The sequence below is a fragment of the Neopelma chrysocephalum genome, unplaced genomic scaffold (genome assembly GCF_003984885.1).
Source record: "Neopelma chrysocephalum unplaced genomic scaffold, ASM398488v2 Primary Assembly neopelma1_64, whole genome shotgun sequence".
Lineage (NCBI taxonomy): Eukaryota > Metazoa > Chordata > Aves > Passeriformes > Pipridae > Neopelma > Neopelma chrysocephalum.
This window is the reverse complement of record NW_020897721.1, coordinates 6436922-6509010: the sequence shown is the minus strand read 5'-3', so window position 1 is coordinate 6509010 and position 72089 is coordinate 6436922. Positions and strand designations below refer to the sequence as shown.

The 72089-nt window shown below is 40.2% G+C and overlaps 1 protein-coding gene across 9 annotated transcripts; it reads right to left on the bottom strand.

Annotated features, from left to right (window-relative positions):
- Positions 1 to 32024: 32024 nt before the first annotated feature.
- PTGFR (prostaglandin F receptor) lies at positions 32025 to 51997 on the bottom strand. 9 transcript variants are annotated; one of them, XM_027683255.1, is made up of 3 exons: positions 51889 to 51997; positions 49763 to 50610; positions 32025 to 34197 (listed from the first exon to the last, which is right to left on the bottom strand). In XM_027683255.1, the coding sequence occupies exons 2-3, from the start codon at positions 50549 to 50551 to the stop codon at positions 33895 to 33897; spliced, it is 1092 nt and encodes a 363-aa protein (XP_027539056.1). In that variant the 5' UTR covers positions 50552 to 50610; positions 51889 to 51997; the 3' UTR covers positions 32025 to 33894. The 9 variants fall into 9 exon arrangements, with proteins under 9 accessions (XP_027539056.1, XP_027539053.1, XP_027539058.1 ...); XM_027683252.1 differs by lacking the exon at positions 51889 to 51997 and adding an exon at positions 51683 to 51775; XM_027683257.1 differs by lacking the exon at positions 51889 to 51997 and adding an exon at positions 51561 to 51597.
- Between the last annotated feature and the right edge of the window lie 20092 nt (positions 51998 to 72089).

Genomic DNA, 72089 nt, shown 5'->3' with positions numbered 1-72089 from the left:
TTGTTTCTAATTCCACACTCTGGGGGGAAATTTTAGGACTTCTCTGTTTTCCAGTGGCAAGAAAAGAAAGTGCAGGTCTTTCCATCCTTTCTAGACATGTGGAGCTTAACAGGGGAAATGGACCTGAGCGCTGAGGTTTTGGGGATGCCAAATCTGCCAGTTCCACCCTCTCCAATTCCAGTCTGTAACTCATCTCTGATCATTTTAGCCTGCAGCTAAAATGCAGATAATTCAGCCAGCAATGCTAATCTTTAGCAATATATTTGTTATCAACATCTGTGTGGCTGATTACTGATCATAAATCATTCAGTACAATGAAAAGCTTATGTGAGGTATGAGAAAAGGCCCAATAATACAGCAGTTCTTTAAAGGATGAAAGATGCATCCTTGAGTAGTTCCAGAAAACTTAGCAGAAGTATTGAAGACACACTGAAACAATTATTTCTTGATTATCACTCCAACACATAATTTGAATGCAAAAGGAAAGCACTGTACCACATTAAAGAGCAATAAATTTTAGATCTGTAAAAGCAGAAATAATTCTTTGTAGACAGATAACCTGCCAAAACCAGTTATAGCTAAACAGCACAGTTATCATTTAATGCAATCAGTGTAGTTTTTCATTCCCTTTAAACTGCTGAAGATGTTGACTGATGCCAATAATGCAAATTAAGAGTTCTCTATGAGGAATGAAATCTAATTCCCTCCTTCCCTAAGAAAAAAAAAATTATACAGCTCTGAGGAACCAATACATGATATTTTCATGGCACGGCAGCTCTTAAATTTCTGACCCATAAAAGAGTTTGGAATACCAAAAGAAGCACAAGCATTAAACAATGTCCATATATCAGACCAAAGTCGATTTAGCTCTGTATTCTTCCTTGACTTAGTGACTATCCAGCAAAGGGTAGAAGAACAGAGGAAGCATCCCTTCCTGCAGTTCTCTCCTGGCACTGTTACTGCAGCTACTGGACCTACTGAGCTCTGCCAGCACTGAATTAAAACCCAAAGGCTGCATATTTTCCTTAGCATTTTAATTCACACACAACTCACACACATCAGCAGCTTCTCCAGCCCTCAGCAGAGGATGGCCTTTGATTGATAAAGTACAAGTCTCCTGGGAAATCCCAGAATATGCTGAGTTGCAGGGGACCCGCAAGGATCATCCAGTCCAACCCTCAGCCCTGCACAGGCCCATCCCCAAGGGTCACCCCCTGTGCCCCAGAGGATCAGCCAAACCCTCCTGGAGCTCTGGCAGCCTTGGGGCTGTGCCCACTGCCCTGGGGAGCCTGGGCAGTGCCCAACCACCCTCTGGGGGAAGAACCTTTCCCTGAGATCCAACCTGACCCTGCCCTGACACAGCTCCAGCCATTCCCTGGGTGCTGTCCCTGGTCCCCCCAGAGCAGAGCTCAGTCCCTGCCCCTCCTCTGCCCCTGCCCAGGCATTGGAACTGCAGGGAGGTCTCCCCTCAGTCTCCTCTGCTCCAGCTGAACACACCAAGTGCCCTCAGTGTCCTCACATGCCTTCAAATCAAGGCCCTTCCCCATCTCCGTTGCCTCCTTTGGACACTCTCCAATGGCTCAATCCCTTCCCTACATTGTGTCCCCCCAAACTGCCCCAATATTGAGGTGAGGCCGCCCCAGGGCAGAGCAGAGTGGGACAATCCCCTCCCTGATGCCCCAGGACAGGGTTGGCCCTCCTGGCTGCCAGGGCACTGCTGACTCACGGACAACTGAGTCACCAGTCACCCACCAGGACCCCCAGGGCCCTTTCCCGGCACTCCAGCCTCTCATTCCCAAGTCTCTGTTTAAAAGACATTTTCCTGGATTTCACGGCAAATCTGAAAATTAGCTTTGGGGTTTTTCATTGTTTTTCTTTTTTTTTTTTTTTTTAAAAAAAGGGTTCTTGAAGCTCTTCCATGGATTTGTAAGTCACAATGAGTCAAGCTGTGTGTTTGCATGAACTCAGAGTACACTCAGCACCCTCATATGCTTACAATCAATAACCTGGCTTCCCATATTCTCTGGTTTGTCAGAGTCTGAGTTGGAGCTTTTGGATCACTCCGAATGCAAACCACAGAGGGGGGGAAATTCAAAAAACAAATCAGCAATTCCCCACAGAAGCTGTGCTTCAATGAAGCAGTGGTTCCTTCCAATGTCAGCACAATATGTCTGGCTCTAGATCTGAACTGGGCTTATTCACTGAGGCAAAGAAAATTTATTGGTGCACTTCCTCACTGCCCCCTGTAATCCCCCTTTTTCCACACCCCATGCACCATTCTGTTTCTCCTCTCTAAATTACTTTTTCTCTAAAATGGTCTCCTCACTTACTCTTCCTTCACCCTCTGGACAGTGCCCTTGTTGAAGTTTTCTATCCTGCGAGTTCTCCGGGCTTTAATTTGCAGATATAGATATGTAAAATAATGCTTTTAGCCTTGCTCTCCATCTGATTTCTTTAGAACCAAATGCTAAGCAAACTCTTTGGTGATAGACTTCACGTAACCTTGAAAACAGGTGTCACAGAGGAACAAAGGTTTAGGTATGAACAGCAAGAAGAGCCCTTGCACAGTAACATTTCAAGGAGCCAACAGCAGCAGGGCAGACAGGGCCACACTGCTTCTGGTGATCCAGGTGGGACAGGAGGAGAAAGGAGGGAAAGGCTGTCCAGCAGCTTTAAGAATCATTATTTTTTTTATTATTATTTCTCCTGAGAGAAATGAATATGTAGAAGCTTTTCCTGGAAACTATTCATCATGCTGACAAAAATCGGTTGACAGCTCTTTCATGAGAGAAAAAAAGAACCTTAGATGGGACTGTGTATCTTCTGCCCAGAATGGGACCAAAGAAATGAGAGTGAAAAGCAGGAAAATCTTCACAGGAAAAGATTTCCACTCTTCAAACCACTCACAGATTGGATGCAGAAATCAAGGTGGTTTTTTTCTCTGGATGTCAATGGACCAACATTGCAGTGTCCATACAGCAGAAGAGAAGATTAGATGTCACTGCAAAACCACCTGCCTGCTGCCCACTTCCCTGGTGCTCTCGTGCACAACAAGTCACTGAAATATATCCTGACCAATTTATGTCACTCTGCTGCTTGGCTGCAGAGGCAGGTGTGTTCCAGACAGAACTTTGGCTTTATGTGCTCTTCAGTAGTTCCCAGCCATCTGTTAAGATGTAAATAAATGGGCCCGGTCTCTGCATGCAAAATTAAGCAACAGGGATGGGAAGGATAATTTTATATACAAGTGTTTGACCAAGTTTAAAATATGCATGAGTCTGGCTGTCTCTGTGAGCTGTGGTGGCCAAACTGGACAATAAACCAGAGGCAGCTACAGAAAAGTGTAAAATAAAAATTGAAATGATGCCATGTGATTTTGACATTACTTAAGAAAGAAAAGATGCAATTAATTTAATTTTTAGAATAGTATCCATAAAGGTATCAGTAACAGGAAATAAACCCCTGTTCTTTAAAATCCATTTTTTTTTCTTTGAAAGAAACAAATAGTTCCAAACTTCAGTTTATTCTGAGTTTCAGTTTTCAATGGGAAAGTGGGTTGACGTGAAAGAACTTATTCAGAGAACCTATGACATTATTTTCAACCTGTTTTAAGAGATGAGTTTCAACCATAACTTAAATTCCATTCCTGGGAATTTTGATTTTAAAAATAAATCCCAGAAATCTCTACGACAGCCTCTACCATTGCTAGCAGCTTCCAGCATCCCAGCTCCTGCAGCTTTCTTCTACTGCTGAAATAAGACCATAATCCAAAATGATTGTCTAATATTGGCAACTAGAGCTAACATTTCATTGAAACTACTGAAACTAATTGCTTTTCATGATGCCTTGAATGATACAAGACACTGTATCATATTGCACACGTCAATATTTTGCAGATTATTTCTTTTAATGACAATGTTTTTATCACAAGTCTTCCACTCAGAGAAGAGTCTCTCAAGACACAATCTCTCTCCACACTGACAGAGAACAACAGCACAAGGGAGAGTCTGGGAGAAAGGAGGTTGGAATGTGCTCTGAATGCACACCTTGCACAAGAGTACCATGCATAGTGTAGGACACTCTCATCCTTGATCAGCATTAAATGAAAACACTTTTTGACTGAATCATTACTCTTAACACACTATCTCTCCTTATGATAGTACAAATCAAGAGTAATGCCACTAAAATTAATGTAAGTACATAACCAAGAAATTAGCATAAGTTAGTGAAAATCAGGGTGAAAATTAAGTGGCTTGACTGAATCTTCAGTGAAGGTCAGCCTGTCAAAATATTATATCAAATCTATTACTATTGCCTTGGTGTGCTGTGATTATCGTGCTTTCCTGAGAAAAATATCACAGCTTTTCAGAAACACTGAAATGTGTTAAAACTGCAGCCTGCCTTCTAAAAAGCCACATCTTCAAAGTTTTGCTTGTTCAATCAGCCAGCTTAAAACAATATGTCTTTATGAACCCCTGTAAGGTCAGGTCTTGTAAAATGACTAGCTGGTTAGGGGATTCTCCTTGGAAATGATTTGCACTGTTATTCCCATATTCACTTCTCTGAATAAATGTTACATATATATATATGTATATATATGTATGAGTATACATATGGGTATATACATATATGAGTGTAAATATATATATATATACACTCATATGCATGTGTATTTATATATATTTATATAAACATCCTCGTACTCTGGCTTTGTATAATGGTCTTTCATGGCTTGTGTCCACGGAAATGAACAGTTGCATTCATTCCAGCAACATCCATCACAGAAATCCTTCTTGATGCTGGGAACAAATAAACCAGGAGCAGCTCCCGGTTCCTCTGCCCCTGCACCTGGCACAGCTGTGGGAAGCAGCTGAGAGCAGCATTTATGTGATTTACACTCCCTGGACAGGGGCCATGAAAGCCTCCTCAGAACCTGCAGTGCAAGCAAGGAGAGCTTAGGAACTGCTGGGCTACTTAGACTCAGATTTGAGGGGTTTGAACTAAACAGAAATGTCCCTTTGAGACAGTCACCCCTTGGAGCTGCCAGCCAGGAGCCCTTGACTATGACACATTAACAGTGATACTCTGCAGAATTCTGCACCAACTGTTAGCTTTTGGCATGTGAAGAGTCAAAAATAAAACCTTGGAGATATATGCATCTCTGTATGAAACATAGCTTATTTTTCAATATTCCTGCAGCATCCATACTCATCAGTTATTTCCCTAACCTTTGCCTTAAAAAACATAGCCATACAAGTTCACTGTAGCCCTAAGACCATTCCCCACTTCACTATCAGCCTTTTGCTCCTCCAGGGGATCTGTTACCCTGCAGTGCTACCAGAGGTGGTGCCTGGTGACAGCCCAGTTTTCCTCCTGCTTCGATGCTACCAGATCATCAGAACAGATTATGCACTTTTGTGGGAGCATAATTTGACCTGCTGACCACTTGTTACTGGTCATGAAAAAGAAATAAAGAGCATGATTTGACTTTCAGGGCCAAAAATTAATTTGCTAGGCTGGTAGTTACAGGAAAAAAAAAAAAGTCTTTCGTTTTATGTACTGAAGATTTTCATCTTAAGTTCCTGGCAAAAAATTTTAATAGACCCCTGAAACACATCTGAGATTGAAATGGACCTTTAATGTAGATAGAATATGGGAGGCAGGGAACCCTCTGGTTTCAATATTTCAAAGATATCCTTCCTAAATTGCAATAAATGTCCTTCCTCTCTTCCCAGACTCTCAGTGTTCTTGCATTAACCTATTTAGCTGCCTGTCTGACCATGATTAGATAAAAGGCATCATTTTTGGTGAATGTTTGATTCAACAGACATCTTGCAATCTCCTTTGACAAGCCCTTTTAAAAAGGTGAGAGTAAAACCCTGCAGAGCTCAGGGTGCAAGGACAACACACTGCTCCTCACAGCAGGTCCTCCTAGGGTGAGCTATTTGCTCGTCTCTGGAGACTGGAGGTGAAGATTAATTGACAGGAACGAGGGAAAGGTTAATAGAAAAATTATTTCCCTTTGCAAACATGAGGTTCAGCCTCAGACTGCTTTTTGTTCTGTCCTGTCATAGTCAGGAAGATTGAAAGAAACTGAACTTCAAAAAGACATCAGAGAATCCCAGCATACTAATGCCACTTATAAGAAACTATGTGATTCTATGAGTTGTGTTAGCAAAGCTTAGTGGAAACCCCAGTACTGCCATGATTTACTTTTCTGGGATCCAGCATTCACAGTAAAATGTACAGCACTTCACTGTGTGATTCCTCTTTAGAAAGGAAGCTTCTCACCTGTTTAGAAATGTGACTTAATTGTGCCAGAAAAACAAAAAGCACTTTGAAAATCCAACGGCTTGAAACACACAGTTGCTGTTTCCAGTTCTAGCTTCCTTATAGCTAGAGACCAGAGTTGTAAAGAGAAATATTTTGGGGTCAATATTTGGAGAAGCGCATGCCTCTGCTCCTGGCTCACTTTTCAAGTATATTCTGTACCATTCCTCAGAGCTAAACAGCTGCCCAAGAAGGATCATCATTACATCAATTTAATAATTGCTTTCAAAAACACGCACTTTCCAGATATCTTATGGAATGAAGGATTTCAGAACATCGTTAAGTTTTCAAAGTCTCTTCTCAGTCCTTCCATTTATATCACTGAATGCTAATTCCACAGATTCCTTCCTTTACTCCCCAAACTACTCAATAGCAAACCTTTTTTATAAAGGCTAGCCCAGACAGACTGCAACCTTGGACCCAGTTCCTCCTCACCTCCTCAAGGATTTGTGGATTTTCTAGTGGAAGAAAACAGAGGTCTCCAGAACAGAAGTAGAATTTTTAGGGCGTTTCCCTACCAAGGAACTTTGGACAAGAAACTCATTCAATTATCCATTACCTAGAACAGGAGACAACTGTATATATTGATTTAAACACAGAGCTCTTAAGCCTTTACACTAAACTGTGTGACCTGCACCTCTGCCCAAGGCAGTGTTGGATACCAGAGCAACCCAGCTGCCATCCTGCTTTCAGTGTCAACACTGCTCTTACCACCTGGCACTGGAACTGTGCAAGAGGTGACACTGCTCTGCAGACACTTCCTTTATGGCAACACAGAAGTGGCACAACAACATTTCTAACGTGTTACCATTTGCCTTAGTTCTTCTATAAAAGATATGTTCTCATAGCATTGTATGCACTAATGGAAATTTACAGTAACTTAGTAGACATAGATTTATTAAATCTAAATATTCTCTATGCATCTTCCATCTGGCTACGTGGGCAATTCAATGGCTTCATCTACAGCATAAAATCTCAGGGCTCCAAATGAAACTCTGTCTAATTCTGGGTGTTCGCTTTTAGTTTTAGTCCTCTTTAATTATTTCTGCATAAAACAACAGGTTGAAATTTTTACAAAGTCACTTACTTTGCCCGAACCCCTCACATCAGCTATCTCTTGGAAGAGTGGAAGAGTGTTTTTGGAAGAGTGTTCAAGCAGAGCAGCAACTCCTCACTTGCATCAGGTAATCCTTTTCCTTTGTGCCCTGACCAGTGAGTGTTACAATGCCAGTCCCAGCAAGCTCCTTTTTTTTCCCCTCTTTACCTTCCTTTTCCCAGTTGTCCTTTTTTTGTGGCAAGTTCCCTGATGTCGACCAACGTGTCTCACATCACACGTGGGGGGGGGGAAATCATCCCTCCTCCCTGCTCAGTGGACATTTTTCCACTACAATAAACACCACTGGGCTCTCACCCAGAGGTAACACAAAAAGCCCATTCACCCTTTCTCCTCGAGGTGCAGAGAGAAAGTGCTTCATGAGCACATCTCAGCCCCAAACATTTTCGAGATGACAGAGGAGTTCATGGTTCCTTTTTTCTCATTTAAACGTTTTAAGGAGGGCGATAGGTCAGATTCGCATTAAGGTCTTTTTTCTCTGGAAATGCTTCGGTTCCTACAGGAAGCACAGTGGCTCATATGACTTAATTCTACCTTAAAAACTAACAAGTAATGATCAGAGAATACCTGAATAGCTTTTCAGTGATCAAATCCAGACCAGACAGGGTCTAACTTATGCAGCTTTCTTTTATGTGTGAAAAATCCCATTTTCCTTTGCTCATTTAACGGTGAAAGTCACCAGTCCCAGGCTGTTACTGAGGCACTTATTACATGCTTTGGGTTTAAAGCAGTGCTCTTAACAACACTGTGAAGGTGAACCACCTCAAAAAAAAGCTTTCCTGTTTTCCTAGGAAGGGCCAAACAAATTATGGGGGAGAAGGAGGGAAAAATAAGTACAGCTGGTGAGGGAAAAGAACATCATTCACTATGGATTTTTAGGTTTTGATCTTTATTAATGTCAAATCCCTTCTCCTAAAAGAGAGAGATTCCTGATAAGGCAGATTTATATATTCCACGTGGTAATTTGTTCATCTAGAGTGGAAGAGATCCACATTTAAAGGCCCTGCTCTGCTCTTTAGGACTGGAATCTCGTTCTTGCATAAACTCCATAGCTGTCCCATTAGAGGAACTTTGGCATCTCTCTCTGCTCTCTAAAAAATATGAACTATGAACTGTTCCTATCAAGCCTTTACACGGAAAATATTCTCAAATATTTATGTGTGTATGCATAAAGTGAGGCTATACAAGTACAAAAATATTGCAAATAGCAAAAATGTTATAAATATTAAATAAAAAAAAAGAGAGGAGAGCGGAGAGGGGAGGCAGGTTTCTTGGCTTGCTGAACACTTTTAATTGAAAATTTGGCAAAAACAAGAACGACGAAAAAAAAAGCACATTTCCAGATGAATCTGCTCTTCCTAAATCAGGTTTGGGAGCAAGCCAGCAGGAAAGAGAAATTAGGAAAGCAAGATGACTACACATTTCCCACAATACAGGTCACAGTAAAATTGAATGGGTTTCCTGCTATTGGATGCTCAGCCCCACTCCTCACTGCACCCTGATGATGTAAAACTCTCCCAGGAGGACAAATGTTGAGAAATAAGATTGTTTCCACAGAACCCTGTCCACTGCTAAAAAGAGCATCTGAAAACAAAGAACTCCAAAACAGACACGAGAAAGTAAAATTTGTGTTTTACCTTTGAAACATCGTGTCCTGTGGTTTTGAAAGAACAAAGATCTCACAAAAAATATATATTATTAACTTTCTGTGTCTGAAGTTATTCTGCCATCTCTTCCTTTACGGTAACATAGAAGTGGCACAGCAACATTTCTAATGTGTTATCATTTACCTTAGTTCTTCTATAAAAGATGTATTATCATAGCTTAGTTTAGGGGAACTGTATGCATTAATGGAAATTTATGGTAACTTAGTGGAAAAAGACTTATTAAATCCAAATATCCTATATGCATCTTCCATATACATTAGTACTTATTCAGCTAAAATGTATGTTAAAACAATTTCTGATGTGTCAATTCAGCCAGTAGAAACAAACTCTTAACAGATTATTCATCTGGGCTAAAATATTTTTTCAGGAAGTAAAATAACTGCACTGAAATCCTTACAGACATGCACAACAAGCATACATTCTACCAAAAGTAAAAAAAAAAGAAATAAAAAAGGCACATCCTAAGGGGTTTTACTTTTACAGTATTATATGGCAGAGTCCTGCTATTCAATACATTTAACCTTATTTTTGAGGTTAATTTCTGCCAGTAAAAGGACAGAGACACGAGGATGCTCTTCAGAGTTACACCAATATCCCACTGAAACTGAAGTCACCAAAGTTCAAACATGAAATAGAACTGTTGTGCTGAGATGTGCATCAAAACTGGCTTGTCACAATAATCTGGGATCAGTGGATTACACAGCAATACTGGTGAACTCTTTATTAGTGATGAACTGATTCAATCCAATGATTGTTCCTTTACAGGAAAACAACCCTTGTTTGAGGCTACACAGCTATGAAAACCCAAATTCTTTTTGAGGTCTACACCAAGCCATAGATTTGCCACAGAAAACCCAATTTTGGTGAATGCTGAGTTCAGGCTAAAATACCTTCAGCCCAAATCCAACACCCCAGAAATCAAAGAGCATTTTACACTAACGTTACAATTTCCATCCTTGAGGATAATCAGAATTTGACTGTGCAAGGCCCTAAGCAACCTGATATAAAGTTAGACCTACTTAGACTGGTAGTTTGGATCAAGCAGCTTCCTGAAGTCTCTTCCTACCTAAGTTATTCTGTGATTCCCTAAGAAAAAAAAAAACAACAAAAAAACAACAAAACAGTGGGTAAAATAAAAAGTTGCAGAAGCAGAATGTGAGAGGTTTTCACAGCGACTACAACAGAACTGCAGAATAATATTGCTAGAAATAACATATTGAAGTGAAGAGACAGAAATAACAGCTGGAAAATATTTTGTTGAAATGTTGCTCAAGTGTTACTTAAAATGGTCAAGTGAGCCTTTCAAGGCACATGATAGCACAAGCTTTATATACAGAAATCCCTCGCCTTCCCCAGCGTGTTAAAACAGATGTTTGAAAGTTCTACTTTTTCCCTTTTCCACAGACATGGGAGAAAAAACTGCTCAGGTTAGCTGACTGGGTTAACTTCATTTTTTTCTTCTGTTTTAATCAGACAGCAAACATCTAAAAGGTAACATCTAGAGGGTACATCATGGATGCTGTTTCTAAAGATCAACCTTGGCAATATCACCCAAAAGAGAAAATTCACAGAAAATTCGGATTAAACCTATTCCATCAGGATCCTAAGGCCAGAGTTCATGGTAATATGTTTTTTTACTCTTGGGCCCTCACAGCTGTTGCCACATCTTGCTTTATCTGCTCCTGAACACAACATATGGACTACAGCATTCCCTGGTTCCATTGCAGGGAGCATTCCAAAGCCTTCAGCAGGACAGCAGGCAATCCTAGGACCACTGGTTATTTTTTCCACCTTACACCCAAGGGATTTTACACAGAGAGAGAGAAAGACTCCACAGGCACAGTAGCTGAATCTGTATTTATAGACTGCTGCTCCCTGGGAAGCACAAAGAAGAGTCAAGTCATTGAAAAATCCCGTGTTAGCCACTGGCCCAGCTTCTGCACAGATATAAGGAAGTCACCAGGAGAACAGGAGAGAAGTGATCTGTGTCTGTCCACGCCATGTGACTCATAAGTGAGATTATTTTAACAGTCTTTGCTTTAAAATCACACATATTCATAAACAGCAGGTTCCCACTCACATTTATGAGAGAAATATCACGTACCTTGTTTGAATGAAGCAGTCAGGAAACAAAAATCCCCGTGCACTTCATTTGTAAACTGGTTTTTTTTTCAGAGGAACGTTCACATCCAAGGAGGGCTGTCCCGGGTCCCACTGACTTCTCAAGAGCTGAGAGAGGTTGCAAAGTTTCCTGCTTTGGGTCTTGCGTGGACCATCAAAAACTACCACCACAACTGCAGGTTTAGTGCTCTTCTCCACACCTGTGTGGAAGTTCCAGCTTGTTGTTTGCTGAGCATGGCATGCAAAGGTGTCACAGCGCACAGAGTTGGCTAAAAAAAATAAATAAATAAATTCTAAAAAAAAAGACATCTTTGCAGAAATTAAAGTCAGAAATTTCCTGACTATTGTCTTAATTTTTGAGATCATATTTTGCTAGGTTGTTTTGGCAGTTCCCCTTATATGTGTTTAAGAAAGGATATGAAGAATGCAAATTATGTGATTTACTCTGAGGTTCGATGGGGGATTTAATAGTTGGTTTCTTCAAGATCTTCCTAAGGCTCTGCACAGATGCCCAAAAACTGTTTCTGCTCATCTTTTTATATAAATTACAGCCTGGAAGAGAATTGGGGAATGTTCTGTTATCCTCCTTCCGGAGGATGCACATCAAACAAGATAACTTCCCTGTTCAAAATCTATTTCTCAATTTTCAGAATTAAAAACATCTGGGTTTCCCATGTCAACTCGTGACATCTTGAAACTATTCTGAAATAAATGAGAGATCATTTTTCCACTGCTGAATATTCTGACCAAGGCCGAAGAGTAATTTTACAGTCACTGGAAACAAAACGTTATTGATTGTTAAAAAAAAAGGATTCAAAATGGAATAGTTTTATTAAGTCAAAACGTTTTGCAGCAGCAATCCATAAGATTAGTTTCAGTAATGTTCCTAGAAAAGGTCACAGTGTAATTGGGCTATTTCTGCCCAGGGCACAGGACTGAGCTCCAGCAGATTCGTGTTTCATTTCCCATTTAATGCTACCGACCTTCAGCACATCAGTGTCTCCCTCAGGAACAGCGATGCCAGTTTACAGAGGGCGTGGTGATAAGGAGGTGAAAAGCACTTTATCACCTCTTAGTCTAATCCTTACTAATTAATGACATCATAATTGGTTTGGTCTTGTCGCTCGTTAGGTTCTGATGTGTTAATTGGTTTATCCTAATGCCTTTATTGAATAGACCACTTCCATGAGATGAATTTCCAGGCAATGAATAATCCACAAACAGTTTTCTCACAGCCATTTAAAGCAGGTGGGTCAGGCTGTACAGCTCAGGCGCTGTGAATACAGTCTGAAGTACCAGAAAGATTAATTCCATCTGCATCCAGTTAGTTCTCTCAGAGACGAGATGTGTGAACCTCGTTATCTCAATATCACAATTGAGAGAGTGCAAGTTTCTCCAGCCATGACAAATCCTATCCTCCACTTCTCAGGCCAGTAATAAGGCACAAAATTCAGCAAATGAGCCCAGTTTTTTACTTTGAATCTTTCTTGAAATTCTACTGTTTTAAAATTGTCCTCCTGCATAAATGATCCTAAATCAATGTTATGCAAAGATTCCCTTCACAACAAGTAATAGGAAATACCTGTCAGGTGCACAAACTGTTATTTTACTAATAAATTATTAGCACTTCTCCCAAAAAAACTACTTATTTAAAACTACTGCTCTGATCCTAAGAAAGGGACTATGAAACATGAAAAATTGCATCCTCCAGCTGAACTTCCCTTCTGAAATGATTCCCTATTTTTAAGTGGACATCAGATATGATTCCCAGTATTACGATAGACTGTTTGTCTGAGACTTGGAGGAACAAGAGGTATCATTAATTTCTCTTCAGACTGAGATTATATGAACAGGGATTTGTGTGTGAGAAATAGAAACTGCTTCTTCAGTCTCAAGCAAAGAGAAAGGGTTACTTGGAGATGTTTTGAAGCAATTTTCAATCATTTCAGAAGTATCTACTCTAACATATTGAACCAATGCCAGGCCAGAGCCTTGAAATCAAAGATTAAAAAAACCCAAAATAATTCATGCTTTTTTCACAGTTAGAAGGAAGCAGGTGTTTGCATTGTTTCAGGACATTATTTCAGCACAGCACCACATTGCTTCATATTTTCTATTACAGCAGTAAACTCTATAACTATCCATCATGTCTCCTAGAAATAACAAATACACCAGTAGCTAATTAATCATACTCAATATATTATTAATTCCAATATGTAATACATTAAAATTATGCCCAAATAACACAAAGCAATGAATGTCAAGACCCAGAGTGTGCACGAACACCCAGGGAAACATGGATTTGAATCAGAGCAGAGTGAGAACTGGCCATCAAGCTCCCACCTTTATCACGAGGAAGATGGTATCTGAGCAGTGAGTGTATATATTAAACACAAACATGGTATCAAGCTACTGAAAACCCACTATATCTTATGTATCTATGTAATATATATCTATATTACTTTTTTTTCTTCTGCTCAGATCTCCGAGGAAAAGGAAAAAGCAAAAAATTAAAAATTTATATGTATATGTATGTATGTATATAAAAAGAGTTATAGCATCTTTTTCCTCCTTTTTCTGTGTCTGATCTTTGATTCTGAAGGACAACACCTTCATACCTTCTACTGTAACTCCTAAGAGTAAGAGGAAATTAAAATGAAATAGGGAGGAGGTGCGAGAGAGAACAGCGTGGAAGAGGAGAAAAGAGAATAAAAGAAGAGAGAAAGTTAAATGGAAGGGGAAAATAGTTACTGTTGATGTTTTTATCACTGCAGTTTCAATTCATTCTGGTCCTTAGCACAAATTCCTTAGCACCAATTAGCTGTTCACAGCTGATTGGAAAGAGCTCTTAGCCAGTTTGAGTTTACAAAAAGGAGCAAATACACTTCTTGAACCAGCCACACCAAACACGTGCAATGTGCCATTGAGAAAAGGCCACAGTGCAACTGCTGGCACAGAGAAGCTCTCAAGAGAGATCTATGAAAGATCTTGCACAAAACACAAATCCTGTCACCATAACAAAGCAAGCAAAGGGCAATTGTGCCAAACACCTGCGTTCAGCTCATCAGTTCGCTGATCACACCCCCTTCAGTTTGTTAGAAACCTGATGATCTCCGTGACAGCCTTGGATTAGGCAGTAAAACCTCCACACCCAAACGTGGTGAAGTGTTGTATTGGTGCATTAGAAAATATAAAGCACAAATCTGTAATTTGCCTTTGCTGTCAGAGGCCACCTTTCTCCTCTAACCTGAGATGGAAACAAGAACGAAACATAAACTCAGTGTTTTCCTGCTGGGCTTGCCTTGTTATGTTTTTCCTAATTTATTCTGTCATGTAAACACTTTCACAGATGTGTCTGAAGACCTCCTCTAGTTGTGTTCCGTGCCTCCTCTCAGCAGTGGATTCCTCATGCTGAGGCTGCCTTCCCTGGGGTGAACGTTTGCTCCTTTTTGCACGGGGCACTCACAGATGATGAGGCTGCTGTAAATTTGTATCTTAAAGGCCAAGATCTCTCCTCATCTGTCAACCCACGTCACCCCATCTCCTGTGCCTGCAGAAACAAAATCACAGGCAGAAAACAAAGCAGAAGAAAGCAGAGGAAGACTGAAACAGGAATAACAAAGGGTCGTTGTTCGTGGAGCAGCAGAAGTTCAGGGAAGTGAAAGGGAAGTTTTAAGTTTACTTCTTAGATGGCACCGTGATGTGGAAACTAAGATAGGGCTAAACTCCAACTCCTGTCCCTGCTACACCACCGGGCAACTGCATCTCGTTTTGTCATGAGCTGATGAAACCTGGCAAAAGAGCATTACCCAGTTCCTTGTAGTTTATTCTGCTTATTTATTCTTGAAAATAAAGGATGGCCTATGGTCCATCTGATCAAATTACCATTCATTGGTTATAAGAGAATGCAACTAGAATCCAATATTTTACTTATTCCTTCCACATAAAGGTTGTGTGAGAAGGGAAATTGAGAGCTGGCTTTTCTTGCAGAATGATGATTATCACTTCTTTAGATAAATATGGACAAATTAGCAGTAACAAAAGACTGTCTCTACATCAGGCATCACACCATAGACGTGAGAATTACATATTTCATCCTGCTAAAGTGATGAGCCAGATGTTCATCTTTTCTGTTCAGAAAATTTACTTAAGATTGATGAAAGACTGTCATGAGGCAGCTGGGACTGATTATGAAGAAGACTTTGTTGCTCAAGTGATATCAAAACTAAAAGACCCTTCGAAGCAAGTCTCCATCAGACCTGGGAGAAACTACAGAAAAACAATAGGCAAAAAAAAACCCAAGATAAGTGCTTTTTTTTAAAAAAAAGGGCCAATAGCATTAAAGTACCATGAAGTAGGGGAACACAAAAGCAGAGATTGTATCAGCAAGCAATGGAAGTGAGCACGAAAGACAAGCAGAAGGTAGTTTTATTTCTGAATATTGCTAGTTCTGAAACTCTATGTCTTAGTCAGGATAGACAGACAAGTCACTATGATACTGTGACATATGGCATCTTCCACACAAAGACTTACAAGAGATCTTTTAAAAGGTATAAAATGGAAGTAAACTCTAACTATTTTAAAAGCAAAGACTCTTTGTGGAGCTGAGCTCTTTCAGACAGTTTGGGTCTACCACAGGACATGCAGAAGGACTAGAAGTCTTAAGAATCACTTGTTGGCAAGCAAAAGTTAGTCAACTTTGAAGGCTGCAGCCTTGACACCAAGGATGAGAAAGAATTCAAAATAATGTGGGAGATGAAGAGAGAAATTTGAACTTCAATCTTCAAGACTGCAAGACAAAACAGAAGGGTGAAAAAATCTCTAAACAAATCGCTGTATTTGGGGAAAGATGCAAAAACTTCAAAGGATTCTATCACTTTGCAAGTATTTGGGAACATCAACAGAGTTTTCAACAGAATAAACAGAAAGGATAACAAGAGTAACAGTAACTCCAAGGAATTTTTTTACAGTAACTAATGAATAATATTACAGCAGAAGATAAATGACCTACATCTGAAAAGCAGTTCAACATTTAAATTTAAAGGCTTACATTCTTGGCGTCACATTAAGCAGACTCAAATGCCCAAGCCAAAGGAATACTCCAAAGCTCCAAAAAGTTTCCAGATCGTGACAGATCTTTGCAGATTTCTACCACCTCTCATCATCTGGAATTTACAGTATTGTTCCTGCACAATAAATACAAACAATTGAGTTGTCCACCAATGCATTTTAGCAGGTGGTTTTTAAAACACTTTAAAGCCTCAGTTAGAAACAGATTTAAACCTGGGAGAAGCTACATGGAAGTGTTTGCCAGATCTGATAGCACCCTGTCATGGAGTGGCAGGAATTTATGAATTTAAGGCATTCTCAGCACAGTGTCATTTGAGATGTGTTACTCCAGCTCTCTGACAGAATTAGTTGAACCATCTTTATTAACGTTTTACAAAATGCAAAAGCTGCAAAGCTCTGTGCCAAAGCAAACAATGTCGGTAACTAAAGTCTTATTTAACCGAAAACTTAAACCAGAAATATACTGCTTGAGATGTGAGGTCACATTAGTGAGAAAATGCAAATACAGAGGAAAAGGAATGCAAAAATAAAATGCACATAATGGGGGTCTGCACTTAAAGCTAATACTTAAAGCTAATATTACTGTAGTGAATCTACAACACCAAACTCTGTCAAGGCAGACAGAACTGAGGCAAAAGGAGGGAATGGATGCAGATTGAGAGGTGGTGATTTCAAAGTAAGAACAGGCGTGTTTAAACACCGAGCAGAAGATTTTGCCTTCTCCTGACAGCTCTGACGCTCTTTTAGGAACATCACAGTTCCTCCTTCCGAGGCAAGGCAACCGTAAGAGTGCATTAACTGGTAATTTAGGTAATGAAGTGCTTGTAAGAATTTGAAATTGGGCCTTTAATGGCTAGCATTATGTGTACTTAGAAAACAAAGAGGTGGGAATAGGTCCTTTAAAGGACCGCTGGTGGGAAGCTGCGGGGCTGGCTATGGTGGGAGAACGTGCAAAAAAGCAGAATCCAAGTCCATGTTGTTTCTGAGTTACTGAACTCCATCCACCAGAATTACTCCCTAGAAAAGGTACACGAGAGGAGAACAAGCTACATTTTTAAAACACTCCCAAGAACATTTTTTACACATAACATCTGCAAAGGAAAGAAGTACCACTTGAAAACAGAAACAGGAGTCTGAAACTATTCCTTAGAATGCCACGGATCTTCGTTAAATTCACAATGTTTTAGGAGGGTAAAAGTACACTCAGGAGTTCCAAGTGAAATATTCCAGCTTATGTTTCATATTCTTCAAACTCGAAAAAATGATGTCATTGGTTGTGGTAAACTATTTGTTTTACAAACATATCACACATCTTAACCTACTTATGGACCTTGTTATTCTTAAAAGATGAAAAGGTATTGGAAGTCAGTAACACCACATGGTCTTTCCAAACTCTTATTGCCAATATCCAGAAATGTCATATCCTGAACCACATGAATTATACAGGGAGCCATGGTGATCACAATTCTTTGCTCTGTTTCATACTTACTTTTCATTCTTGTTCTTTATAGTCCTTTAGTAAATTAAAGCTACTATATGTGAAACTTCATCATTAAAAGGTATCAGGTTTAAGCAGAAATTAATTTTAATCACAGTTTTTGCTGTGTTTTCTTTGCTAGTAAAAAATTCAAACCTTTTCTCCCTCTACTCCTCACATACAGTCTTATGTCAAAAATCCATGATAAAACTGTTTCTTTTAAGAACAACAATTAAAGTTACACATTTATAGACACATAACAAATTAGGAAATCAAAAGCTATTTGTACAGCATTACAGGTACACTGACAGATCAATGTACCTACTCCTTGATCTTTAAATTCACCCTTAAAAATTTAAGCTACCTTGTTTGTCAAGAAAATCAAGCAGGTATCTCCCAGATGATAACAGTTCCATGTGCTGTTGCATGTGCAACAACTGGGGGATACCTGCATATGCTTCAAAAAAAAGATTTCAAAAAAAATAATTTCACAAATCATTACAGATATTACATTGAAGTTCAGCTACCACAGAGGACATACACATTCAAGAAATCAGAGAGAGGCAAAAATAAGAAAAGACATGTGACATCTCCCAGTCAGATTTACTCAATAACCTTTTGTAACTGGAATTATCCTCTAAAATGTGAAAATTGAAGAGGAGGTGTGCACTCAGAAAGCTTTAGGTCTTACATGCCTACCCACACCCTACCTGGTTTGTGTATGTCAGGATCATTATTATACAGACACTATACAAAGACAGCATTATATTGGATCCATAGTTTCCAGACAATGCAAAAGAATCCCAAAATAAAATTAGCAATTTTGTACTGGATTTTCCCGTTCTCTTTCGAAAGGATGAAGAAAGTATTTCCTTACAGCTGCCCTGGCACAGCTCTGTTTACATATCATGTCAAATTTCCAAACCTCCCTTTATTTCATTTGTTGACACAGCGTCCAGTAAAATATTATGGATCACTAACCAGGCCTAAATATTTTTTTTCTGTTTTGTTTTACATAAACATGTGGTTGGTTGGTTGGTTGGTTGGTCAGTTTTACTTAATGCAGGATTTCTCAGTCATCCTAAAAATGATATAATATGCTTAAGGCATACTTGAGAATAATTTTATGAAAATGGGATTTTCCTATTTTACGCATTAAACCTGTGGGTCAGATGGAAAGTATGACCAACAGCTTGTTTTCTTGGTCTCTTCTAGACTTTTTCAAGGCTGTAGAAAAAGCAGCTGATTTTCTCCTTTTCAGTGTCTGAGGCACAGAGCACATCTCCAGCTGCTCGTGGCATCACCCGGGCACACTTGGGCTGCTCCTCTCCACCAGAGGAATTTTCTCACTGAAGCAAAACAAACAAGATGAACTGATGGCCCCACAAGAGCAGCAATTTGTGATTCCATCTTCCTTCACGGGTAACAAGTTTTCACTGCCTCTCTACAGCTACCCATCGGGCTCTGGCTTCATAAGTGCTCGTGTCTTGTCTGGGCTTTAAGCACCCTGTCATCATTTCAAAAGCTAACAGATACAGTGATAATTTGTGGCGACTCCATCTGTTCAGCTATGAACTTCATCCTGCTGGGATTATAAATGCAGATGGGAAAGAAAATCACACTTCATTGTTTTGGGTTTGGGATGGGTTATTTTATCTGTACAATCTCCTGAAAGCTGATATCCGAGCCAAGAACAAACCAAACAAACAAACAAACAAAATCTGAAGCAAACAGACATAGCAAAATTATTGCCATGGGGGTCAAAACAAATCTAAGCAGATAATCCACTTATAATAGCCTTGTGATGCAGAATCTGAAAGAGAAAATAGTGTGGGCCATTATTGGATCAAAGCTATAACAAATATATAGCAAGTAAAATGGATCAACCAAAAGATATCATCTCTCATAAACCTATGCACTAAGTAGCTTTTTTCTGTGCTTCCTCGTGTCTTTAGACAAAATCCTTTAGATTTCACAAACAAAGTTTTGACATTGATAGAAAAAAAGTAATTACTTGTTGGACAAGTCCATTACCAAGACAGCTCAGTTAATGTGTAACTCATAGGAATTCCACTTCCTCACTCAGCGAGAAGAACTTCAAAATATGTTAATAAATCTGAGTAAATCCCTTAAATAACTGACCAACTCTTACAATTTTAGAAACTCTAAAAAAAGTACTACTGAAGATCATTAATAATTCTATACCCTTATGAGCATAAAGCCATTTCAGTCACAACACGAAGCACGGGAATATACTTTGTAACACATTTTGCTGTGCAACACTATTAAAACTTACATATGCCACCATAAAAACATCAGCTGGTTCTTCACCAGCCCATACTCCATGCCCCAAACACACCCACAGTGCAGCTTCCACCTCAGGTGAGGGAAACCCATCTTCACCCCCTCCTGCCTCAGCAGACCCAAACATTTCTCCCGATGAAATAAATGGGTTCTCTTTGGGAAGGCGGAGGAATGAAGTTGGAAGCCTCTCAAAAAAAAAAGCACAGAATGAATTCTAAGTCCTTTTTTCTGAAAGAAAGCTCTCAACAATTTAACAATTACAACCTAAAATGCTAAATACTGCCTAGCTTGAAGGCAGCTCCATCTTTTCTCCCGCAGAGTAATTCTGCTCAGAAGTCCGGATAAAGATGGGAGCATCGATTTTCCAAAGAGTGGCCTGGCAGAAATAAAAAACTCCTTTTCTGTGGAAAGCACCTGTCCTTAATGGAGGGATGGTCTGAGCACAAGCTCTGACCGTGGCAAGTGCAGTCCCATCAAGGTCCTTTGGGATACCACAACGGAGAGCTGGACACACCAGTGCCCTGCCAGCTGGTCCTAATGTCTGAGGCCACCTCTCACAAATTTAAAAGGCAAACCAGTTTTTTTCCCTGATTAGAGGTGCAGGGAAATTTATCACATCAGAAAATGCTGATTCAGAAAGAAGAAAAAAAAGCCAATAATATTAATAAAATATTTTTCAGGGGGAAAAAAAAAAGGAGCTGAAATCATGATCCCTCTTATCTCAAAGAGGCAACACACATTCAAACTTGCTGCTCCTCAGTGCAAGTTATTTGCACGTGGGTTTACCTGTAAATCTGAAATTTACCTGAAGGAATTACAGAATTACACACAACGATTCAAAATGAACCAAAATTCCAATAAGGCAAAGGTTTGGGGTTTTCAGCTGCAGCATTTTAGTGTTCTTTGTTTTTTTCTGACTGAAACTGAAAACAAACAACTTTATTTAGAAATAACAATTTAAAAAAATGAATAGAGATCAAACTGCAGGAAAGAAGAAATATATTATCATGTTTTCCTGTGTTTTAAACTGACTTAGAACACAGTACTGCCTTGCATCACTACAGGCAGTGATTTTAGTGTTACTTTATAACTGTAAAGTATCACATTTTCCCAAGCGATTTCCCAATTATAAATGAGTAAAAAGATGGTCAATATTGCACACAATTAGATGATTTATGAGGTAAATTGAAACCAGTGCAGAGTCAAAACAACCTTCCAAGATGAACTTACAACACAAGTAATAAAAGTATTTCAGATGAGGATAATAACATGTCAGGCTAAAATGATGCAAATAAGAACCCTTTTTACAGAGGACAGAAATGCTTTGTTCTTCCCTCTGCAGCAATAAAAGTACCAGGGTGACTTTTATATTGATGTATTTTATATACACACGAAGGTTTTAAAATGAAGCACTCAGAAGTTAGAAAATTCCTAATAATTTCGGCAGCCTGTGCAGCCAAATTTTGCCCTGAGTGTCCATGTGCACCACAAAACAGTCCTTGGCTTTTTTTCCCACCGGCTGTGAGCCAAACAACATATCATTCCCCAGTCCCATCCCCACAGGCAGCTGAACTGCTGCAGTTGAATTTTTCCCAAAAAGACTCCCCTCAGAAAGCCATCCAACGTGACTTTTTCAAGCAAGAGGTCAATGTTTCAAACTTCAGCAAGTGCAACTGGTCGTGCTCGGAGTTCTCATGGGGTCTCACGGATGGGCCCGCAGACAAGGCTGCCCCCTCCTTGCAAACATGTACATGGACAATGAATATCCTTTGTGAGGATTCAAGGACACGGAATTCCTTGTCAGACAAAAGGACCCTGGACTCAGCACTGGTGAGGCCACCCCTGGAGTGCTGTGTCCAGTTCTGGGCCCTCAATTCAGGAAGGACATTGAGGTGCTGGAGCAGGTCCAGAGGAGAGCAACGAGGCTGGGGAAGGGACTGGAGCACAAGTGCTGTGAGGAGAGGCTGAGGGAGCTGGGGCTGTTCAGCCTGGAGAAGAGGAGGCTCAGGGGAGACCTCCTCACTCTCTGCAACTCCCTGACAGGAGGGGGGAGCCAGGGGGGGGTTGGTCTCTTTTCCCAGGCAACTCTCAGCAAGACAAGAGGGCTCAGGGTCTTCAGCTGTGCCAGGGGAGGTTGAGGTTGGATATTAGAAAGAATTTCTTTGCAGAGAGGGTGCTCAGCCATTGGAATGGGCTGCCCAGGGAAGGGGTGGATTCTCCATCCCTGGAGGTGTTTAAGGTGAGACTGGATGTGGCATCAGTGCCATGGGCTGGGAACCACAGCGGGGTTGGATCAAGGGTTGGACTTGATGATCTCAGAGGTCCCTTCCAACCCAGCTGATTCTATGATTCTATGATTCTATGACTCAGCTCACCCATCCTCCCCTGCCACACAAGGAACAGGAAAGGGATGAAGTAGGTGACTACCAATGTCACACTTGGGCCACAGAGTTTCTTCAGGCCTGAGATGGCATTGCCTGACCCTGATCCAGGCAGCTGCTCATGACACCACCTGGAATGACCATGGCTGTGACCCACCTGCCCATTTTGAGATTTGCCTCAGATGCTCTGAATCCTCACTCAGTTGTGCTGACCTGTCCCACAGTGTCCCGTTTCCTGCCTGATCTGAAGACAGAACACACATATCTGCTAAGCAGGCCTGGCTGCCACTGTTTTATAATCCATGTTTCTGCTTGTTCTTTCCTTCCAGGCCAACATTTTACTGCTATTTCATATTCATAGAAAAGAAATAATCAAAGACAGGTGGGTTTCTTCTGCCATTTGAGCTTGAACCGTGATCTAAATTCCTGCCCCATATAACACAGCCTAACAAGAGGTCTGTATTAGATTACATGAAAAGGACTTGCAAGCAAATCTTCTCTCTCTTACAATTATTAAATCTACTCCTAAGTAATATGATTGTGTATCATTTGTATGATAAGGCTTAGATGTGTGATTACATACAGGCTTGATCATGTTAAATCAGCTAAAACACAGAACCAAAGTGGTCAATTTTACAGTATTCTTATTTCTTTTGTGTTCATTTGAACCATGTACATTCATTATGAGCCAATTTCCTGAATGACTGCAAGGCCATCTCTTGCATTCCATTACAACAGGCCTGCCTGGCTCACAAGGCTTTGTATGGCACAGACACTGTTCCTGATACTCCTGCTCCATTATTTGAAGTTAGATAAGGTATCACTCCACAGCACACTGGAGCATTAAAAAATTGTAGATTGTAAACTGTTTGGTGTGGTTTTCTTTTTCCATTAAATGCTTTTTATTTACATCAGTGTGAGAACAGAATCCAATCCAAAACTGAATCTTTCTGCAGATCTAATCATGCTTCCCTCGCTTTAATGGCAATTTAAAAGCATATTAATACCTATCTACATACCTATCTTTATTGTACCAGCTCAAATTAAGTCATTTCTTGCCTTCAACGAATTATTCCAAAGCAGATGAAAAAAGTTTAAGTCAATGCTTTAGAAAGTGTGGCTGAGCTGTATGCACACTGCTGGCAGCAGCCAGACAGAATTCTGCTAAGGACATACAGACAAGGGCTTCTCTTCCAGCTCCTTATTGTTCTCAAAGTTTGGACTCTGAACTTTTATAATCTGCTGTTCCCCAAACTGAGCTCTCCCTCCCAAGTAACCACAACTTCAGCAATGGAGACCAAGGTCTCCTTTGTTTTGCTTTCAGGTTTTTTTTTACTTTCAAGTTATTTTACTCTCAAGGCATGAGAAATAAATACTGTTCTGTTCACCACACGTCCTCGCTGCAGAGCTCACAGTTGCCTGTGATGGCAACAAGGAGACGAGCTCACTTTGATTGAAGCTGGATGTCAAAGGAGTTCTCTGGCCTTCAGAGCCCTAAAAATACTTCCCTGCATTTTCTGAGGACTTTTACCTTTCAACTGCAAAAGCTCATAGGGTTTTTTGTGGCTGAGTTTGAATCATATTTAAAAAATGAAAACCATGTGAACCTCTTTGCCTGTTTTTACTGTTGTATCATTAAACAACTTTAGATTTACTGGCATATAACTGAAAGCAAATCCTTTTATCTTCTCATTGAGAATAGTGACATTAGGAATGAGGTGATCATCATTAAAAAACATCTCCACGGCTTCATTACCCAAATATATTCCTGAATGTTCAAGAAAATCAAAAGCCACATTTCTCTGCACATTAAAAAGAAAGAGAGAAAAGGAAAAACCAAACATGGCATCAACACAGAGGACAGCCCTTGAATTTACACACCAAATAACAAGTGAAAAAGTAAAATTGTATTTGGTGTTTCAGCCATCTTTGGCTTCTGAACTGTAATGGGAAGTTGGACTTTGCATAAATCTGTATCACACCTTTCAGGCCATTTCAGAAAACTTTTTTCTGTTAAAATAGAACACAAATAAATTAGAACTAGGTGTTAGTAAAAGGAATTCTCACTGGTGTCTTCAGAACTCACCCAGACCCTCCTTTCCTCCTGATGGCAAAACTTGAACATGCTGTCTTCAGCACAAGAGACACGACTGAACATCATTGTTTTAAGGCTACTCACACATTTATTTTTATCTTAGACAGGCTGTGCAGTTGTGGACTGTCATGTTTACTTGAGGCATTAAAGCAGGGTGAGCAGACACGAGGCACTCAAGAAAAATTGTGATGTGAATAATCTCAGCTTAGCAGCAGTGGAATCATTCACCACAGTAAGTTCACAGTAAGTATAACTCATCCCTAAATCAGAACAAGCCATTCTAAACTGGTGGCAGAGTTTATGGTAACTTGAAAAGACATTGGAGAATCCATTTTTAGAGTGTGACCACTATCATTTCTCATTTTGTCTGCAAGCAGTAAAAAATGTTTGTTAGTTTTGTGAAGGAAGAAAAAAAAAAAGAATTAGCAAGCACAGCTCATAAAAGTCATTTAATCAGTAGCACAGTCCTGGGTTCCCCTCGTGCTCTCACTGTTGTTCTTTTTGGAAAAAGCAGGTAAAATGCAGCAAAGCTGGTTGGTTTCCCTTGGCCAAGCAGACCCTCCCAGTAAGAGGATGGGACTACAGGTGCTGTTCATGCCCCACCAGCAGAGACTTAATTCTGTTCAGCATTGTGCCCTGCGACCAGAAATGTTCTCAAAAAGGTGACAGTCACAACACCTGCCCTTGTACTCCTTGATCTGCACAGCAGACAGGCTGAAAGGACAGCAACTGTGAGTTTGCAGAACTAAGAACACGGTGTATTGTGTTACACTCAGCCCTCTGCCACGTGCATTTGACTGATAGTGGTTCTCAGCTGGTTTATTCTGTCAGAACTGTAGTTTTGCATCACTTCTTATCCTGAAAGACACTGTACATTGATTTTGCTGGTGGCTGCTTATGAAAAAAACAGTGGAGGAGATGAGCATTTCATCATCCTAAAGATAAGCAGTAGGGATGGACAGCAGGAGGAAGGAACTAGGATACAGAAGTGTACCAGAAGGGTGACAGTGTCAGTGCTCATTACTCCTACCATAAATCCCCCCAGCAACACCAAAAACACAAAGCAATTAGAATGGGGAAGAAAGAGGCATAAAAAATAAAGATGAAAAATAGAAATGACAAGATAATCTGGCAATAAGAGTGCTGATTAAAGTGCTAGGGGTAGCTTTTCCTCCCTCTGATGGATTGTTTTCCTAGTAGTTTCTTCTACTGACTGAAGCACAAGTGCTGTGAGGAGAGGCTGAGGGAGCTGGGGCTGTTCAGCCTGGAGAAGAGGAGGCTCAGGGGAGACCTCCTCACTCTCTCCAACTCCCTGACAGGAGATTGTAGCCAGGTGGGGGTTGGTCTCTTTTCCCAGGCAACTCTCAGCAAGACAAGAGGGCTCAGGGTCTTCAGCTGTCCCAGGGGAGGTTTAGGTTGGATATTAGGAAGAATTTCTTTGCAGAGAGGGTGATCAGCCATTGGAATGGGCTGCCCAGGGAAGGGGTGGATTCTCCGTCCCTGGAGGTTTTTAAGGTGAGACTGGATGTGGCATCAGTGCCATGGGCTGGGAACCACAGCGGGGTTGGATCAAGGGTTGGACTTGATGATCTTGGAGGTCCCTTCCAATCCAGCTGATTCCATGATTCTGTGATTCTATGATTCTATGATCACCCAAAAGAACACGGCGAGTGCTGACAAGTGGGATTTATTTGGGGTCTCCCTGGAACAACCTGCAGCACACAAAGGATGGGAAACGCTCCCACATCGCCGTCATCTCCTGGCAGGAGCACAATCACAAAGAGGGACTCTTCTGGCTGGGATTCTGCCAGCATGAGTATGACACTGTCATTTAACCCCCTTTATACCATTTCCCTTGCCTCCAGCCAAGCTTTTGCCTTGTTTGGAGATGACAGACTAAGATACAGAGACACGGACCACACTCAGGCCACGGCACTGGACTCTGTCCAAAGCTATCCTGAAATCCAAGGAGGCTACAGCTGTAACTTTCCCCATCTGCTCTTTGCACAATTTTTCTGACAACGCCACACTCGAGGTTTTTTTAACCTTTTATGAAGTTATATTGGCTTGGTTTTGTCATCCAAGATTTTTCCAGATGTTCTGTGATCTCACAATTAACAAGATCCAAGTCTCGCACTGGCACCGAGATCAGACTTAGACACGTACTTTCAATAGTCTGACATCATTCTTGATTTGATTTACATGTCCTAAGCCTTTCCTATGGAGTAAAATAACAAATGCATGCAAATAATAACTCTGAATATCATCAGCAACTCCTAATCATCTATTTCACTGCTGAACCTTTACAGCACAAAATTACTGTAATTCTGTATTTCTGTGGAGAACATGTGGTGCACAGACACACACACCCTGGGCTGAGTCTCCTGTTACTCACTTCACAGCTCTGAAATTAAAATGGCCTTTTTAATTTTTATATCTGAGAAAGAAAAATTAACTAAGCAGTATATATGACAGAACAACATTAATTACTACACTGGCAGGAGCAACCAGCACTCACATATAACTTAAGCAAGGCTTTGACTCAGAATGTTATTTTTTCTACCTATTACCACCCTGAACTCAGCCCATTATCGTGAACTACTGACATTTTAGCACCAGCATGACAATACACAGCACAAATTGCTGGCCAAAAATAGTTTTTTGACGTAGTAGGTGATATTTTGTTATTGGGATATCCCTGTTACGATAATTCATTTAGGCCTTTTTTTCCCCCCTTTGATAAAAATATCATCCTCTTATTTACAGTGATAATTCTTAATAAGGAAGAGGTACACAAGTTGGAAGAACCATCCCTGGCTTAATTATAGCAAAAAGCATCATTTCTGCTCAATGACCCGAAGTGTTTCAAGAACGAAAGTAACTTTTTAAATATGAATGATGCTCACTTTCACTTTCACTTGACAATTTTTGTTTTACTTTCCTTGAAATCAGAACTTTTTGAAATAGCTTACAAAGGTTCAGGGGAGAAACCTGGCTGTCCTATATGTATTTGCAAATCATATTCCTTTCAGACTCCTGAAGGCATATAAACTATTTCTTGGGAAATAAACTATTTTCCAAGATGACACTTTTGGGAGCAGAAACACACCAGCCAAACATGGTGAAATGTGAACGTTTATTTGGGAGTGAAATGAAGCAGTAAGTGATATTTTGTGGGATTATCTTGCAAGTTATTGGGCAGAAGGAAGCAATTTCAAAATATATCAGTATTTCCTCAAGCAGCGAATGTTTTGCTCCAGCTCTGTCAAATCTGGAACTGAAAACTGTTCCATCAAAGTCAGTGTGAACTCTGACAGTGAATACAAGAGGAACAGGTTTGCAGCAAGCACACCAAATAAAATGTAACCCTAAACTTCACAAACACTTTTAAAATCATTTTACAGGTTCTGTGGTACTGAACCAATAAAACACCACAGACAACACTTTAGTCTCTCACTAAAGTGGATTAATGTTTCCCTGGAAGAGAAGATCAGTTTTATACAGACAAAGACTGACAAATCTGTATAAAAATACAAACAATTCTAACTCACATGGAATATTTTATCCAGCTTTGCAGGTTAAATCATGCAAACCACTGCCTTTCCTTCTGGCCATCAGCTCCTACTCACACTAGGTGAGTTACCCAAAGAGGAGGTGCCAAGGAGCTGTGGCTATGGCACAATCCATAACTCCTCTGGGCAACCTGTGCCAGCGCCTCAGCACCTTCACTGCAAAGAATTTCTTCCCACTATTTAATCAAAATCTACCCTCTTTCAGTTTAAAGACAGAAGAGATTCTCTTCAACAGAGATGACAAATGTCAAATTACTGTTTTAGGAAGCTGTGGTTGAATTGCTTCAGGCAATCATGGATTAAAGTTCTGCCGCCTTCATGTCCCTCCTGTGGCCGGGTAACACGGAGCAGCAGGAGCACAGACAGCACGTGGTTTTTCAGGCACCTGGGGAACTTCATGGGTGAAAATAAAGGCATCCCAGAAACTACTGAAAGTCACTGCTTGTCAGAGATTGTAAAAACAAAAAGGCTGAATCCTGAAATTAAATTTAGACTTTCTCACTCGTCCAGGTGTCCTTGCAAAAGTTTCACTCCAGGTTATTGGAGTGGACTGCTCTAAATTCCCCTGCTGGAGCCCTCTCTCCCACACAACTCTGCCTTCAGCGTGTCTGAAGCAGAAATAGGACTGAAACACGCAATCCAATGAAGAAATTGTTTCAGATTACAAATATCTTATTTATAATTTACCACAGAATTTAAGGGATTTTTCTTCTGCTGCCTTCAGAAGAAAGTAAATACACACACACACACACAAACTTTTTCTGGGAATGGCAGCTGCTTGGTAGAGATGTTTTACTGATAACAATTTTTTGCCTCAAGAATTCAACCTCCTACTGGAAGTAGATTTTTTTTTTTTTAAATAAGAAATGGATTTATCTTTGTAAACTTCTGCAGCGAGTATTTATTTTGCAACCATGGTGCTGAAATTAAACAGCCAGATAGATACATGTTTATATTCCTGCAACCACAGGACTTTTTCCTAAAGACTCCATGAATGTGTTGCTAAGAAACAAAGTCCTTCATGTATCTATGCCACTCTTTAACTTCTCCTAATCATAAACACATTTTTAAAATTGCTTCTGAAATTATATTTTTAGTGTTTAACCATTGTCCAATCACTTCAGACGTCATCTTGTTTACAGGAGGCAGCAGAAAAAAATGGCCAAATGAAGTAAATAGATTTGTTCTTAAAGCATCATCATTTGGAGCTGCTGGAATGTTTACAGGAAGCCTTTTTCCCCCACATGAGGAGGGTCAGACCTATTACAGCAAATAGTTGTGACTGACTAGACCTTTGGCACTTTTGTGTTATTAATTCTTCCTGTAACTTGCTGCAAATATTATGTTTATTTTCTTGTTTCTTATGAAGAAATTGTACTAATGTTTTAGGGTTTGCACAGTTTTCAGGCTCTCTGATCAAATCCCCATGTTTCTGCCAGTAGATAAAATAATAAATCACCTCTAAAAAGTCATCAGACTACTACATTTCTCCAGAGTTGCATGGAATTTTTGTCCTGTGGCATTCCTCTCAAAAAAAAAAAAAAAAAGAAAAAAGAAAGAAATAAAAAAAAAAACAGAGCACCAGCTACATAAAGGTCACACTGCAGATCTGTTTTGATTTCTCTAACAGTATTAAAGTGAAGTGAAAACCAGAAAGAGCATGGATTCCTACTTACCAAGGAAGAACCAGGAACAGATGAGAAAGATTTGCAACTGTCCTTGCCTTTCAGCCTTCACCAAAAGAATTAATTGTGACCTAATTAGTTTGAATAACCAGGAAAGCTTGGGAAAACCTGGAGAAGGTATGAGTTAATGAACCTGTGAGTTACATTTAAGAATCCTATAATAATCAGCAAGTGTAGATCCTGCTCACCAGCCTGACCTCCTCCCACCCAGGGCATGGGTTCCCAAAACAGCTGAGTAAAATCAACAGTGGTGCAGAAGCAGCAGTTTACTTGATTGTCTGAATTGCTACATTTACAACAGAAAAAGGTCTCTGTCCAAATCATCCAACTGGATGTATTAACGACCATCAGAAACCAAGCTGTTCTCTGCAGAGAATCAAATGTGGCATTTTTCCCGTTGTTTACCCAGCTCCAGTGCTGAAGACAAGAATGTGTGAGACACACAAAACCTGTCACCACTGTCCCCACATCGCTGCATCCACTGGTTAAGGAGCAACACACCTGTGAAAAGTCATTTTTATCAGAATACAAAGCATGTTGTTACTGAACCAATCAACACAGCACTAATGTGCAGCATTTTCCACCTGAGATAGACACTCAATACCAGCTGGCCAGGGGGTATTGGAGCTCATAATTGTTTTTCTTCCTTGCAGCTACTCCTCATCACATAGTAGTAAACTCGGGGTTATCTCAAGAACACAAAATGCAATTACTCATATTGAACAGCCCCTCTTTTATCTCAGGTTTTACACAGCATTACACTATTAGCATTTAAAAATTTCCTGGCGAGTATCAAAATTAACTCACATTCAGCAGGAAAACAATGTCTGTTCAAGGATTAAATACCACTCTCTATACAATGCAGCAACACTTAATTGAAAGTCACTGTTTGCTGAAGTGCAAGACCAGCTTTGCCATTTTTAATGGTGGCAGGTTGCAGAAGTTTAAATTGAAAAGCATCTGGGTTTTCTTTAGGATGCAACAAAAGTCACAACAGGTGTTGTAAATCCCCTTGGGATTTGTGCACTTTTCCCAAGACCTAAATTTCGAGAATTAAATCTCATGCCAATCTATGCTGCTACTCAGTGGAGTGCTGTGTTACCAGGAACATCCTGGAGCAGTGTATTGGCACATCCAAAAGGTCCCAACATCTTGTTCTAAAGGATCTCCATGGCTACAAAACTGGTACGAGCTGCCATTCCTCAAATTGTTCCCAACACATCAGACTAAACTAATAAAAACACACAAGGTGGACACTTTGTCTCAAGAATCAGATCTAAAAGGCCTTGAACCTTGCTCTCTATCTTTGTATCCAGGTAACAAACTACAGATATTTGCATAATCCCTGTGATGAGCAACTGGTTACTGATGGTTTCTTTGCTTCAGCACGTTTATTGAGCCCAGGCTAGGACCTCATTTTAGGATAATGTGCTCCCTTACACAGCCTGCCATTGCTTAAGATCCCAATTAGGTTAAAATATTCTCCCACCCTGAGGATTTCTTTGGTCATTAGTCAGAGATGAGATTCACTTTCTTCCCACCAGAGCACTTACTGCCCCTGCCTCCTCTGGAGGCACTAATTATTGCCGGCAGCAAACAGGCAGCTCGTGGCTGCTCACATCGTTACCCAGATCATCAGCACACTGCTAAGCAGACTGTCCTTTGCTCCCTGCCTGGGCAACACTCAGATCCTAATGTGAAGCCATCCCACAGGTGTTTTTTTTATAATCTCATATTCCATAAAATATATAACTCACCCTCCAGCCCAGCACATTGCTGGCTCTCCCGTGGGATGGAATACAAGGACAATCCAATCGCTTTTGGGGGTAACAGATCCTCGGGTGAGGATCTGAGGCATCCTGAGCTGCCTCTGCAGGCTGTCACACCACAGAGCAAGACAAAATATTAACAGCAAAACTCACATATTTTCCAGGATTCACAGCTTATGTGAAACATGTTGGCAGGTATTTAGATAAAAACACTTCTGTCCCAAACACCGAACTCCCTCAGCTCCACTTCTATTTGCATTTTCTGAGAATGGGTCATCAGAACTTGACTTTTCTGACTCAGACAGCAAAGTGTTCGAACACTAGCACCTCCTGTCACCTCCTGTCTTGAATCCAGTGTGAGGGTTTTTGTCATAAGTATTATTTTTAAACAACTCTGGATCTCTTTTGTTACACAAAAATACCGTGACACTCAGGATACAGTTTGATAACTTTAATGAGGCTTTACAATTTACATTCAATATGTATTAGTACACAAAATATAAGAAATCACATATACATATAAACTTTTGTTTGTTTGTTCAACCAGTATGAACCACACAAGCTACATTTATTCACATAACAAAATGGAACATTTGAGCTTCATTCACCGATCAAACATCTCAACAATTTACGGACCAACATTTTTTTTTGCAGCTGCTAAAACAACAATCTCCCATAAGGAACAAATAATTTATATCAACAGATACACTGACATCACACTCTACGAAATGAAAAAGCCAAACAGCACTGACTGAATTGCCTCCAGATTTCAGCAGAACCCACGTGAAGCAACAGTGCAGAACTTAAACCAGCATCAAATCTGTCCACGGCTTATCAGCTCCACGACTGAGAAAATAAATCACATACAGAAATTCTTTAGGGTAAATGAAGCCATTCCATTACAGGGTTATTTAACCCACTTATTTTTCAACTTTTTTAAAACAAAAAGGAAATAGCTTAAAAAAAAAATTGAAATATTTACACCTCTTGGTTTTTTATTTTCTGACTTAAACTATTCTCACATACAACGTGAATTTGTACTTTGTGAATAGTTTTGGTCCCTCAAACTGTTCCCTTGGTGAATCTGTTTTGAACTACTTTGTTCAAATATAACAACACTTCACTAATGTAGTTATTTGAAGTTAAGTAGATAAAAATAAAATAGATCTTTTTATCCCAAAACAACACCTCTCATTTTTTGCTTCTGAACAGCATACAGTCACAAAAACCAAAGCTTCTTTTAGCAGCATTAAAGGTGAAGGGCCTTCTGTGTGAAGTCCTGGAAACCTTCTGGTACCTTCAAATATACTGAATGTCCTCAGCTCTTCGGACACAGACCCTGCAAAAACTGAGCATTCAGCTTTCACAAACAAAACCACGCTCCCAAAGCAGTTCCCTGCAGACGTGTTCACTTGGTCACCCACATTTTCATGAGACACCTGTGACCTTTCACAAATGAAGCAGATGTACCACATGAGCATTTCAGCATGTGCACTAGGGGAACACTTCCAGAACTGTCCTTCGATTCTGGGAGGGAGGGGAAAACTTATTTTTACAGACCAACCACTGCTTTATGCCTGTTTGTTTCAACAAAATTTGTTGAAAGGACTAAAAACTCACCGATAAATCTGAAAATGTAACTAAGCAAGGTGAGCTGATCTGCTCCTGTGTTCCCACAGGAAACCTTGGGTTTTGTCAGTGAGCTGAAAGGAACACTTACACTGATGAAGCTTGCAGCTCTCCCAAAAACTCATGGAATAATCAAGAGGTCAAGTCAATGAACCAAGCAAAGTGGATCATTTCATAAACTAGGAGCAAGCAAAATGTCTTTTATATGTACAATTGGTAAATTCAATGCCTAGAAGCAAAGAATACCCTTATGGAAAGGACACTAAACTTTATCCTAGAAAGAAGTGACTCTGCAAAGGATTTGGGGTTATCTCTGGTAGAGAAAATCTACTTTTAAAAATCACCTTGGAGAACACTTTTGCACTCGCATCCAGTCTTAAGAAGCTCTCCAAGGTTTGGTGGGGAGTATTTATAAGGAGCCCTGTTCACTTCAGTACCTGGAAGGGAGAAATATGGATGACTTATCATTCCACTATCAGTTTTGGAAGGGATGTATTCCAGAAAGAATTAAAACATCCCAGGGCATCTTTTGGAGTAGCAACATCGAACCGGTGAGTGACAACAGCAAACCACTCACAATTTAAAAAACGTGCCAAACCACTGAGCCTCGGAATTCACTTCAAGGTGCTGCCCGTGCACGAGCGTTGCCTCCACTGTCTCTTCACAGACTGTGTTAAACTTCACTGTCCCATCGAGCTGAGCGGCCGCAGGTTGGTCTGTTTGGAACTCGGCGACTCGGATATCGCCGCGACCTTCAAGGAATTCTTGATGGAGCTGAGCTCCCACACGTGCAAGTTCACGATGTGAACGCCACAACATCCCCTGGTGATCTTGTACAGGTTCCTGAGCACGGCCTTCCGGAGGAGAATGTACACCCAGGGGTCTAAGATCTGGTTCCACGTGGCCATTCGGAGGGCGAAAAGTATCGTTTCGCACGTCTCCTTCGAGCGGCTCTCGTTAATCCCAATCCTGGCCATGGTCACCTGAAAACGGAACGTTTTAAAATTATGCATCAAAAAAAATATGCCAAGAGAGCACACAAATCACCTGCAAATGGAATATTTTCAAATTACACATTAAAAAAAAACACACCAAGAGAGCACGTAAATGAGTGAAATCGTTCCAGCTTCGTTCTCTGATCTTCACACCTTCCCAGCATCAATGCCTCCCAGTTGTAATGTGAATTCTTTCAGGCATATAACATTTATCATCCTAGAAATCCTCTCATGGTTTAGACAGGACACACATGTGTCTTTGCTGAATTACTTCTGCTGAACTTTGAGCAGATGATGGCAACCAGTCAGGGAATACCCTCCAGAACCAGGGACTGATTTGAGCAAGAAATAAAAACTTAATCCAGAATTTGAGCTAACAAGGCATGCCAAGACTGTTCTAGGGATGGGTTTTTTCAAGGACAGAGGCCACTAGCAGGTCAGAACATTATTATGAAAGGTTTATTCACATCTTCCTAATTAAAGGCTGCAGAAGGAATAAAGCAGCTTGATTTCAGCAAGAAGATTCATATGTTTGAAGCTGCAACAGAACATAATTTATTGACACCGGAGGATTTAGAGGTTTATAGGAAAATTTAAGCCATGGTGACAAAAGCCACCAACACCCCTCCTCTTGCCAGTGGAGACACAGATGGGTTCCTGTCCTGAGTTCCTGTGTGAGGAAAGCCTGACCTGCAAAGCCAGGAATCTTGCCATAAGGTGGTAAATTATCTCTCTCTCTCATTAATGTTCAAAGCACACGAAGACTTTTTTGGTAGAAAGATGAAACACTGTAAAGCTTTCAGTTCCAAAGCCTTTAAAGCAACAGTTATTTAACCAAGAAACAGGGTATTTTACAACTGATGCTACAAGTACACTGATTTATTGGGCCATGAAAGTTAGGGTCAGTCTGTCCAAGTGCAGAGAGCTGTATTTTCAAAAAGATACACTGGGAAAAAAAAAAAACAGCAACAAAAAAGCCTAAAATGAATGATGAGAGAAAACTAAAGCTCAATATTCCAGCAAACCTATTTTACTCCTTTTTAAATGCTTCTCTGTATTCCCAGACCCTACCTATAGCTTGCAGGTCACCACATCTGAGTCTAAACTTGAGTGGAACAAAGTGAATGCATAAAAGGACACTGAACTTGTTTGATTAAGCATCGGATTGACCATTTCTGTGTGGCATCTATGGGAGCAGCACAGAAATCCCCCAGGAACGTTGCTGAGGAAGCTGGTAGGACTGGCAGAAGCACAGCTGGGAACTGGTGAGAGGAGGAGGAGGAGGAGAAGGAGGAGGAGGAATGTCTGAGCACCAAGCCAACACAAACACCAGCCAGTTCCCTGAATCTGCTTTTCACCCACAACCACTGGGCACATTCCTCTCTGACATCAGCAGCCCACCCAAACTTGAACAACTCCTTTGGCTTCTGCGTGGGATGTTTTTTTTCAGGGCAGTCTACATTTTATTTATTAGAGGTCTAATACCACAAGCCAAACTCAGAATATTCCTTGCTCATTCAAGTAGGACTGGGCAGCAAATGGGAGCTCAACAGAGCTCACAGACCAACATCCTTATCCCACACAGCTCATGCTTGACTTAATCCAGACATACAGCTTCCTAACCTGCTTCTTGATGGACTTCAACATTCATTTGTTGTTCCTCTCTCACGTTCTATAGTTAATAAATGTCAAATCCAATGCACTTTCATGCTCAGTAGATGTTGCCATCAAGGAAAAGTAGCTCCATCCAGGTTTTGCAAAGCTGTATTATTTTCTCTCGTGTTACCCAGCAAACTCGTGAGATTCCCTTCCATTTAGAAGTAATCACCTCTAAATGAATCTATTCATTTGCTGTTCAGCTTGCTGGGCCAACATAACATACCTCTGCTTTGATTATGGATTTACATGAAATAAATCAGGGCAAGGAACACTGAAACATAATTTATGGATTCTGAGACTTGGAGAAGCTTCATCCAGAACACTCAAGTTACCTCTTCTGAACATAGAGCTTTATGTACATAGACACTTGCTTAAGCAATTCAGCTGTGAATCCCTGTATTTGAAATAATAAGATAAAACCTAGATTAACTACTAATTTTGCTTCATAAAATACAAATTTTCTAGCCATATTACTTACATTATTTGGGAATATTATTAAGAAATTAAAAAATATTTCCTTTCTTGTATCACTGAAACTAACACAAAATAATATCCCAGATATCTGAAGTTCTGAAGGCTGAGATTACCATATAGAAATGGACTAAGAGAATCTCATTCCAGCCCCGAGCATGAGTGTTTTTATCCTAAAACACTTCATGTCTTCTGAAAAAAACACATCACAAAACTGCAAGCAACTGAGATCAATTGCACCAACAGTGCTAAGAGGTGACCATGTCCTGGAGCCTTTCTAAAACCATCTGGTGATTTCTAGAACAAGACCCTAAACTCCAGCTGAAGAGGGGTAGAACAGCGTGAAGTCAATATAAATTATTAGTGATAAATATAAATATAAATATAAATTATTAGTGAAAAATGTGATAAATTATTATCACATTTTCATAGCCAATTGGTTTCTTTGCATTTAAATTCTTACAGTACTGTTCCAAAATCTGTGTTTGCTCCCTGGGCACGAGAAACTTGTGCCACTGAACTGGCTCAAGGCATCAGCTCAGAGACTGCAAGCAGAGCTCTGAGGCAGGACCATCTGCAGACACAAAAGGCCACTTCTTTCCTTCTCATTTGATTAATAGTGGGCAATAATTAAGTCAGGAAACCAATTCAAAGACTTTTTTCCTTCCCTGTAGATCCACCAGGTTACTACAACAAAGGAATTCTGTTCCCTGTAGCCAGCAGTACACAAATGGGGAAGTGGGAAGGGGAAGGCAATTGCATCATATTTAATTGCCTTTGATGTGCACAAGCTCATATTCATGCAGATTCAGCAGCGTGACTCAAAAAATTAATCTGCAGCTGGTAAATAATAAATGTGACTCGTGACGTTTTCTAACCTATTTAGAAATGTAAGAATTCAAGTAGCACTTTGCTGATTTATTCAGTGTTTATATGAACACAGCTGTAGTATGTCTCCCTGGTTTGCAAAAAAAAAAAAAAAATAAAGAAACTATGTAACCAAGACAATTCAAACTTTCTTTAGAAAAGGAACTATAAAAGCACAACTCTAAAAAAAATTTTTTAAACCAAGGGTACCTGCTTGTAAGATATAAAGTTACTCTGACTCATATTAGTCCTTACTGGTTTAAGGAAAGACATGAGAATTCCCTGTCCCTAAAAATGAAGAGAAATTAAATTTGTATCAAGCAACACATTAAACTTCTCCGTACTTTCTGTCCAACTTTAAGCTTCGCTAAAACCAAGGCTCGGTTTGCAAGATCCAGGAGGCCTGAGGGAAAACTTTTTAAAAACATTTTGAAATTGTTGACTTCTTCAGTTTTGCACCGAGCAGGGAACTGCCATTTCCCCGGGGGGACAAAGCTCAGCGCAACAAACCGAAAAAACTCGCTCCAAAGCTTCACACCACTCTCCAAACGTAAACAGCACTAATTTAATTCAATTTCCCCTCCAACTGGAGCTCCAGGAGAACAACTAACAGGCTGACTGGCTGTGCTGCTCAGTCACATTCCCGTTAGTCCTCAAGGACAGCCAGTCCAAATAAGCAGCAGCCTTCGCAGCTGGGTAGGAAATAAGACAAAAATGCTCCTTTGATGCATTTCAGTGCATAGGCTCTAAATCCAGGTTCTATCCTTGACTTCAGGAAACTGGAAAAAAAGTCAGTCACCAAGAGATTGACGTGGAAAGCAGAGTGGACAAATATCAGAAATTCTCAGCCTTCGGGCTCCACTTTGCTGTGGGAACCTCGCAGACCCTCCCAAACCTCTTCCTCTTCCTTTGGATTTCCCTACAAGCAGTTCCGAAGATTTCCATTGACGGAATAAAGTCCACGGATTTTTCAGTATTTGCAGAGGATTTATATTTTGTCACTAAGGCCTACACATTGAACCCATAGGTGCAAATCCCCTTCTCCTGAACCACACAGGACTCAAGGCAGAACTTTACTGATCGTGTCCCACTCCATGGAAACAAAACAATGTATACTTATTCTGAACTTCCAGAAGTTTTTGGAACTTCCATTATTCATGCTACAAAAGAAGCTGCAGTCTGCTAATAGGCCAGAGATCATACGAGATGCCACTTTGTAGCACTCTATAAACACAAACTTCAAGGAAAAAAAAAATTGCAAAATAGGGGGAGAAAGAACTAAAAATGCATTGATCTTTACATTTTATGCACCATTTTATATCTCCTGAGAACAGCTATGAGAAACACTGACAGCAAATTGCCTGTATCATTGTTATACAGATCTTGCAGTATATAAACCACACATTTGTTGCAACAAAGCTTCATTCTATTTTTTACATGATTCTGTAAGTCAGAGTAAAAACAAAGACTTCCAAGAAATATGCAGTGCACTACTCCTGCCATCAAAATGTTAGTGCACACACTGTTCTACTTATGCCACATAATGCTTTTTATGTTCTTGATCTGCAACATGTTTTTCCCCTAATGTTTTCCATTCTCTTTCCAAAAGACAAACGTGAACCATATCTTCCACTTTTATACGCCACATGGTCGTTCAGCCTAGCAGTTAAATTTTAACTGAGCACAGTAATTTTACAGAAAATGTCAAATTAAAAAGGAATTGTAGACGAAAAAAATACATGAGCAAGTTTTCCTTCACATTGAAGGCCAGAAGGTACTTTTAACAGCACATGCAATAATTCCTTGTGGAAAGTTTTGCAGGAGCAGCTCTTGAGAAGCAGCAGCAGAACAAGGCAATCTCCTTTTCTCTCATGTATACTCCTGTGGCAAAGTAGTAATGCCAAAAATGAAGAGTGGATCCACTGGTTCACTATTCAGTTGGGGAAAAATCTAACTCCCAAAATCAAGTTCTGGTCCAAAACAGGTAAATCAAGGATGGTGATTACTACCTGCCATGATACACATCCCTAAACGTGTAAGTTTGATTATTACCCTGATAAAAACAGCGAGTCTGAGAAAGACCTTTCCCCTGTCAGGATCACAGGAAAAACAGAATCCAAAGAGAAACCAAATGAGAAACTGCCAGAAAAGCTTTGAATTACCAGAGGCAGCTGGGATTGCCAAATTATTTTACAGAAGTTTATTTAGCCCCTGGGACCTCCATATCTGCTCCCCTTAAAATGGAGCTGCACAAACCTGGAGGTGTTGTGGGAATCACCGTCCCTGGAGGTGTTTAAGGTGAGACTGGATGTGGCATCAGTGCCATGGGCTGGGAACCACAGCGGGGTTGGATCAAGGGTTGGACTTGATGATCTTGGAGGTCTTTTCCAACCTGATTCTGTGATTCTATGTTCTGAACAAACCTTTGTAAACTTCTTGAAATGAGATTTTTCTGTACGCAAGGATTTCTCAAAATTACCGAAAAAACCCCGTGAAGAGCCACAATATTATACTCACTATTTGTATTTTATTAAATGCCTTTGGCATTATCATGCTCTATAAAAGGCAGGAATGCAATTACGAAGTAAGCCTCATAAACAGAAGGTGTTGGGGTTTTTTGCACATAAACTTGCTAAGATTAACTGAAAGTGAAGTCTTTATTTTCTGCCAGCTTTCCCTTTAGACACTACCTATTTGCCTCTGTTTTGCAGTAGCATAAATTCAGGTTGGGCTTGAATGAAGCATTCCAGGCCACCTCTCTTTTTTCCTCCTAAATAATCCAGATATTTCTATCTCGGTTTGACAGCCCTTTTTCCTTATTTCCTTTCCTCCCAGTCAAAATTAGAAATACTTTGCTTCAACTAGCTGGTAATGTAATTACTCTCACAGCTTAATTGATAACTCATTTGAAAGGAGAGCTTTGTGGATAAGGATAGAAAAGATTCCAGCATTGGAAAGAGTAGATGACTCACTTCATCATGAAAAGACACAGCATCCACACCAAAGTCAAATAAACAACCTGTTTCCTGAGCTACATGTTTTAAAGTTACAGGAAGGCCTCCTTCCATGGCGTGAGGAATGTGTTCCTGCAACCAAAATATCTTGCACAAAACATTAATTGTATAGATAAAATTAAAACATTCTTTACCCTCCAATGCTGAGAGGAACTTTACAGGACAACTGTAAGGACTAGAAAACAACAGCGTATTTCTAATACTGCATAATAAAGGCCATCTTTAAGTATTCAGGGATGCAAGGACTAAACATATTCATACTTATTCTTCCATTAAGGTCAGCTGGGTAAAGCTTCAAATCCTGGAAATTACCTATTACTTCTCTTTTGTTGCTTTGCTTTTCCAGGTTTTCACACTCATTTGGGAAAAAAATCCCATTTTTAATGGTTAAATAAATAGTCTAATTTATTTAGGAGCAACAGAACTTCTCTCACTAATACCTGACAAATGCCCAAAGAAAGAATCACAAATAACATGCAATACTAGGGAGAAAGAGAACTGTCTGAATGCAGAAAAAAAAAGACAATATACAGACAACCTGAGGAGAGATACAACATAGATTCAGCAACCAGAGGCAAATCTTCCACTTCTGCCTTTCAGAGCATGAAGATGCTCCACAGGGAATGCAGAATCTGCCAGTTCTTACCTGGCCAGTTTTTTAAATTCTCTCTGATGTGTTTCTTTTGTCTAAGAATCCAAGAGTTAGGCTGAACTCTCCAAGGGTTCCTTGGACAGAGGAATGTGATTTCAGAGGAATGTCACATACCCAGTGGTTTTCAGGGCAAGTACCACTAAATCCAGAGATATCCAGACATATTGGAAGTGTTAAAAGAAGGGAGAGAAGAATTTCAGAGTGAGTCAGTCATGATACACAGTGGCCTCTTCACCTCCTCTAGAATTCAGGAATGCAGATGGCTTTGATGTGTGACCAAGCCTGCAAGACCTCTACTAACAACAGGACTAAAAAAAGTCAAGAACCTACTCTATTTTCTACCAGTGGAGAGTCAGACATTCAGCTTGAGTATCTGAGAAATGATGGTGTTCCTTGTATGGGTGTAGGAGTAAAAAAAAAAAAGGTATGTTCAGTTGTAACTATATTTTATGTTTATCATGGATGCAACATACACAGCGGAGGAAAACAAAATCTTCTTGAATATCATAGGATGTCACAGAACCATTAAGGTTGGAAAAGACCTCTAAGATCATCAAGTCCAAGCATTTACTCAGCACCACCATGTTCACCACTAAACCACATGCCCACGTGCCACATCCACATGCCTTTTGAACACTCTCAGGGATGGTGATTCCAGCATTTCCCATTTCAATGCCTGATCACCCTCTCAATGAAGAAGTGTCTTCCTAATTTCTAATTTCCTAATTTCTGATCTAAACCTCCCTTGGCACTCTTGTCAAGTGTCAAGAGTCACAGTCACCTAATGACTTGGTGCTATCTGATTTGCAGTGTTTGAAAACCTGGCTGGAGGCAAAGGAAGACATGATCTGTTGCTTTCATGTTGTTGTTTTTTTTTAAATCACCTTCGTTAAAGTGACTTATTCTATACATCATTCTGGAGAATTAAACTAAGAAGCCATGAACAGAAATATCAGGGCTATATTAGCAATATATTTCTCAAGCTGGAATATACAATTCACAATTACTTTTTTCTTTAATGTTGTCAAATAAATGGAAAGGGACTGTTCTGCAGCTGGACCACCTTTCAGGCGGAGGAGGGAACAGAAAAATCATCTCCATCTAAGAGTGATTTATTTCTCAGTATTTCTGCACATGCACACTCCAGGTAAAACACAGATTCAATTTTATTTCCAATTCACTAATGAACTGTAAATCCTAACCCAAATTGCTACCACTCACATGGATCCTCATCTCCTTCCTGCTTCACCTGCTCTTTCTCCACGCAGTGAAGCAGATGGGAGGACAGCTGGTCACATCCTTCCCAGCACAAGACTCTTCATCCTCATGTCATAATTTTGGTTATAACACTGGTTAAACCCTTTCTGCAACATTCTGCTACCTGGCCACTGCTGTTCCTAAAAGCACATCCACAGAAACCAAAATGGGACAGAGCTCCTGCTCTGCTGGGGGTGGGCACATCAGGAACAGGCACCTCCAGCCTCGGGGAGCTTGCAACAAAAACTGCAATTCAGCAATTCCTCTCAGACATTCACAAATTCCACAGTATTCCTGAGATAACTAACTTCCACTAGAAAGCATTTATCAACACCATGCCAAAGTTGTGAATTAACACCGTAATTATCTCTCAGAATATATGAATCTGTATCACACCCTGATGTCTGCCATTAAACCTGGGCAGGGTGAAGGACTTTCTGGAGTTGCTCCATGTGAGTGTATTTGTCCCTGAGATTTTTCAGCAACAACTTTACCATTTAAGGTGTTTAGATAGTCAGGAAAGAGAACTTTCCTAAAATAACTATCCAAAAATGGTTGTGCTGTGTATGACATTTTCCAAAGATGGTTATGCAGTGTATGATATTTTCAAGTAAGAAAGGCCTGAATAAGTGTAATATCTAGGAAATAGGAAGAATTCTCTTATACCAAACAATGGAATGTATGTCAAACTGACTTTTTAATATCAAGCACAGAATCCAAAAAATTTACCAACTGAATAAATAAGCAGAGGTTATGAATGGCAAATTTATTTGGGTGAAGTTTGGAGAATTTGATTTTTTGAGATGGTAACTTCAAAATTGAGAAAAAAAAATCGGAAGTTTCTGTGAAAGTCACTGACATCTATCTGGAACAATGTACTGTGTTTCAATTTTATAGATCTTTGGTATATATCACCTAAATTCAAAAATTAAGATGGAAGAAATTATGAAAGAAAACCACAACAACATTATTTTGAAAATGCCACGTTCTCACATGACTCACAACCTGCCTTCCCTACTTTCTTCCCTCCAAAACAACCTTATTGTATTCTGATGGCACTGCATTTTCAGAAAAGGCTTTACGTAAGTTTTTCCAAACAGCACAAGTAAACACAGATAACAAAAACTATATTTATGCTTTCCCAAAAGCCTCTGGTAAAGGGCAATCTGTCAATCCCAGTCTTTCTTCCTCCCCTGGTTCATATCATCACTTATCACCACCATCCATTTCTTCCCCAGCACTTCTTTCCTGTTTAGAGAGGATCTCAACTGCTCAGCTCCCTGACTTCTGGGAGAGGGAGGTAAACACTTGAATTACAAATATAGCCACAATTAATATAGAGTTTCTAAGCACTCTGTGATAAACTACGCCCTGGCCCACTCTTATAAACATTTTTTTTAAATGATTCATATTTCTCAGAAGGGATAAGGCCTGTAAGATCTCTATGTACTGTAAAAGAGGAAAATAGGAACAGACCAATTCTGAACAGTACCTTTGAAATTCAGTATCATCTCAGGTGGGTATACTCTAAAATTAATCTCATTCCATTTCTCATCTAACCCAGAGGAAATTTGCCAGCTGTGCCTTTCATTTTATCCAAAATAAACGAAAGATCTCTATAACCAATACTAAAAAAATTCATCTTATCCAAGGGTTTCTAGTATCACAGAAACACATCTGAATAAGTGGATTGAATTTTTAAATGCACTGTATTAAACTCTGTTGCTCTCTCTGCAGACACCTGCAAATTCTTTCCACGGAATATTTTCATGTGGACATACAAAAGCACACTCAAATTGTCTGAGTTGCTGATTAAACCTTATTCCAGGGCAAACTAAGCTGGAAAGACACCTGTGTCTTGAGACTAACAAAAACTTCAATTCAAATGAGTGTTCTCCTTCCTCTTAAATCCTAAAATGAGTTATTTATTTCAGATTACCTTTTGGCCCATAATATCAGCAATGACAGTAACCTTTCAGCAATTTAACCCCGAGTATCAGAGGCTCATTCAGAGGAACTCAAGCAAGAACAGTAATTGAATTGGCACAGTGTTAATGGATGTATTAAGAAACTCAGCAAGCAATCAAAGGATCACGACAGGAGGGAGAACGAGAGCCCCTTCTCGAAAGACAAGCAAACTCATGAGATTCTTCTTCTTTCCAGAGGAACCCAGTGAGCATTTTATTCATTCAAACTGCCCCTCCTGATCTCTTCTCGCACAGCAAGGTCTGGAAGAGAAATAACTACCTACAGTCGACAATAACCATTAATGTATTGATGTTCTGGATTAGAAATAGAGGGGTATCTAGCAGGCCTGCTGCTGGCAAAAAGCCTTTTTTTTCCTTTCTCTATGAAACTGGTTCCTTCATTAAAAGCACTGTGGCAGCAGTGGGCCCCTGAGATGGGCTTGCACCCGTCCTCAGAGGTGCAATGACAGCATCCAGCAAGAACCCACAGGGGTGAAGCATCACCCAGACCCACCAAACATCCTCTGCCAACACATCCCATCTCTGTACAGTGTCAGGAGACAACCACTCTAGCAAGAATTCAATGCCAAAAGCCAGCACAAGCGTAGCAATTATCACTGATTATCTTCTTTAAAATCTGAATCTTGAAAAAACAAAGTGTGTTTTTTCCCTCTGAAAGTTTACAGCAGCATTCAAAGCTGCAGGGTCAGCTAAACACATTTAAGAGCATCTCCTTCTTCAGTCTTCAGAAACATATGACTAATTTATTCTTTTTCAGAAGGAAAGATCACTCTCCCTGCTGACAGTGCCTGTGCAGGCACAACAAGCTCACAGAGGCTGCAGCTTTGACTAAAAACCTGTAAGACAAGAACACACTTGTGCAGAGCAGCCACTGGTGAGATCTGGGGGTTGTGCTGGTCAGGTGGCAAGAGCCTCACTGGCAGAGCGTGGGCCTGCATCTTGGGACACCTCTCTGCTTCTCCTCAGCTGCACCTTCTGATCATGAAAAACCACCAGCTGCAAGAGAATAATTTCTAAGTAACTCTTCTGTAGTAGGGCAATACAACCAGCAATGTTTGAAGGCACACAAAGAGCATTAATAAAGCAACGAGCTTTATTAATACATGATGCCCATCACATATTAATACATGATGCTCATCACACATATAAGCATAAGGTAGCAGAACAGAAATTTAAACTGCCAGCTTATTAAAAAAGATGGAAAACAAGAATGCAGGGAGAGACTTCAAGGGTAACAGGGGCCTGAACCCCTGCCAAAGTGTCACTGTGGACGTGTGGATGTGACCACACATGTAAAACCACCCAAATGAGATGTACACAGACTGCCTTGTACACCAAACTACCTTATACTGTGTGCAACTAGAACTTACTTAGTGTAAAACCTGCAACAAAGTGACCTCCTTTGGCACATATGAACTGAGAGCACCCAAAATACCTGGTGGAGCAAGCAGGGTGGGATGGGGTGAGGGTATTCCAAGGAGAGCCTCCCTGTTAGCACACAGCTGCCCTTCTCACCAGCTCCAGAAGCACCTTTGCTGAAAGGACCACTCAGATCAGCCCCAGCAGCTTCTAGGCTGAAGTGACTCAGTAAATTCTAAGCTGGACACAGCCCTAAGTGCACAAAAACCAGCCATCAAGCCCCACTGCATGAGACAACCTGAGGACATGAAGAAGTCAGAGCAAGTACAGAGAGACACAGTTAGCATAACAAATTGGAAAGGGAAGAGATTACATGAGAAGGGACTGATAAAAATTAATCTAAGCAGTAAAAAAAGCAACTGAATAAGAGTTGATTTAATCATATAAAATGAACAGCTGAGCCCTTTCCAAAAAAAAAAAAAAACAAAAAAATCAGGAGTGGCTATTTTCTGCTGTATAGGGGAATGAAATTAATCAGATAACTGCATGGAAAAAGATCTTAACAAGAATAATTTGAATGTAGAAGTATTTTTCTCAGGCTAAGACTGTGTTCCACACATGAAAAAGATTAGAAATTTCTCTGTATCACAATTTGTTCCTATTCCTCTGAAACAGATCCCTCCTGTCCACAATTACAGGCACTTCTCTTTGCTACTCCAAAAAAACAAAATTTAAAATATGTTTATCCCTCGAGCCCTACAGAATATGACGTACTGAAGTCAGAATTTGCTCACACAAACACAGCTCCAAAACCAAGCCGTTTCATGACAGGCCAGATGTCAAGTCACAGCCAAAAACCAGCTTTATGTAACAATCTATTTCATCAGAGCTGCTCGTCACAAAATGCTCCAGCCCAACTATTTGCTTTGGGAATCCAGCCCCTAGGGACCAAATTTATCCAGCAAAATTCAAATAACCCCAGCAAAGGGCTAAGGCTCTAGCAAGGATGAGAAAAGATGACACTATGCAGAGAAGTTGATGTTACTATCTTCAGAACAGATTTACCTGGAATTACCCACTACAAAGCAAAATTATTTGGACTGTCAGAACAAAGGTGCCTCTGCAAATTGACTACATATATTATTGACTACATATATTACTATAAAACTCAAGAATTTCACTTGTCGCCTTTTTTTGTGAACTCCCCCCCCGCTCTCAGTTCCTCAAAAGCAGATCAGTGTTTCCCCTCATTCTCCTACTTCATTAAGGAAAGATTCTCCCACAGTGGCAGAAAACTTGAAAAAGCTGCTCGTGTTTGAAAAACAAATGAAATGGAGCTTCAGGAAAGAAATCAAAAGGGAAAAAAAAAATCAGAAGGAAGTCCCTGTCCAACAGCTCCAGGCAGAGCTCCACATAAGCCACACCACAGGCTCTGCTTCTGAAAAATGCTACACATCTCCAATAATCTTAGGGTAAAGGTGGTGACGGATTATACACTATATATTATTATCTATAATATTAAGTGTTAGTTATCTATGCATTTACACACACATAAAGGCACCAAAACAACTTCACTACCATTGAGCAGATGCAGAAGTCAAGTTCAGTTCCACACCAGACACCATAAAGGACAATCCAGGGTCTTGGAACTCTTAATGACATCTAAAGGTGATTTTATCACAGGACAGTGGCAATGTCCACATATTAACTCCACTTAGAAAAAAACATGGAATTTATTTAAAATCTAACAGTGAAGTCAATCTGTAGCTGGATTACAGCACTGGGTGGACTTGTTTCTGGTGGCCCTGTACATACACCAATGGACATAACACCAGACTAGACTGAAAACAGAAAATAAACAAAGCAAACCCCCACATCAGACAGGAAATCACACAATGAATCCAAACTCTTGTATCTGCAAACCACATGTGGCATAAACCACATTGCCTTCCTCCACTTTCTCTGCCAAAGGTTCGTTTGGTTTCTAATTGCTTTGGTTTACACTGAGGCAATTGAGTCTCACAAACATTTTGTTCTGTGTACTCTTTGGAATAGAGAACATAGTTAAAATTCACAATTCAAAGACTAACACTGACTTCTAGATTGAACTTTGAGAAAAAAAAAGAAGCAAATGATTGAAGAACAATCATTTAGGTCCTTTCCCCGATAATTTCACCTATGGACACCTGCTCATATTCATGTCAAGAAAGACTTACTTTGGTACATGCTGATTATATTATAGAATATAAATTCATTTATATTCTATAATTCATTTCACAAATTAAAGGCCCTGAGAGGTGAAGATATATCAGACAAGCAGGTTTGAAGCAGCAATTCATCATAAATCATACACCTTGATAAACCCTGGATCACTTTAATGCAGCACTTGAGCAGTATGTTCCTGACAAAGCTTTATTCCACTGCTGGCCAAAAAACCTTGCTAAATTAACACCACCCTTATAATTCTGTTTGTATTCAGTGAATAGAACGCTATCAAAATAAAGACTGGGTAATTCAATGAATTAACTGGTATAAACTCTACGATCCTAAGAGCTAAGAAAGGAAATACCCACAAAGGACCCCATCCTTAGTACAATACGTAGTACAATTAATAAAAATGGAAAGGCATAACAAAATTACCAACACTGAAAACCAACCACAGTAGTTGCAATTTAATGTTCCTTCGTATGCTGGATAAATGAAGCACCTCTTTTGAGTTAAAAAAGTTTACAGGTCTTCTGACACCCAAGGGATTTTAAAAACCAAATTAATTCCTACCTTTGAGAACAATTATTTTACCTGAAAATAAATGTCACCAGAGGATAATGCTTCTTTTTCATGGAATGTAAAGTCATCATTTGAGTTGTTCTCCTTAAAAACCACTCTGTGGCTTGCCCCAGACAAACTTCAGAAGGTGTCTGAAGTCACTGGAAGGAAGTTCACCACAAAACTTGCTATACTGCTCTGACAACTTTGTTTATGCTTTCTACACTACAGCCATGACACTGACAGAAGCCCACATGAATTTAAACTATGCTGCAGAGCAAGACTAGAAAAATTCTCTGTGATATGAACAGAAGTGAAAGAGGTTTTGTGCATTTCAGTGATGCAGACATTCACATCCAGACTTTCTCCTTAAAGGCTGTGATACCAAATTAATTAAATGCTACCTGCCAGATACACCCAACTGCTGCAGCAAGGCTAATATCAGTATCTAATTTAGAACTAACTCAGGTAATCTCATACCCCACCATAGGCAGATGAGATACAGCTGATACAGATCTCAGATGTAAATGTCTCTATTTGTTAGCTCAAACCAAAACTGCTCCTCATTTATCTCCCTAGAAAACTAGGGGACCTGGTTTCTAGGAAAGAAATTGAGATTTCATACGGCTTGTAACTTCACCTCTCTGACCTGAGCAAAAAAATTAATTTTCTCCAGACAGGTTTACTACACTAAAAAGAGTTACAGTTTTGTACTAGCTTTATAATGCCATCACACAACAGCAGCTGTCAAACTCTTCCCTGTATCACAATCCTGGTTCCTTTGGCTTAGAGTGTGCCCTGACAGGAGCAGCACTTACCACTCTGGGAGAGCCACAGCAGTGACAGCAGAGCCCCAAGATACAGCTGGGATGGCTGAGAGAGCACACCAACTGCACACAGCAGCTTTGCCAGTCAGCTGTCCAGATTACAAGCCCATCTTGCTGAGGGCTAAACCAAACGTTGAAAACGTTGATTTTAACCTGCTGCCAACCCCTGTTTCTCAACAGGACTCTAAAGCAAAGCCCTTAACGCCCTGTTAATGGAGTGGAGGATTTTTAAATGCTTAAGTGTTATCTGCCATAACACAGTTCACAAGTATAGCAGTAAACTGTGAAAATAACAACAAATAAAAAAGTTACAGGAACCACAGTACAGACTAAAAAGACTTCCCACTTCAAGATTTCACTGAATTTGTGGACAAGCTCAGTATTTGTTCCGATGTATTCTACCCACCATCCTGCTACCACTGTCTGCTTCACAGCACTGGAAATACAGTCTTCACAGTCCTTATATATTTAGCTTACTCAATGTATTTTCTTTATGCTCAGAAGTGGAGAATAATTACCAAGTCTTTTATAGATGCATAGGTACATGCATTATGGACAATATCCTTTAAAATTAGTATCATTGAGCAAATGGAGCTGTTACCACAGCTCAAGCACTTAAAAACCTGGAGATAAAAAATATAACTTTTATACAGTGATGTGCATTAAACATTGGCAAACACATTAGGCTCTTACCAGGAATGGACTCCAGCAAATGCAAGAAACACACATTATAGCCAAGAGCTGAATGATCATTTCAAAATGATGAGATCTGCCTTGTCTCTGTTGACTTTTAAGTTTGACTCTTAAGAGGGTAATTCCTGTGACAGCATTGCACAAGAATGAAATAGCAAGGGCCAGTAACCCAAGGCAAGAAAAAAGTAAGAGATAAAATCTGTCTTCCCAGTCCTCAACATGTTCTGTTTTATAGAAGCACCAGGTCCTCGATGCTTGAATTTGGTAGGCTCTAAACCTAAGAATAGGCAGCAAAGCTATAAGAACAGCAAACAGACATACCATAGTCAACATCATTTTCACATGTCTAGAAGTCATTTTTGTGGAGTGAAATATTGGCTTGGTGACTCCAATGCACCGTTCAACGGCCATCACACTGCCCAGGAAGAGTGGGCACAGACCAAAGAAAACCATGCAGATGCCAAAAACACTGCAAAGAATGTTGTACTGGTTGAATCGGATCCAGTCTTTATCCGACGCGTACACAAACACTGCAATGGCTCCGTTGATGAGGTGGCCGAAGAGATCTGTGACCACCAAGCCACTGGCAAGAAGCAAAAAGGAGGCTTTTGATTTCTGTCTGAATCTCTGGTATGCCTTCATGAGAATCACTATGGCGAGGCTGTTGGACAGAATTCCCACCGTCATGAAGATTATTGAAAAGAAAACTGAAATTTTCTTCTCCGTGTGGCAGGTTGTGTTCCTCAAGACTCCAAATCCAGCCAGCCCCGGTGATTTTGAACCGTTCATGGTTAGGAAGGGAGGCGCAGCCCTCAAAGCATTTCAGCAGTCTTGCAGTCAAAAGGCATCTGCAATATTAAAAACAAATATACCCAACACTGTAAAAGGCATACCACTGTTCAAATGGCATTTGAAGTAGAAATTCCATAATATCAGCCTGTGGTACAAATCTAATTTTCCGGTTTTCTGTGTGATATGATATGGCATCACGTTGTAAGCGCATCAGTCACAGGGTAAAACAATTATCTGCACGCATTATACAATGCAAATATAGCCTACAGGATCTTTAGAGTCTCTGCATGTGTATGATACACAAAATAACATATAAAATACAAAATGCTCTTATACATGCAGTAAGAGAAACCACACAAACCATTCTGGTGGTTAACCTACGTTAAACAAACGTTTTTGCAACATAATCCTAGAATGACAGCATACGTCAGCTCAGCCACAGTAAAAAGTGAAATACTCAAACTGGAGCATTTAGAGATTACAATCACACTCCATTTCTCTTCTCCCTGTTAAACATTTATTCTCAAAACAATGTCCTAACATCTTCCAAACAATTCTCCTCTCACAATTTCTTGTTTCAGAGGTTTATCCTAACCCACACTAAAGCCTTCGGCTTCCCAGCGCCCTCGCTGAAGCTCAAACTTGGATTTTAGACCAATTCAGAAACCCATTCTGCGAGCTGCTTTGCACTTTATCTCCCATCTCTACTCCCAGGACATTTCTGCTGGCAAAAAAAAAAACCTCCCAGGCAGGGGAAAAAAAAAAAGAAAAGGCAAAGAAAAAGAAAAGAAAATGAAAGATTAAAAAAAAAGACAGGCGTTAATAACCCGTACTACAAACTGCCGCTGAAGTCTCCCGGTTACTGAGCTACACCGGGAACCGCGCACGCCGGAGCCAGGGGCATCTCTGCCGGCCAGGAGCGCTCGACCGGCAAAGTCCAGGGAAACTCCTCAGGCGGAGCCCGGCACCGCACCGCACCTCCCTGCCCACATTCCCACCCACCCACCTCCCCACGCCCCCAACGCGACCCTCGGCGGTGCCGGGGCAGCGGCGGCCCCTCCGCCCTTCAGGGGCGGGGCGGGCACAAGTGCCGCGGTCCCGGCTCTGCCCTGCCCGCCCCGGCCCTACCGCGCTCCCGGCCGGCCCCGCTCGGCCCCATGTGGCTCCGTGGTGCGGCAGAGGCGCTGCGGGAGCTCCGCCGGCCCCGCTCCCACACCGGCCCCGCTCCTCGCTCGGTCGGCGCCGCCCGCAGCCCGCCCTCCCTCCGCCCTCCCCGCCCGCCGCCCCCGGGCCCCGGCCCCGCTCCGTGTGGCCGCCCGGCCGCGTTCCCGCACCTCACCGCTACCCCGGCGCTCCCGTGCCCGCCAGGCTGTCCCGGGAGCCGCAGCCCCTGCGCTCAGGTTCCTCCCGCTCCTCCCGCCGCGCCGTGCCGGGGTGCAGAGCCACGGCGGGAGCAGCTCGTGGGGCAGCCAGGGGAGGGGTTGAGCCACAGCCTCATCTCTTCGCTTTCCACGTGCTTCTTCCCAACTACCGCCTTCGGCAGCGCGCGGGGAGCTCGGGAAGGGGTAGCTCCCGGGAATACTGTCCGGGATGTAGCTGGACGCATCACCAGACACACACCCCTTGCACCTACCAGATGTACAGTGTTCCTTGGACAGTTTCTCCACTGGGGAAATACAGTGAGAACACATCCAGATGAGGCATTAGTGATATTATGGATAAGGCTAGAGAGTCAAAGGTTCTTCCTTTGCCGTCATGTAGTTACGCTGTTAGAACTTGAAGTTATCTATAACTTTTAAGTTCTTTTATTCATCAGTGTCTAGGACTACCAAACGGGCCCGAATGGGAATTTTTATGAAGAACTCATCTATAAAAATAAGCCAAAATATAAAATCAAGGTCAGATTATAAAACCAAGCTATAAAATGTTACAGAATTTGTCATGGGCAATAATGATGGAGAAGTTACATTTATTTCCATTGAGATGCAGCCTTGAGTTGTACTATTCCTGGTGCCACAAGACAATTAATTAAAAATTAAAATTCTCAAACATACTACAGTTTTTGTATACCTTCATACCTTGAATACTATGGGTACAGTTTGCCTCTCCCTAATCCACCAGTGAGGAAATACAGACCAGATAAATCCATTCTTTCAAATAGTATTTCAAGTCACACAGACAGTTAAAAGCCCCACACAATGACCTTCTGCCTCAAAATGCTTGTCAGATTTTGACATTTTATCATACAATGAGCAAAAATGCTCAATTTGGTCTGATTGAGACCTATAAATTCCCATAAATTCTTGTTTAAGATAACAATACAATACAAAAACATCTGAAGATACATTATTGCCCATTGAAGTTCAGGGGAAAATAGTTTCTTTTATGTTTCCCTGCCCAGAAACAAATAGAGATGGAGATCTCAAACTACAAACAGCTTGCTCCATGCCCTTCTTTCCTAGCCAGATTTCTTCACCCATCCCTCCTAAAATGGGATGCAATTCCATTTGAAAAGAAGCAAGACCCTGCAGTCTGGAAGGTAGAAGCTAAAACACCCTTATCAGGTAGATCAAGACAAAGAGAAGAACAGGAAAACCTCAAGATAACTTTTTCAGTGTGCTTATAAAACTGTAGTTAGGGTAGGAAGGGAAAGGCAGGCCTGTAGAGTGCATCCTGAGTAAAGCAGTGCTCTGCCAAAAGGAGGGAGAGGAGCATTTCAGTTGCTGCAGAGATGGAGAAAGAAGGAAAGTAAATACATAAACTTTCATCTCTTTTTTTTCAGACAAGAGGCATCACAGGGTGCTCCTGAACAGGAGCTCGAAGAGCACGTGGTGCCACATCCCAGTTCTGTGCTGTGAGCAATGCAGCAGCACGGGAAGCACTGGCATAATCAGGGTGGATATGTCTGGAGCTCAGCCCTGGACACGTTTGTGCGCTCCTGATACAAGAATAATTGAAATAATGGCTTCTCTGGGGTGGGGTGGTTTTGTAGAGTTATGGCTAATTAGGATGGTGATTTCAAAAGGTGTTGGAGGTGTGAAAAAGGTGTGAAAACTGGCAATGACACCAGCACAACTAAGTTCTTCACCCTGACCAATGGTCAGCTCCGTTCATTTGCTGTTACTAATGAAAACAACAGAAGTGCCCAAAATTGTCCCATCACAGCCTCTGCTGTGGGTCCTGACTGGGGAGCTTTCTCAGAGGGGAAACAGCCTTTTCACAGTTCATACACCTGAGCAGGAGCTGTGGGAAGGGACAGGAGGGATTAATGTCATCTCATCAGGGCAGTGGCTCTTCCTCTCACAAACTGTTTTCCAATCAGCCACGATGGAGCAGGGTTTGATTGAGCTCCTTACGTGGCTGAAAACAAAATCTGCAGGTGCAGGAGCCCCTGAGGAGTATTTCTTAGAGGCTGTGTCACTCTGACCATTCAAAGGCTGCAAAAGGCTGGAGAACTGAGGTGGTGGCATTGGCTTGGCTCACTGACTTCAGCGCTCCTTAATGTGTTGGGGAGCTTGTGTTTGTTGCAAAACCCTGGGCTCCTGGATACTCCAAGAATCAGGAAGATAAATGCTCTTTTTTGCCCCAGGTTTCAACTTGAGTGAAGGAATCAGCATTCCCTGCTCGCGTTCAATGGGTTTAAATTCAGCAGCAACAGTTTAACATATTTAGAGATAAAAAGATATGGAGATAAAAAGACATCTCATGTGCTGTGACAATTGCAATCCACCCATTGGTTACCAAACTCCAAACAGTGGGAGAAAAATGTTTAAAAAACCTTATGGATGAGAAAGCATGTTGCTGGTTGGCAGATTAAGTGTACAGTAATCAAATCCTCAAAGCCTCCTGTTATTAATCCAGAGCATACTCAACACTGATTTTGCACTAAAGACCAGCTCCAAACAACCTTGCTGTAAATGAACAGGCAGACATTTCAGTAGCAACATCAAAGCTGGTAGAATGCAAATAAAAACAATATCTCCTCCTCTTTTTTCATCTACTCTTAAATTTCTTGTGCAGCCTTCAGTAACAGTTACAATATACTTTTATTATATTCACAGTTCTTGTTGCAAAACATTGGAAACCTCTTCTTCTTTGTACACAATAACAGTCAGTGTCATCTTTCCATTTAGTGAAATAGCAGTGATATAAAAGTCTTTATATTTAGGAGACAAAAGTAGTAAATCAAAATAACTACAGATGGAAATTATTAATGTAGGATCTGATCTGGGGCACCTCAGTCAAATAAAACTGTCAGTGAAGATCCTTCAGTTAAATGCCACGTTGTTCAGGCCATAATTGTTGGAGACAAAAAAGACTTCTGAGGTCACAGACATTGACAGAACCCATTCCCATGAAGGGTTAGAGTTGCTGTCTCCCATTTCTTCAAAATGTAGCAGTCCTTCAGGACTTCCTTCTCCTCTGGAATTAGTGTTATTCCTGCCACCTCCAAGGAGCAACTTCTATCAAAGATCCAACTATACAAGATGAATGAAAATGTTCAAATGAAAAAGCAGATATCCAGGTGAAGGTAAGAAAGGAAACTTAGAGCAGGTGGGATTGACATCAGACAAAACTGTACATTTTTTGATGCCTACATGCTGTTCTAAGTATTATATTGCTGAAAAAAAAATAAATGAATGCAAATGATGAGTTCCAAGAGGTCCATGACCAATGCTGAGAGGTTGGGGAGAGGCTTGCTCTGTTCTGAAGCTACGAATAGGCAGACAGCAGAAACATGGAGATGAAAAATTATAGTCTTGGAAAGTCTGAGTCACTCCTTAAGCATTGCTACTACTTCTTGTATTTTTAGTGGTGTTATTTAGTATTCTTATTACGAAATGAGGAATTATTTCCATGTCTTTTTTGAGGTTGTTAACTTGGTTTTACAGCAGATTTTCGGAGAGACCGTGATTCTAAATCACATATAAGTGAAGGACAATTTGCAATCTCATTTCTTTAAACAGTTAAGACTGATAAGGGCTAATTTTGCTTTAGAAATTAATTACACCTCATGTGTGGAAAATGTGGAAGGTGATGATGTGCATAGTAAAATGGCAGTAAGTGCACAATAAAGAATGTCACAAATGCTTAAGCTTTTGAAGGCTCATGCAAATTTAGCAAATAAAGCTTGTTTATATAAATTTAGCAAGTAAAGCTTGCTGTTGTGTCCCCTTAAGGTCCTGGCTTGATACTGTTTAGATAAAACAGTAAGTTTCTGCCCAAGATAGGCAATAGATTTTGTAAGAACACATGTTCTGTCATGTTGGGGTGCAGTTAGAGGGTATAGATACCTGAAGCAAGTAATGGAAGTTGCAACATCTCCTTAAAGATCTGGTCTCAGGATCCTGGGCTTGCTTGATTCTTGAGGAGGGTGGATAAAATACTTGCTGTGTCCTGTCATATTCAAAATATACATATTAAAATATGTTGAAACGCTTCACATTAAAAAAAGATGTGGTTCAGCAGAATGCAGACAACTCACCCATGGCTTTGTCATTCCAATAACCACCACTCTGACCTTCATAGCTCACCATGGAGTAGTTCATAAAACAGTCACAAATTGTGGCATGAGTTGCCTAAATTGGGACACAGGCCAATGCAGTTAAAGGAGGAAATTCCTAGGTAGTTAAATATAAATTAATGGTGTTTTGCAACAAGCCACAAATCCGTTGAGGAGGTTAAAAACACCCCTGTGCCAGTAGGCATTCACTATCAGGGGAGAGTAAAACCAAGAAAGGTCATCAGGAATCATAACAACAAACATGCATCTTTCTGCTGAGATTTCCACCTGCCGATATCTGAAAAGGGACTGTTTGGTCTTACTGGAAGTACAGCTATGAATAATGGTGTTTTATTTTCTAAACATCCCTATCAGCAAGGAAGTTAATTCTTTGTTCCTTGATAGTAAGGCGTGGCTCCTGGCAAGTTGCTGTAGACAGAATAAATGGGAAATATTCTCAATTTCCCTGGTGAAGTTTGGAGGGGGGTTGGGACACAAAGGTTTGCTGTAATTTGTGACATTCGTGTTTGCATTGTAGTTCTTTTCACTAGAAAGAGCAAAGAGAGATTTTTCTGTTTTAACTGATCACTTCTCTACGGTGACCAGAGACAGAACCCAAGGGAATGGCCTGAAGTTGTGTCAGGGGAGGTTTAGGTTGGATATTAGAAAAAGGTTCTTCCCCCAGAGGGTGGTTGGCACTGACCAGGCTCCCCAGGGCAGTGGGCACAGCCCCAAGGCTGCCAGAGCTCCAGGAGGGTTTGGATGATGCTCTGGAGCACATGGGGTGACTCTTAGGGGTGGTCCTGTGCAGGGCTAAGGGTTGGACTCGGTGATCCTTGTGAGTCCCTTCCATTCTGTGATTCTGTGATCTTGTTCTCACAGGAAGAGTCTAAGAAGTCCATTCAGAGGCATTCCTTTAACCAAGGAATTTGGTTAAAGGTACTATTGATAGCAAACAAACTGATTGTTTCTGAGGTCCCAGCAGACCTGCAAAGCAATTCCTTCCCAGGCAGAGCACAACCATCAGCTCATCTGCTTGAACAGCTGAATTTGACTGAGTCATCCTGGCCTGTTAGCAGAGGGGGAGGGAGCTCAAGCATCCATCATCCAGCTATCAGAGATGCAGACAAAACTTCCAAGTGGAAAAAAATTACTAAACCCAGAGGTTTCCAGTCTAATCCAGAATATTTGCAATACGCCAGGATGTGCAATACAACATCAACAACGAATTTGATTCTTTACTGTCTTATTCACATTTGTTCTGAGCAATGCTTGCATAAACATAAAAATTAAGATGCTGCTTATTGGTCAAATGATTCAAACATAAAAATTAAGATGCTGCTTATTGGTCAAGGGATTCACTAATGGATCATGCCACCCTATGCTAAATATTAGAAGTGGCTATTGAAACCTTTCATTACATCAGTTTATTGATTTGCATTTATTTCTGCTTAGAGATACACTTTCATCTTAATCCCATACTGTTACCCTATCTGATTGCTTCAAACAGTGACTAATTTTGCTATAGCAGAAAGAACTGCAGGGCAATAATTTCCCTTCTTTCTTCTTCATTTGTAAACCTTGTGTATATCTGGTGCTTTATTGATATCTTTTTCTTCTATTACATCACTACAAGGCATACTTGGAAGATGTTAGGAACCTTCTTTGTGTAGTTTGGTTCTTTCTTATGTGCAGTTTTATGCATTACTTTGTACCCCTTAGAAATGAGAAATAGAATAATAGCAGTGTGACTATACAGCAGGTCACTGAGGATGTTCTTCCCACAAACCGATCGATTTGAAAGCATTCCCATCAAGAATTTATAGGAAGCTTCATTTAGTAGTTCTGTACCCATTTGTCTGACTAATGAATAGCAGATTAAATGTTTTTTATAACATGTTTTTTAAAGTTCCACGTGATATTTCAGAATCAAGGGTTGGCTCCTTTCTGATTATGTAAGGTATCCAGTTTTTGGGCTAACACAGACCCAAATTTTTGAATGGCCAGAGGAGAAACACATCACCATTACTGACTGAATCTTGCCTGTCCAGGCTGGGGTAATTTGTAGTGAGTGGGCTTAATCAAGAGTGGAAGTACAATTCTACACATAACAATAACAGCATAATTTTCTATCATTTTAAATATGTGGGACAAAATGTTCTCTTATGACTCACCTCTTTAGTATTTGAACATGTAAGGACAAAAAACCTACAAAATTATACTAAATGCTGAGCCACATTAACTCCTTTTCTCTTCTTCCATTCTCCAAAATGGAGACACAAAAACCAACTCAGAAGAAATCTTTCATCGAGTATTCTTTTCAATCATTCCACTCAAGTCAAATTAAATGAAGAAAAAATTTCCTTCAAATTGTCCTAACCTATTGTATTTATGCCATAATGGGCAAAATAAGCCCATTATATGGATAAAACTCATTAAGGGTATGCCTGCTGTATGCTTTCAAGTTATGGGGTATTATTTATTTGGGTTTTTTACTGTTACACATGTTTAAGGATTTAATATGTGAAGGCTTGAGAGATTTAACACTTCTAAAGACGGTTTTGAAACTAAAGGTTTGTATTGTTCTGTTGGTTGCAAACAGAACTTCCACAAGGTCTGGAAAGAAATAATTTATTTAAAATCAATAACCTGATTCAATAACTGAGTTCATTACTAGTTCTAGTAGTCATGCTGTATTACCTCACCACTTATTTTTTGGTCTAGCCAACAGGTAGAGATCCATCCCTTCAGGCTTTATCAGTTTCACAAGCATCAACCAAAAAAATAATAATCTCATTTTCTCAATACTTCAGTAAATAGTCACAGAATTAAACCACCAATCAATAAATGCACTAGTTAGGATCAGCTGTTTTAAAGAGGCATTCTTCATTTCTCGTTTTGGTTGTGTGATTTTGAAGGCCTCTGTTTGGGAGTTGTGGTCTGTGTATTACTTTTAATTCTGGCTCAAAATAAGGGTGAACTGCTGTTAAGTGGAACAACTTTTGATTTAAATATTATGGTAATTGATATATGTTATTGATAAAGGTAACTAATCAAATTTGTTACTAACCCAGAAGACTTCTAATTCAGAAGTTAATTAGGAGCAGAGGTAAATCACATTTAAAATACTCCTTTATGATGTTATGTGTTTTTTCTCAGAACAGTCACAGGACTCTGCTCCTGAAGCCTTTACAACCCACATAAATAAACAGACAGAAGAGGTTGGAGCAATCTCTTCTCCCCAGAAATCATAAAAGCAACCCTTGTCGAGTGTCAGCTTCCCATCTGCCATGCAGGGCCCTGACAGGCTTTCCTTCCAGGAAATTAGGATGAAAGGTGATGCTTTCAGTTTCAGAGGCATCTTTTCCAAGAATAAAAAGACATTTGAAACTGATAACTCAGTGAAGAAATGAAAAACATGATCTGTTGTTTCTTGGGAGCAGACACTGATGGGACAATCAAAGCTGTGACTAAGGGAAAATCTTCCTTTCTGTTTAATGACCTGCAGTTCACAAAATGTACTTGCTTTTCCAGAGTCCAGTCCTGTTACAAAATCACAGCCAGATTAATAGTAGTTGTTCCTGATTATCAAAAGCATCAGGAAACAGAGCACAGCTGCTTTTAAAGGCACAAACAAAAGTATCTTTTTAACATAGAAACCTTCTTCTAGTCCATTGAAATATTCTATTCTACCTTATTCAAATATATAATGGTAAGTAGGCAGGTTCATTTGCTTTTCTGGTGTTTTTTCCTCTGATTCTCCTCTTATAATTCTTCATATTTCAAAGTAAAAACACTCTAGTGTTATTTTTTAAGTATATAATAAAATACAAATCCAAAGTCCATTGAAAAGCAGTAGGAAGATTTCAAGTAACATCAGGAGGCTTTGGGTTACAAACAAAGTAAATGCCAGCTGATTAGCAGAAAAAGCAGCCTTAGAATAGCCAACAATTACATTTCAGATAAACATTTCTCTCCCTGAGCCATGCCACCACAGCTTGAGATTGATAGGGATGCAGAAACATGTCATTGCTGCAGATAAATAATAAAAAAAAGTTAGCCTTATCATCTGAAAGTGAGGAGAAGGAAATTTTTATGATACACCAAAGTAAACTAAATGAAAATAGAATAATGCAACAGCTTAGGCAAGCAGATGTCTAATTTTAGAACAAGCTTGATGCTTTTGCAATATTATTTTTTTCCCAGAATCACTATCACCTTAAAGCAAAGCATGAACTTTAGACTCAACAACAAACCACAACCAGGAGCAGGAACTCAGCCTCAAGGTTTTCAGCCAAGTGAAAGTGTTTGAATTTCCTGGCAGAGGATAATTTTTTGATGCAGAAATAAATTCACCTTAATGAAAAGAAAGAGCACTCATTTATGATGTGAAGAGGTCTCTCTGTGGAGAGATTTAATTAAGGATGATCTAATTTTTTTTATATAAGTAATTTTCACAGTGTTGGCTTACCTCAAGTAATATCTGTGCTAAAGAAAGCTGGTTAACAAGTTTATATCCTTAATTAGAATATATCAGTGGGATAGGCAGCCTTGTAACTATTCAGCTCCTACTAAATTAATACAATCTGTATAGATATTGCCTTAAGCCAAGCAGAAAAATTGCCTATGAAATCTCAGTAAGCCAGTTGCTCTTGATAAACAGTAGGATTTGATAAACAGTGGGCTAATGAAAGAGAACAGTATTTCCAGTAATAGCACTAGTGGAGTTTCACTGGAGTGAGTCCGACTTCTGAGTTTTAAAGAATTAATAACTCTTCAGCAGCCTGTGAGTCCATGAGTAACACTACAGGTTGTAAAAACACGAGAAGGAATGTTTTTTTTCTTTAATCTTTAATTAGTAGCGAACAATTAATAGCATTTTAACATTCTGGGGTCAGAGCTAGTTAATAGTAAACCCAGAAATTATGTGTCAGACTGCTACTTTCTAGCTTGAGGGAACTCTGAACTGCTTCTGCCCATGCTCAGGTTCTCCTGGTCACCAGTTAGACAAAGTGGAAGGACAAGTTACTGAGCCTGGGGAAAGCTGTAAATGCTAAAAAGCAATTTTGGTTTTGTTTTGTAACAGAGTTCAGGCTTGAACAACAGAAGAAAAAAAAATTAAAAATTGCTTAAACCAATCAATACACCAAAAACCCTCCCCTGGTTAGAAAACTCGTTTGAAAAACAGGGGTAGAAAATATATTGTAAATAAACTGTAAGGGGCAATTCCTCATGAAATATTACACCTAATTTAGCTCATACTACTTGCAATTATGCTGAAATATAGTTACTTCAAGCTCAAATTCCTGCTAATACATATTTGTCCCGTGTGTATAATGTTGACAGGAGCATATCTGCATCAGAAATTGAATTTCTGCCTTCTTTTTCCAGTGGGCCTGAATTTGCCTGAGTAATTCACTCAGGAAGGAATTAAAATTCTAACACAGCCTTAATTTTTCTCCAACAAGCCACTGTTACAGCTGACATTTATATTTCATGCTCCTTGTTTTCTCATGCTTCACACAAAACCTTATCCGTGGACTGCAAGGATCCTGAACACTTGGATCACATTCAGGATGTTGTGACTCTCTCAGCAGAGAGCCTGATTAAATTTGGAAAAGAGTAATTCCAACAGGTCTGAGCAGCAGCAATCTACATCTCATCTTATTCTCTCAAATTTTGATTGAATGCCATGCAGTGCATGATCTTTTTTGATCACAAAATTAACCCTCCTGGGGGTTCCTGGCTCAGCAGGTCCTGCTGGCTCGACCACTTCATCATAACTCATGAAAACTGGGGTCAGGACCTTTCATCAGTGAACACAAACAGTGCCCATGTGCTGCTTCTGAACCTTCCACCACAGGAACTGCAGGTCCCTTGGATCAGGAGTGTGTCTGGTTCTGTCCTTCCTGCAGGGAAAGAAGTTGTGTCCAGTGGCCACAGACTCATGAGTGCAAACATTTCCCGTGGATCAGATGGCTCAGCCATTTTTTCTGTGTTTAAATGTCCAGATTGCCTCCTCCTGATCACTTCAGACATACTCACTGAGACAGCCTCAGAATAAATACTGTAAAATTCCCATTTAACAAATTCCTGGACTTGATTATCTCTTTGTTACAGTTTAATACTGGACACACTATCTGTCTTCACCCAATTTATTTTTTTCTTGAAAATTTTCTCCCCTGGATAATAGCAACAATCAAATGTTGAGGCATGAAAGGATTCCTGATTCCACCTCAGTGCTTATTTCAATGGACATTAAATGCTTCTCATCATCACCTGCCTACTGAAGTAATCAGCATTACCACTGGATCTAGAATGGCTGGTTGAATCCTATGGAAATTAAATGATTGCTTTAAAATAATGTATCTAACTGATTGCCCATTCAAAGCTAAAAATGTTCTTTTTTTATTGAAACTTATATAGTTTCTTGGATGATCAGAGAAATGGTACATGTAAGAGCTACTGTGACCTTCCTTGGAATATAGTTCATTCTTCCATTACCTTTTCTGTCTCCATAAGTGGTCCCTAATTCTGCTAAGAGCTGATGGGAAGTTTGCCTTCTGTGAAATTATTTCTGATCAGGAAAATTTCTTTAAAAAAAAAAATAGGAGGAGTGAATAAAGTCTTTAATAACAGCTCTTTAATGGAGCCTCTTTTCCCATTGAGGTTCTTTAGAGTCCAAAAGAATACACAACTACTGAGACATCATCTTCAAACTGCCTGTCTTGTGGTGTGGATTACTTGTGAGTTTCTGTGGCAATCACTGAAAAATTCCTGATGTATTAATGGGGTTCTTCCAGGAGGAAATAATCCAAACTGACCATTCACTGTTCACCAGAAAATTCTGAAAGATTAGGCATGAGCTAGACCTCACTTTTACTATGCCTGAGCAGACTCTCCAATTCTCCATCAGCATCACAGCACCAAGGAAAAGACACAAAATCTCCCAACCAGTCTCACCAGAAAATTTGAAAGCAGTCTCATTTTCAAAAGTGGCCAAGTAAACCAAGGGCCTGGCTGTCAACACAGTTGATAAAGCAGTGAATTTGCTGAAACACTTGGAAAATAGCTGGTAATTTAGCAGCCCCATTCTAGGGAGATCAATCCCATCTGTTTAGCAAAACAGGGTTTGCAGTCTGTGCCCGAGTCCTCCCCATTCCCAACCCCGAGAACTCAAATTGCAGGATGTTGTGTGGGAACTCACTGAGCTGAAGAGCACAAGGGAGATCACTGGTGGGAAGGTACTTGGTTGGCCACCCAAAATTGCAGCTTTCCACCCCTCCAGCCCAACCTGTTTGCAGCCAGTGTTGCTTTGCAGGTTTTCCTGCCCTTGTGTGAGCTGAGATTTCCTGTCACCACTGAAAACAGGCTGTGAATTACAACATCAGCACCTGGGTTGATAATTAATCTTTGCAATGAGCACCTGTTTTGACCTTGTCAACGATATAGGGAAAGATCTGATAAAAGAAAAAGGATTGAGACTGGACTTAGTCTTGGGTTTATTTTTTTCCACACCATTTCCCATCAGATATCAGAACTATCCTCTTTAAACACAGCAGAAGGCTCGTCTTGACAGATGCAGCAGCACTGTAAATTATTGGCAAGATTCATATAAAACAAGATGATGGATAAAATTGAGAAATAATATTCTGGTATTGGAGCTTATATTAGTCTTGGAGATTAATGATGCATGTCCAGAATTCTTATGCTTTGTTGAAGGGCTGAGAGAGAGAAATTGTGCGAGTACCAAAACTGTTGATAAGGAAACAGAGAAAACAGCTGGTCTAGAATAATCACAACTCACCTGCCAGAAGACAAAACAGTGTATTCCTTGGCCCAATATATCATCCTGCCTTTCCTAAAGGATTTTGGAGAACAGCTTTCAGATACTGTTGCCATGTGATATGTTCTGTTGAAATACAAAAAAAAAAATTATATGGAGTCAAAAGCCTGGCCAAGAAGAGAAAATCTTTGCCAAAGAAAAGAGAAGAGGGAGTGAAGAGAAGAACAAGTGGGTGCATTAATAGGACAGGAGGGAATTGTGTGGTGTTTAATTTAAGAGTAACAGATATCAGGAAGTATATAGAATTTTATTTTAGAGGGAGCATGGAGGGCAGTGAAGAAGACTATTGTGGGAGCTTTACTACAGCTTCACTCTTCCCTACTCAGGCTTTCCAGCCCTAAAGGTGCTTGTAAGCACATCTCCCCTTCCTTATACAGATTTATAATGGCAAGATAGGTTCCAATGTTGAGTAGAATGGAAGCTGTGTGTGTCTAAAAGAAGTTTTTATATCTGTATTTTCCTGATAGACATCAAACAGACATTTAATGTTCTTTTGGGAAGCAAGAGAAATTCAGACATTTATTTTATAAAAAACACATGTTTTCATGACTATGAAATAGCAGGAAAGGCCGGGGTGAAGTGCTTTCATCTGTTTCTCTATTCCTAGATTTCGGCCGCTGAATAAAAATCAGAACAAGAAAATGTGTAAATTATTCAGATGAAGAGTTTTACCTTCCATTGTGGTCAATTCACGAGCAGTCCTGCATTTGGGCACGTGTGTCTGTGAGTGCCATTGGACACCCAGAAGACACATTCACCTGTCTCATCATGTGAGCAGAGCTGAATCACCAGCAGTGCCAGCCTTGCAGGCACATTTCATCAAATCCTGGCTTTAGCTGCTGTCACTGGGAACTTTCTGATACTCACTTGAGGCACAGGCTGAAAGTCAAGAGTCTTGGAAGTCAAAGACAGAACAGCCTTTGACTTCAGCAGGATTGTACCAAGGGAATGCCAAGGGAATGAATGGCTGTTCACAAACACAGAGCAGGAATAGTGCTGGCAATGTGCAGGCCAAAATTCAGTGCAGCTCAAAAAATCTTCATCTAAAAGTGAGGAAAAAAGCAGAAATTAATCTGATGACAACTGCAGTATATAAGGACCTAGGGAAAAAAGGAAGATCAAACCAGATTGTGTCTGCACAGTCACCAAAACCATATCCTGACTTATGTCCAGGAGCTGTTTGTCCTGGAGCCAAGCTGAGGAATGCACTGTCAGCTCTGAAAATGAAGAGCATCACTACAGTGTTAAACAATACTTGTAATCCAGTAAAAAAATCCGTAATACTCAGCATAAAGGGTTTTATTTAATTTGGTTTTAAAGCACAGTTTGTTTCCATATATGACTTGAGCAACATCCTTTGTGGACGGCAGCAGCTCGGCGACACTTGGCTCTTGCAGCAGTGAGGTCTCTGTAAGTTTAAGAACATTGCACAAAAGTTTTTTTCTTTTTCCCTTTTTTTTTTTTCCCCCCTCCTTCAGAAAGAACTGGGAAATGAGGGAAGTGAGTAAAATTTTGAACATTGGCAGATTGTTTGCTTTTATGTAAACAGCCTCGGGGGATTTGTTGAGACGCAGGATTCAAACAGGCGGATTCTATTTCATAATAAATGAGCTTTTAAATTATCCTGACATATTCAATCACACAAACAAGTTCTTCCCAATTGAGAAAAACTTCTCAGAGTTTTTTCAAATCTTTTTTTTTTTTACATCAGCAAATAACCTTACTCTCTTCCTCAGATAACTCTTACTTGCTTTTTTCCTGAATCTTGATCTCAGCTTCATTTACATCACCAGCCAATCCTACCACTGGGATTTAGAGATTTATAAACATTTCATGGTAATCTTGATAATGTATTTGTGATGTATTGAATAAAATCCTAATGAAGGTTTGTTTTAAAGAAATGTAAACAAGAGAGACTTTTGCAATTTCTATTCTAATGCAATTTGGCAGCAGAGTCTCCTACAGAGAGGAAATGAGCTGTCCCATGGTTAGTGTACTGGTCTGGAACTCAGAAATTCCTGATTTAGTTCTCTCTTCTGCTGTAGACTTCCTGCATGACCTTAAATAAATCTCTCTCTGCTTCTGATCCTCACGTGTAAGATGCAGTAGTACCTGTTTCCTGGTTAACAGATGAAGGAAAGTGAAAGGCAGCTGAAAAGAGCTCCCTGTCTGTCAGCCCAGCTCTTATTCAGATTGTACATTTGCTCATGCTGGCACCTCATCTCTATCTGCAGTTTTCATGTATGACCAAACCTTTAACAGTTTAGCAAATGGCTTTCTTGTCCTTTCTTTCACCTTAGTAATCTCTTCTTGTCTTTCCTCTGTTCTCTATAAATCCTGAAGTGCCTCATTCCCCACCTGTTTTATGAGTTTGCCTCCATCCCTGAACCAAGAGCCAACATTGACACCTGCTGTCATGTGCAAAGCCAGGTAATTTTATGGTCTAATCAAGGCAAAGGAGTCACTCTGTTCTTCTTCATAAGCTTCTGGAAACTATAACATATATAAGACAAAATTAAATGCTTTAAACCACCCTCCTAAATTCTACCTAACCTGACACACATTTCACCCTGGGTCTGGAGCCAGGGTGCTTTTTCAGAGGCAGCCCTGGACAGAGTACTTAGACATCTTCAGTTCACAATGTGCCATGATAAAATGTAAACCACAGAACTTTTGCCTTTAGAGCTATTTCTTTTAAACACTATTAACCATATATATGGTTAATAAATAGGATAATATAATATTATAATAAATATACTTAATAATTATAATCATATATAATTAATAAATATAATAATATAATATAATAATAAATATAGAACATTTTATAACATTAAAAAATTCATATAAAGTGTCAACATTAAGAGAAGATGGAAGAAATATCCAGTGTAACTTACACTTTCAAAAGTATTCTTTGAGAGAAATCAAAGGGACTTTGATAATTGTAACTGTTGAAAAACAGACTGTTGGTTTTAAAAAAAAAGAAAAATATTTTCATGGTAACCACATGTAAGGCTGTTCTTTATAAACTCAGCTACTTTCAGTCTGAGATTACTGGGGAAATAAAATACAGATTCTCCAACACGTATTTTGTAAAAAACAAGAGAAAACACCAACCCAAAAACTAATGGAAACCCAGACCTGAGACACATGTTTTGTTCTGTTCTAGACTTTGATCCATGTCCATGTATGACTAGTTTTTTGGGGTGTTTGTTACATTCCTAATCCCAGCTTCAAAGCATCTGTTAGGTCTGTTAGCCAAGTGTGTATCAAAGTCTGTCCATGTGGTTACTGCCAATGGAGTTGAGAATCACAGCAGAAAGTGATGACTCAGACCAATGGTTAATATTTCAATCACAGAATACTGGATTGGAAATGATTTTAAGTATCATCTGATCCAACCTTTCTTGGCAAAAACACAGTGTGGACAAGATGGCCCAGCACCCTGTCCAGCTTAATCTTGAACTATCCAAATTTAATTAAAAGTTCTAGGTAATCATTTATATTGGTTGTCCTTTAAGCTGTTGCCTAGTTTAGACAACAGGTACTTGGATAAAATATGAAGATAGAAATTTATACTGTTTCCTGTTTTGTGCACTAACAGTAAAATCCACTCACAAGATGGAATAGTTGTGATAGAATAGTCAAATTTTTCTCTTGACTTTTATGAAAAATAAGATCGGAGCACTTAAAGAAAAGACACTATAAGCATACTGAAGAAAACCCATAATTATTCCCACTGTATCATGTTTGGCCTCCTAGTCATGATTTCACTTTTGCTTAACAGTGAAAACAGGAAATAAAGGAGAGATTGATGGACTTCACTGAGCTATTGTACCATGACTGTAGGAAAAAAAATAAATAAACTGATCCTGTAATTTACTTTGGGGGTGGAAATTTTGGGAAATAGGACTGAGGAATTCTAAGTATGTAAAAAGTGATGAGTTGGTATTACTACATTGCCTCACCGGTGTTACTGATCCTACTCTGATCACCTGGAGAGAAGGGAACTCAGCCCAATCCTTGCTGTAAAAATAACAATAAAGCTTTTAGGGAGCACTAACACTAGTGAAGGTTATTGGCAACTGAAGACCAGAGTGCAATAATCAAATTATGCTGCTCTCACATACCAAATCTTCTTGGCTTTACCATTGTAAGACCAAGGGGGGGAGGAAATGCCACAACTTCACAAATAACTGGCCCAGCTTTTTCCCAATCATTCCCATTCACTGACTCTCCTTACATAGTGATATCTCATCTACCAAGAATTAGAGAAAGTAATATATATAGTGCACATAGAGTGAGGTATGTGACATTTGGTGAGCCAGACCTTCCTTTTTTTTTCTTTTTTTTTTAAGGATGCCTGTTTTCAGACGAGACACAGAAAAAAAACTGGAGAGAAATTACCAACTCAAGCTCTTAAAATAACCTTTTCTCTGTAATAAATAGCTCACAGTATAAAGCTTAGATGGGGATTTAGTTTGCAGGCAGTTTTGGAGGAGAAAAAGAAGTTGTAGATGCCTCTCTCCATACCTCCAGTATAATATTCCAGCACCACTTTGTAGCAAAAGAATGGGAATGGGAAGGATGGACAGTGGATAATGCTGCACCAGGACTTCATAGCTTACAGACTAAGAAGTGCATACACAACCAAAGTTTCTCCTTTATTTTTGTTTATGAAAGCTTTCCCAGAAAGTGTAGCTACTGCCTCACTCCCTGTTTTCCACAGAATTTTGTCTTGTGCTCTTTCAGTGACATTCCAAGGTCCCCTTGCTATTAAGAAAACCTCAGTGTGACCTGACACTTTGAACTTGGAGATGGACATAAGTGGGTCTGATGGGAAGTCTTCCAAAGTGTAATTGAGACTGTGAAGTTTTTCAGTGCAGCCTTTTCAAAAGATATGCAGCATCCAGTAAAAAAAAAAAAAAAAAGTGAAATCTATAAAATAATAATATTAATAATATTGATCATTTACCAAAAATGACCCCTGGACTGACCCCAATGACATCCAGCCTACCCAAAACATCACCTCCTAACTTTACTTCACATTCTTCATGTGAGTTAGTCTTGGAAAGTGTGCTTCACTTAATCAAAGCTGTATTTACTGGACAACTGCTTTAACATTCTTCCTGTGACTACAATGGAAGGTAACAGTAGTTGTATGTATTGAATTCAGTGGTCAATATATCAAATGAGTGCTTGAGATAGAAGAATGTTTGAAGAGGAGGGGAAAGAAGAGAGGGTGAGTACATTCCTAATCAGCACCTTAGCAAGCTATTCCATCTCTCCAGTGCCACAGAAGATAAAGCAAATTACAGTTATTTAATTTGTGCTTGGACAATGAAGAATTGATTTTTTTAACTCCTGTTTTCCATGTGAGAGTCAACCAGTTCTGAAGTGAATGCACCATCAGGGGCAGAAGAAACCACAGCCTCTGCTTGGCTCTGCAGGAGAGGCGACGTGGGTTCATCTCATGTCTGACTCTTTTCTGCAACAAGATACAGCCAAAACTCTCATTCATCTCTCTAAACCATATTTGTGTTGGACAGTTTCTAACAGCGTTATTTCCATTCCTATTCTCCACTACAGTATTGTAAGACAAGGATGAAAAATCATTTGTCTGTCTTTCATTCTTTATCTCCTTTCTCCACGTTGTGTTTTACCTCCACTAAGGATGTACCTGATCTGGAAGGTGCAGTTGAAGATGATGAGGCTCACACTGGCTGGAAGTTGTAACTCTGGTGCTGACTTAAAATACGAAGCCCTGGTCCAAAAAACCACTGTCGTGTAACAAGTTTAAAACCTGTCATAATGTCCTGATCTAAACCTGCTGCTCACATTATTTAGTGACAAGTGAACACTATCCTGAAAGAGAGTGTGTGCAGCAGCTAAAAAAAGACTAGGTTCAATATCCACAGCTGACCTTCTAGTTCTATACACAATCAAAAGAAACCATGAATCCCAGAATAATATCAACTTTAAAGAGATTCCAATATGAATTCAGTTTGAATTCAAGTGTATCAGAAAGAAAGAAAGAAATACATCTAAAACAGCAAAATACCCTCTCTTCTCTGTCCTGGTTGCTCCTCTGAGCCTGCTTTGATTTTGATCACATTTCATATTGATTTTCAGGTTCAAATAAAGGCACGATCCTACTGAGTTCCTCTGCAGCTGATGTTAAAACAGAAACCATGTAAATAATTGATTTTTTTTTTTGGTTCAGTAGCCAACAGAAAAAAAAAATCCCACAAGTTAGTGGTTATTGTTTTGGGTCTGTCCCAAGCTGAAATGTTTCCACATACTCAGCCAATTAAGACAGATCATTTGAGATTAAACAAAACATTTCATTCAAGCAGAAATAAATCAGACATGCTTAATAATGCCAGCAGGCCAGAGTCAGAAAACAGTCAGGGACAAGAAAAACCCTGCATGTGCCTGCCCCTGTGTACCAAAGGTGGTGACCCTGTGGCTCTCGGGTTGCAGAGGACCTGCAGGCATTCCAAGGACCATTCCCAGGCCAGGCAGCAGGGCTGGTTTTTGCGGGAACGTGCTGGCTGCATCCTCTGAACCCTCCTCTGGAAGGAGGGAGCCAGGAAGGGCCAACACTGCTGGCCTGGGTCAGTGACACAGAATCATAGAATCAGCTGGGTTGGAAGGGACCTCCGAGATCATCAAGTCCAACCCTTGATCCAACCCCGCTGTGGTTCCCAGCCCATGGCACTGATGCCACATCCAGTCTCTTCTTAAAAACCTCCAGGGACAGAGAATCCACCCCTTCCCTGGGCAGCCCATTCCAATGGCTGAGCACCCTCTCTGGAAAGAAATTCTTCCTAATATCCAACCTAAACCTCCCCTGGCACAGCTGAAGACCCTGAGCCCTCTTGTCTTGCTGAGAGTTGCCTGGGAAAAGAGACCAACCCCCCCCCGGCTCCCCCCTCCTGTCAGGGAGTTGCAGAGAGTGAGGAGGTCTCCCCTGAGCCTCCTCTTCTCCAGGCTGAACAGCCCCAGCTCCCTCAGCCTCTCCTCACAGCACTTGTGCTCCAGTCCCTTCCCCAGCCTTGTTGCTCTCCTCTGGACCTGCTCCAGCCCCTCCATGTCCTTCCTGAGCTGAGGGCCCAGAACTGGACACAGCACTCCAGGGGTGGCCTCACCAGCGCTGAGTCCAGGGCAAGAATCACTTCCTTGGACCTGTTGGCCACACTGTTCCTGAGCCAGGCCAGGATCCATTGGCCTTCTTGGCCACCTGGGCACACTCTGGCTCTTGTTCAGCTTCCTGTCAAAGTGACAAGTGACATGTTCAGCCTCAGGAATCGCTCTCAGCTCCTGAACTTCTTTCAGAATTTCCTCTCCTCAGCTTTTACACTGTTTTGCCCCTTGACCATATGAAATAAGGAACGTCACCTTTTGCTGTTGAAAAATCATCCAAAATGTGGGTCACTCGAGCATTAACACTGCCCTGCTCACTCCAAGAAGGAATTTCCCTCTGGGTCTTCATCCCACAGGTAGACCAGAGCAGTAGAAGAGAACATCAGGAGGACAAACCCTGTTCAGCACATGTCCTAGGACATATTTTTCTTCATCTTGTGTTGCCTGAAATAGTGTATTTTGAGAAGCAAATTGTTCACCAGAAAAACAAAATTAGTCAAAGATATTAAATTAAAATTCTCATACATCTTTAATTTAGTTGGGGCTTAATGTAGACCAATGTGATAGTCCAGATTTCATCAGAAGTTAATTAAATTTCTAAATAATTTTTGTTCTTTTTGCTTGTTTTGAAAAAAGTCTGGATGCTCTTGTTGGAACTCCTCCTGAAAAAATAAAGGTAAGTAATCTTTAAGCTTTAGAATAACTATGAGACTGACTGATCCTCTTCCTATACAGCTTTTTCTTGAGAGGAAAAGCCTTGAATTTCAACATATAAATTAATTACCACATAGACAAAAAGTAAACACAGTTATTAAGACCCATAAAGGAACCATCATCCACACAAAGGATACACGTATGAGCCACCAAAAAAAGAAAAAGGTTAGTACATCTGCTTTTTCAACATAATAAAGGACACCATTCTTTACTGGTCACCCCTTTTAAAAGTACCTTTGACGGCCAAGTTTTGTCCAACTGTTGAATTTAATAAAAACAGGGGGAAATTGCGTTTTCAAAGTCCACTTAAGGCTTGAAGTGAAATG

What these genes read in the sequence shown, in the direction of transcription:
- PTGFR (XM_027683255.1), bottom strand. Translation starts at nt 50,551, where the DNA reads ATGAACGGTTCAAAATCACCGGGGCTGGCTGGATTTGGAGTCTTGAGG. An exon ending in TTTGCTGGAGTCCATTCCTG is followed by an intron (nt 34,198 to 49,762) that starts GTAAGAGCCTAA and finishes TTCCGTTTTCAG; the next exon opens with GTGACCATGGCCAGGATTGG.